General features: G+C 47.4%; 2 protein-coding genes across 3 annotated transcripts; both read left to right on the forward strand.

Moving 5' to 3' along the window:
• Positions 1-3,778: 3,778 nt before the first annotated feature.
• Positions 3,779-5,320, forward strand: LOC311210225 (inositol 1,4,5-trisphosphate receptor-interacting protein-like 1; the record flags this gene model as incomplete). The annotated part of the gene is made up of 1 exon (XM_084288014.1): positions 3,779-5,320. The coding sequence occupies one exon, from the start codon at positions 3,779-3,781 to the stop codon at positions 5,318-5,320; it is 1,542 nt and encodes a 513-aa protein (XP_084144140.1).
• Positions 5,321-35,529: 30,209 nt separating this feature from the next.
• LOC311210395 (potassium channel subfamily K member 16-like) lies at positions 35,530-44,711 on the forward strand. Of its 2 annotated transcripts, none has more exons than XM_084288303.1 (5): positions 35,530-35,768; positions 37,818-37,938; positions 39,516-39,682; positions 41,518-41,686; positions 44,270-44,711. In XM_084288303.1, the coding sequence occupies exons 1-5, from the start codon at positions 35,574-35,576 to the stop codon at positions 44,575-44,577; spliced, it is 960 nt and encodes a 319-aa protein (XP_084144429.1). In that variant the 5' UTR covers positions 35,530-35,573; the 3' UTR covers positions 44,578-44,711. The 2 variants fall into 2 exon arrangements, with proteins under 2 accessions (XP_084144429.1, XP_084144430.1); XM_084288304.1 differs by lacking the exon at positions 44,270-44,711 and adding an exon at positions 42,243-42,467.
• Positions 44,712-71,397: the final 26,686 nt, after the last annotated feature.

Genomic DNA, 71,397 nt, shown 5'->3' on the forward strand with positions numbered 1-71,397 from the left:
AGGCACCAAGGGCCCTGAGGTGGACAGGGATGTTCCTGACAGGCCCCAGCGGCCTTTGGGGGGGGGGCCGGGACATTCCTGACAGACCCCAGAGGCCGCAGCGTACTGTAATGCTGTCAAACTATATAGGGGCAGAACCCTTCCGTATTTATAGGGTGACAGGGGGATCCCAGCAGTTAACTGTACTGGAGGATGAAGTGAGTCTAACTGGAAAAAAGTGGCAAAAGCAGCGTATTGTGACAGGCCCGGATGCTCCATGCATCCTTGGCGTAGACTATCTCAGGAGAGGATATTTCAAGGACCCAAAATGGTACCGGTGGGCTTTTGGCATAGCTGCCTTAGAGACACAGGACATTAAACAGTTGTCTACGTTGCCCAGTCTTTGGGAGGACCCTTCTGTTGGGTTGCTGAGCGTCAAAGAACAGCAGGTGCCAATTGCCACCACAGCTGTGCACCGGCAGCAATATGGCACCAACCGAGACCCCCCATTCTCATCCATAAGCTAATTCATCAACTGGAGAGCCACGGGATGATCAGCAAGATTCACTCACCCTTTCATAGTCCCATATGGCCAGTGCGAAAGTCTAATGGTGAGTGGACTATCGTGGCCTGAATAAAGTCATGCCACTGCTGAGTGCTGCAGTGCCAGACATGCTAGAACTCCAGGACAAACTGGAATCAAAGGCAGCCAAGTGGTACGCTGCAGTTGATAGACCTAATTGATATAGCTAATTGATATAGCTAATGCATTTTTCTCCATCCCTTTGGCAGCAGAGTGCAGGCCACAGTTTGCTCTTACTTTGAGGGGTGTCTAATACACCGGGAATCGACTGCCCCAGGGGTGGAAAGAAAGCCCTACCATACCTAGACTACATGATGTGGACACCCTTTGATTTGCACACCATGGAAGAATTACCTGTGTTCTGCAGTGTATGACTGCAAAGAGGAAGGACCCTGGGCTTTTAGAGCACTGGGACATTTACAGCTCTCTTGGTATGACAGTTACAGAAGACCTCTCAAGTGTTTGCCCATATTGTGTAGGGTGTGGAAAAGGCTCAGAACCAGCAGAGAGAGGAAGATTGCCACAGCCATTGATTTGCGGAAATCAGACTCTATAACCTCGGAGTAGTTATAAAGCAGGTACGTTTATTTGGCATTGCGCACACACGCCAGGCACAAGGGGGATAACTCCACCTAGCTTGCGCACCAAGGGTTACTGGCAGTGTGCTTGTATTAGTGGGATAAATACATAGTCATTTCATTGCCCATGGTTCTCTTGCATATTTGTCAGGTCTCCGAAGAGTCATTAACGCAGGTTCCCGCCCCGATACGCATGCATACTGGAGTCCTTGGATGGTCGTCCGGCATACTCTGGTGGTCTCTTGATGAAGGCCAGAAGTCTTCCTCACTGCTAAACTCCTGACCTTTCCTGTCTTTAACAGACTTCAGCAGCCAAGCCAGTTTTTGCTGGTTCCATTATCTATGCATACAGTCTTTTATGCCCTTGTCTTTGGGTTGTTAATTGTGGTAGCTAAGACCTACAGAATCACCATTCTTTATCTTGTTCCCTGTCTCAAGTCCCCCCTTTTCTTTATCCTAAGGCAAATTCTTTTGCTTACAGCACTCACTGATTCAAAGTTTTCATTAAATTCTCACCACTTTCTACATGGTGCTTGATTCAGTTACACTTTCAGGTTTCATAATCATCTAGTCCTTTTATACAGCACCAAATGCACACTGTACTAATAATCAGGTTAAGAATACTAGTAAAAGTGAGATCAATATTCCTATAAACAATTGCTTAAGCCAAGAAAAGTTGGGTAACCAAGAGATCATTTTGTTTCATAGTTCTTGAAAACCCCATGAGGTGTCATTTTGAACTACCTTATATAAGATCTCTGTCTTTTCCAAACTTTTTTTTTAACTTTTTTTTTTTTTTTTTTTTGAGATCAGTCTCAATTTGTCCTGCCTCATTCACATACATACAGCAATACAGCAACTAATATTTCTTAAAGTGCATCCTCCCTCTTGGGAGACTAATAAAAGGTCTAGTGCCTAAAACGTTCTTATTGGTGTTATAAATGAAGTCTCAACTCAATCTGAATTTAGTAATATTTATAAAAGACAAGTAAACGGCACTGGGTGTACGGGGAGTCTGTGCACTACCAACACGCACACATGAACATCGAACATTCTAAATATACAGAACATTGCTTTTACATACTAAACCCGAGTACACCCATACATATGTACAATCAGAAAAGGCAACAAACAATCCTTTAAGTCTATTACTATCGATGTCCATGGCTGGGGGAGCACAGTTGGTCTGGTTGAAGTGCTCCCATATCTTCCATGACTTACAACAGTCTCTATTTTCTATTGCTTTTCTTGATTACAAACACCAGAGAATTCCAGGGCTAGTTGTGGGAACAATATGTTGTGCTTTAAGTTGTTAAGCAACTCGGCCTTCATGTCTCATGCATCCCAGTCTTCCCGGATTGAAGGGAAACAATTCCAGCTCCCTTTCAAGGCCAATAGGGCCTGGATCAAAAGGCACGTCAGGTCACCAGAGGGTGTAACAGCAAAGTAATGGCAGTAGCGGTGGGGGAGCCGATGGTGTAGCAGAAGGATCTGTGGACGAGCCCGCAGCTCCCTCGCTGTCTGGCAAACCACACGTTTCTGACTGTGGCCCCATGTCCTGGTTTCAGTTAGAACAGAATTAATTTTCTTCCTGGTAGCTGGTGGAATGCTGTGTTTTGGCTTAGGATGAGAAGAGTGCTGATAACACCCCGATGTTTTAATTGTTGCAGAGCAGTGCTTATACTAAGCCAAGGACATCTCAGCTTCTTCCTCTGTCCTGCCAACGGGCAGGCTGGGGGTGCAGTAAGAGCTGGGAGGGGACAGACCCAGGACAGGTGACCCAAGAGGTCACCAAGGGTGGCTAGCCGGGGGAGGGGGCCGGACTGCTTGGGGTTAGGCTGAGCATCGGTCAGCAGGTGGTGAGCAATTGCATTGTGCATCACTTGTTTGTACATATTATTAGTGTTAGTACTATTGTTATCATTGTATTATTATTATTATTATTATTGTTGTTGTTGTTATTATTTTCCTGTCTTATTAAACTGTCTTTATCTCAACTCACGGGCTTCACTTTCCATTTCTCTCCCCCGTCCCAGAGAGGGAGGGGGAGGGTGAGCGAACGGCTGCGTGGTGTTTAGCTGCCGGCCGGGTTAAACCACGACAGTCTTTTTGGTGCTCAACGTGGGGCCCGAAAGGTTGAGATAATGGCAGATCTGACCAGAGTGTGTTAAACTAAAATTGGTATAAGTACTAGACCAGCTTAATACTCACTTGTCATAATGCTGATTGCTTTAATCTCAACTCTGCTGTGCCTGGTTTCCAAATTGAGTATTATAGCATGTGGGACGTGCGGTGGGCACCGAGGGCGGGGCGGGGGTCCTGTGATGCGGTGTGGGCGCAGGTGACATCACAGAGGACGTGTCACAATAGGGGGGAGGCTTTAAAGGCAGCCGCGGGCAGCGCTGCTTCACTTTGGCCTGAGCCATCGGTGAGTGCAGCAGCAGGGGGAAGATTGGGCTGGGCCAGGGCAGGGCTCGTGGCTGTCCCCGCTGGCACTGCCCACAGTCCCTGCTGCCTCCCAGCTCCCTCGCCCCCTCTCCCACCTGACCCCAGGGGCCTGTGGCTCCTGCCGCAGCTCCCTCAGCCGCCATCCAGCTCCCACCCAGCCCCGCTGACGTGCTTCTCTCTCTTTCAGACCATGGTTTCGGCAGCTTTCTATTTCCTGGTGTTCTTGGGCTTAGTCGAGAGCCCAAAGGAAGTCGGGGATGAATTGGATGAAGCTACGAATGAGCGCATGCGGCAGTATGCGGAGGAGATGCAACAACGCATGGCGCAGCTCCTGTTGGAAATTGAGCAGATAGAGAAGCAGCAGACCTCGATGCATATGGGAGCCCTGCTCTTATCTGCCACACAGTACTGGCAGTTCTGGGCCGGTGTTGTTGTTGCTCTCCTGCTCTTTTGGAAAGTGTGCCTGCTATTTAAAAATACCCGGAAACATGACAGTGATGACGAGAGCTCCAGCAGTGAAGAGGAGGAAGTGAGAGTACCACCACTCCCCAATGATGCAAGGGATCTGCCCAGATTTATAGCTGAGCGCGTCTACTTGCCATTCCCGGATCCGACCGTCAGATGCGCACTGGTGGAGGAGATTGTGGGAGACCTCCTGCATATCTTTGACTCAGTCGTCCTAAGTAGTTTCTTCCCGAATCTGCAGCGAGCCATCGGAGTGGGCGGTTCCTTTGAAGGTTGGAATCCCCATATGAAGGATCCTGTCTACCGCCTACTTGTGCCCATGACGGCCCCCCGTGGGCACTCCTTCCACCTGGAGCTGGGCAATGAAGAGGATCTGCTGGCGAGGAAGTCCTCTATCCGTGTGGAGCTGGAGTGCACGTGCGAGAGGGAGCAGGACTTTGGGGACATGCTGTGCTTCCTCCACCATTCTGAGGAGGAGCTGAAAAAGCAGGAGCCGAGCCTCCTAAGCACCCTCTGCACCGACTCCTACCTAGATGCGGAGAAGACTGCAAGGTGGTTCCAGAACTTTGTGAAAACAGCCTGGGTGCTTATGCCTCAGTCGCAGGTTTACAATGTAGAAGTGCTGCCTTCCACCCGCACGTGCAAGTTCCAGCTGACAGGTGCTGCCAGGAGAAGACTCACAATTGAAATAGTATTTGGGGTGCAGCAAGAGGATTCAGATATCTTCCTGAGCAGCCAGATGAGAAAGGACACCTCCATCCCCAGCACAACATGGCCACAGAGCTGTTCAGTTGCAGAAAGGAAGTTCTTCCAGCACGTGGCCAGAGAAGACGCGTTCAACAGCATGCACCTCAAGTGCATGCAGGTCTGTGCCCATTTGGTGGAGGGCACAATCTTTCCCACCTATGTCATCAAGACTATTGTCATGCACCACCTGACTAACATCCCCATGGAAATGTGGCAGAAGATAGATTTTCTGCGTCGGCTGGATGATGTAATGCGGTGCCTGCGTGGCTGTGTGATGGAGAAGCGCCTCGACCACTTCTTCTTTGGCAATGAGATGGTGCCCGATGTGATTGTCCTGCCACCATCCTTCCAAAATTCTGAGCCAATCAACCTCTTCCAGTACCTGAAGCAGAACCCATATGCCAGAGCTGATGCACTGCAGAAGTTCGAGGTGGTGCGAGATCGGCTCAGAAGACTGATAACCTACGGACATGAAAGAAAACATCATGCACGGCGAAGGCGCCGTGCTGATCGCCAGTGATGAACTGCTAGCATGCTGTGGAGAGACGGACCTCATGCAGCTCCAGAGGCTTGACACCAACCACTCCTGATACCAACTGGGCTTGGATCCTCCTTATTTTGGGACAGTGGAAGCTTCCCCTTGTCTGTTTAACATACTGAAGACAGCAAAGTGGTTCCAGGAACTGGTGACAGAAGCCTGGGTGGCTGCGCCTCAGTCATCCTAACTCCAGCTAACGGTGCTGCCCTCTACCCGCTTCTGCAAGCTCACGCTCCATCGAGATGATGCTTGGGGTACAGCAAGACAACTCAGACCCCTTCATGAGCTTCGAGTAGGCAGAGCGCGTTGTTAGCAGCAGCACGAGGTGGCCACAGAGCTGCGCTGTGCCAGACATGCAGTTCTTCAGGACACACGTAGGCATGCTCGGCACAACGCCTTCCACGTCGGACATCTGCAGCTCTGTGTCTGTATCCTCTTAGGCGCCAACTTTGCCACCCATGCCTTGAAGACAGCTGTCACGCACCTCCTGACCACCATCCCCTTGGGAAGCATGCACAGGAGGGATTCCCAGCCCCAAAGCCAGCAATGATCGTGGCGGCTATGAAGATGCCTGACGGACATCCTGCTTGCCACATGCCTCGGAGCTGAGCATGCTGGACATGGAGAAGATGCTGCTCAGTTGGCAGCGGGAATTGCTCCTCCGTGTTCTCTCCACAGCAAAACCACCCTTGCGGGAGGCTGAAAGCAGAGGCTTTGTTACCAGCTGGACAGTGACCACCCAGCCTCTCGGGAAGCGTCCATTCACCACCTAAGCTTTGACCTCTGCAAAAATACCAATACATTGCTTATTTGAACAGTGCTTTGTGTGTGAGTGTCTGTGTCACTCTTGGTCAGGACAGGTGGGCACGAGATGCTGACAGCTTGGCTGCCACAGCATCAGGGAGCATTTAGCTGAGGAGCTGATCCAATAAGCTTCTTCTCTCCCGGTATCAAAGGCATTAACTAACACTTTTTCTGAGGCATTAACAAAAGCCTTAGAAAATGAAGTAGAATACTCTAAGAACTATAAGCAATTAATTGAAGATGTAAATGGAAAATGTTACCTACAGGTTTAACACAAATAAATAATGGGAGAGTTGTGATACCATATGGTATTAGATGGTTATTGCAGAACATAGTAAAGCATGCTGGGGAGCTGAAATCTTATAACAGTTTTTAAGTAGAAAATGGATTGGACCTCATTTGTCAGACAAGTATCGAAACAAGGTGTCATATGTCTTAAAAAGAATCCACAGACAGGAATCAACCCCCAAACGGGAACAATAGGGAAGGGAAATATTCCTGGGAAAGAGTGGCAAATTGGTTTCTTAGAACTCCCAAGAAAAGGGGGGTTTAGATGCCTATTGGTGCTAACAGACACCTTTTCCAGATGGCCAGGAGCATTCCAATGTAGAACTAACAAAGCCAGAGAAGTGTCCAAAGTATTGTTGAATTACATTATTCCGAGATTTCATGTACCCCCAGTAATGTCATCTGACAGGGGACCACCCTTCAGTTCAGAACTGACCCAACAAGTCAGCGAAGTGCTGGGGATTGACTGGCAACAACACACTCCGTATGGGCCACAGGCAAGTGGAAGCAAATGAATCATTTGATAAAACAACAGATTGCTAAAATCTGTCAAGAAACCAATATGTATTGGTAAAACTAAGACCCTTAGAGATATTCTATGGCAGTCCTTACCAAATGCCATACAAAGGAGAAGATCTAACCCAAGTAGGAAACCAATATTTGCAACAACAACAACATATAGTTTTGGGCAAGCAACTAGAACAAATCAATGTGATATATGGAGTAATAATTTGTGTCAAGAAGATGGTTGATATTAATAAAGAAGGGGGAGATGTGGGAGTGTGGCCATGGGGGTCAGCAAGCCATGTGGTTGATGATTACATCAGACTCTTAACGATGAGGCCATCAGGACTGTAAAGAGTTTAGAGGGAACAAAGAAGGGTGATTCAGGAGACACCTTGCCCTCTCCAGGGCAAGATCCTTCTGCTACACCATCGGCTCCCCCACCACTACTGCCATCGCAGGCCTTTGCTGTTACACCCTCTTATCAGGGTGTAATAGCAAATAATTTATTATTATTCCTGTTACTAGACCTTTTATTAGTCTCCCAAGAGGGAGGATGCACTTTAAGAAATATTAGTTGCTGTATTGCTGTATGTATGTGAATGAGGCAGGACAAATTGAGACTGATCTCAAAAAAAAAAAAAAAAAAAAAGGTTAAAAAAAAAGTTTGGAAAAGACAGAGATCTTATATAAGGTAGTTCAAAATGACACCTCATGGGGTTTTCAAGAACTATGAAACAAAATGATCTCTTGGTTACCCAACTTTTCTTGGCTTAAGCAATTGTTTATAGGAATATTGATCTCACTTTTACTAGTATTCTTAACCTGATTATTAGTACAGTGTGCATTTGGTGCTGTATAAAAGGACTAGATGATTATGAAACCTGAAAGTGTAACCGAATGAAGCACCATGTAGAAAGTGGTGAGAATTTAATGAAAACTTTGAATCAGTGAGTGCTGTAAGCAAAAGAATTTGCCTTAGGATAAAGAAAAGGGGGGACTTGAGACAGGGAACAAGATAAAGAATGGTGATTCTGTAGGTCTTAGCTACCACAATTAACAACCCAAAGACAAGGGCATAAAAGACTGTATGCATAGATAATGGAACCAGCAAAAACTGGCTTGGCTGCTGAAGTCTGTTAAAGACAGGAAAGGTCAGGAGTTTAGCAGTGAGGAAGACTTCTGGCCTTCATCAAGAGACCACCAGAGTATGCCGGACGACCATCCAAGGACTGCAGTATGCATGCGTATCGGGGCGGGAACCTGCGTTAATGACTCTTCGGAGACCTGACAAATATGCAAGAGAACCATGGGCAATGAAATGACTATGTATTTATCCCACTAATACAAGCACACTGCCAGTAACCCTTGGTGCGCAAGCTACGTAGAGTTATCCCCCTTGTGCCTGGCGTGTGTGCGCAATGCCAAATAAACGTACCTGCTTTATAACTACTCCGAGGTTATAGAGTCTGATTTCCGCAAATCAATGGCTGTGGCAATCTTCCTCTCTCTGTTGGTTCTGAGCTTTTTCCACACTCTGCACTATATGGGCAAACATTTGCAAGTTCTTCTGTAACTATCATATCAAGAGTGCTGTAAATGTCCCAGTGCTCTAAAAGCCCAGGGTCCTTCCTCTTTGCAGTCATACACTGCAGAACACAGGTAATTCTTCCATGGTGTGCAAATCAAAGGGTGTCCACATCATGTAGTCTAGGTATGGTAGGGCTTTCTTTCCACCCCTGGGGCAGTCGATTCCCGGTGTATTAGACACCCCTCGAAGTAAGAGCAAACTGTGGCCTGCACTCTGTTGCCAAAGGGATGGAGAAAAATGCATTAGCTATATCAATTAGCTATATCAATTAGCTATATCAATTAGGTCTATCAGCTGCAGCGTACCACTTGGCTGCCTTTGATTCCAGTTGCCAGATCTATGAAGACAATAATGCAGTCTGCACAGCCCTCTGCACCCCAACAATTAGCACCATGAATTTAGACTTTGCAAGTAATCCGCATCAAAGCACGTTTAGTACAGCAGTTGGCTTCCGCTCCAAGGGGTTTCAGCCAACCTGGCCATTTCTTGCCAGTGTCCACGAGGGCTGTGACTTGGTGTAGTGGGTTTACGTGGCAAGGTTTTAGTAGCAGGGGGCCTTAGGGGTGGCTTCTGGGAGAAGGATCTAGAAGCTGCCCCATTTTTGGTAAGGGCCCCACTGCTGACCTGAGCCGAGCCAATAAGCCGAGCCAACAACAGTGTTACTTTGCGCCTCTGTGAGAGCATATTTAAGACAGGGAAAAAAACATAGCGCCACACAGCAGCTGGGAGAGTGAGAGGAGTGAGGAACAGCCTTGCAGGCGCCAAGGTCAGTGAAGAAGGAGGGGGAGAGGTGCTGCAGGCGCTGGAGCAGAAGTCCCCTGCGGCCTGTGGTGAGGCCCATGGTGAAGCAGGCTGTCCCCCTGCAGCCCATGGAGTGCCACGGTGGAGCAGGGTTCCTCGCTGCAGCCCGTGGAGGAGACCACGGTGGAGCAGGTGGCCCTGCACCGACGGAGGCTGTGGAAGACCCCTGCTGGAGCAGATTCCGGGCCAGACCTGTTGCCCGTGGAGAGGAGCCCACGCAGGAGCAGGTTACCTGGCAGGAGCTGCTGCCCGTGGGGGAGCCAGGTTGGAGCAGTTTTCTCCTGAGGGATGGACCCCGTGGTACGGACCCATATCTGGAGCAGTTCTGGAAGAGCTGCTGCCTGTGGGAAGCCCACGCCGGATCAGTTCATCAAGGACTGCATCCCGTGGGAGGGACCCCACAGCACAGGGGACGGGAGTGACCGAGAAGGAGCGGAAGAGAAGAAGCGCTGTAGAGTGAGCATAACCCCCATTCCCCCATTGCCCTGCGCTGCTTGGGGGGAAGAGGGGGAAGAGGGTGGATGGGGTGGGGGGAAGGTGCTTTTGTTTTTTTTTTTTTTTCTTTGTTTCTCACTTCTCTAGCTTAGTAATAAGTAATAAATCTTACTATCTCCCTATGCAGAGTCTGTTTTACCCGTTACAATAATTACTGCGTGATCTGCTTGTCCTTATCTCAAACTTTGAGCCCTTTTCATCGTATTTTCTCCCCGTTGCTCTTTGAGGAGGGGGAGTGAGAGAGCGGCTGTGGTGGAGCTCGCCTGCCCACTCGAGCGGAACCAGGACACTTGGACATGCATCATGGAGGACCTGGTGGGAGAACTCCTGTGTGTCTTCTGATTGCTCTTGATTACTTTCCTTCTGCTGCTGCATCCAGCTGTCAGGGTGGGCAGTGGTTTTCAAGGCTGGAGACCCCGCGAGGATGATGCTGCTCACCACCTGCTTGTGTCCTTGAAGCCTCCTGCTGGCCACTCCTTCCACCTGGACCTGGACACTGCAGGGAAGATGCCCACAAGGACCTTCTTGTGGAACTGCAGAGCAGCTTGTGGGAGAGGTGCTGTGCTTCTCGCACCACTCTGAGGATGAGCTCCAGCTGATGGATGCCTTCAGTAGAACCAGCCTCATTCAGGTGGTTTGGGCTGCAGCAAGGTGACTCAAACATCTTCCTCAGCAGCCAGAAGGCAGAGGCCAGCTTTACCCCCAGCACAAGCTGGCCACAGAGCTGCAGTGTGGCAGAGATGAGGTTCTTTGGGCACGTGGTCAGGCATCCCTGACATGACAGCTTCTCCATCAGATGTCTGCAACTCTGCACCCGTATCCTGGTGGTCACAGGTATTTCTACATATGCCTTCGAGACTCCTGTCATGTACCTCCTACCACGGCCTAGCTAGTACAGGAGACTGGATGATACCATGCAGTACCTGTGCTGCTGTATGGAGGAGAAATGCCTCAACCACTTCCTTTTAGGAAATGAGAACTTGCCAGAGGAGAAGTTTGGGTGCAGCAAGGTGACTCAGATGTCTTCCTGTGCGTTTGGTAGGTCAAGGCTGACTTTACTGGCTTTTACTTTTTTTTTTTTTTTTTTTTTTTTTCCCCTCTGATAGGGCTGTGCTTTTCAAGGAGTATTTGGTCATCTCATGATATCATATTCATCCTTCAAAAATTCTTAGGATTTTCAGCTGTATCTTTTGTTTGGGTTGTGTTTAGAATGAGATGTATCACCTAGATTATCTAGAACAAGCATATGGAGGCAGTCTGCCTATCTCTGTCCAGATATTTATCTCATAACCAATTTGGCAATATTTAGAAGCATTCTATTTATGTGGTGTTTCATTTCCCCTCTCTTTATGGCAGAAACCCGTAATCATCATAGCCCGGGACATCCCTCCCCTCCACAGCATATGCCAAGGCACACTGAATTCACCTCTACTTTAACTCTGAAATTACCTTCTCTCTCTGAAAAGGAGAACTGCACTGGTAACTCCTCCAGCTAAGAAATCTTGTTTGAACATAAGGGCTTTGCAGGTACACTTCATGTGGGTTCAGGTGTGGAAGGAAGAGACCACTCTTCTGCCAAGAGGCCAGACATAACGCGCAGAGGGTGTCAAGGAAATCTAGCCACATGGCGTCAGATCCCAAAAACTCTGCCGCAAACCCTGCCTGTGATCCAGTTGTAAGAGGGACGATCCCAGTCAGCTCCTGCTGGCTTTCACAGTTGGTATAAACTTATCTGTGTATTTTGGGAGTCGAATGTTGATGGTATAAAGGAAAACAACAGTTTCCCCTGGTAGGTAGGGGACGTTTTCACGTCTTTCCTACTTTGCTGGCCTTAGCCACCTGTGCTTGTGACAGGGTGCTTGCATCACACTGACTGGGGCGAGGTGCACTCCCGAGATCCCAGCCCTCCAAAAATTTCAAAGAATTTTCATAGCACTCAAGGAGCTGACTCATCTCTCAGCGTTGGCGTGGACAACTTGTTCTTCCTCTGGGTCTGCCATCTGGATCTCCCTTGTCTCGTAACGCTCTCTTGCCCACCAGAGGGCAGAAACAGGGCTGAAGTGGCTGACCATCAGCCCTGCCCTAACGATGCTGGTCTGTGCTAGGGCACCCAGCTCACCCCACGCAGAGAGGCCTGAGCAATACCAGAAGTGTAGCCCAGGAACCACGTCCCACCTGATTCCTTTCCTGCCCAGCTGGGAAGACTGGCCCTGCATTTGTAGGGCTTTACCTTTAACTGAGCAGCCAGAACTTGCACTTAACTGACGGGACAATAGTTCGGTCAAACACACATCTTGTTTCACAATGTCAAGTAGGGTTAATACATTACAAGGTTCATTGACTTGATAACATTGATGGAGGGAAGGGAACAGCAGCCCATCTCGTTGCTTGATAGACAAGGAGGAAAATCCTGCTGTCTGGGACAGACAGCATGTGAAAGTCTCTGTGGTCTCTGCCCTTGTCGTTCCTTTTTTCTTCATTATATGTGTTTTCATGCACTTCAATACCGTGCCATATGCTGCTTTCAGGTTAGAAGCCTTGCAGTGAACTAGCCTCTAGCTGGAGCCAGAGATTTGTGTATTCCTCTGTGGTCCTGAAGCAGTCTAACAAGTGAGTGGCTAAAGATGCTCATGCCCCTCTCAAAGCATCAGTCTTCCGTGGCCTGTTCTTGGTCCCTGGCCTTGTTAAAAAACATGAGCCCACTGATAGTGGAGAGGAGGGAGAAACAGCCATTTCCAAATGCTTGAATATGTGCTACCCTAAATCACACCTACTGTGGGACAAAAGACATTAATTGCCTATAAACAACTGTCTTGAGTTTCTTTCCTTCTCTCCAGCAGCTGTTTCTTTTGTGTGGTTATCGCTTCTCTTGTGTTGCTGATGCAAAATGCAAGAAAGCAAGTAGAGCCATCAATCAGGCTACAAGTTGGGTCACTGCAAAGATTAGGGGTTAATCCATTAATCCATGGAAAGGGCACGGCAGAGTGAAACACGCTTGTGGCGAGAAAGACCTGACTGTCCCAGCACAGGGAAGGAGTAGAGCATACACATGCAATACCAGGGACTTTGGGTCATCCCTTAGTCAGTGCCCCTGGAGGCGTGAATGGCAGGTCCCGAGGACAAGCCTGAACCAGATCAATGCCTCCAAAATTTGGCTAAGTGGCAGAGATGAATCCTGTCCTGAGTGTAGCCACTGTGGCTCAAAGCTCTCTCTGTGCAAAGCAGGATATGGAAATGCTCCTCACTGTGATAGACTGAGCTGTCCACAGCATCTGCAGCCTGTGGGCACTAGCCATCCCCACAGGATTAAGATCTGGCCAAACCATCACCCCAGAGGAGAATGTGTCCTCATATTTCTGCAGGATGCTATTGAAACCAATGGCTGATGACACTGAAGCTTTCCCAGTGAGTTTGGTAAACTCTGGGTGAGAGCTAGACACATGATAGGGAGCAGGTTTTGCAGAGTCATTTCGTAAAGCCCTTAGTAGGAACTTCACTGATGCTAGAACTTAGGAAGCTCCTTTTCCATGCACTCTCCTCATCTTGATTTCTACCCTTGCTCTCTGGATGGGAGAATAGGTTTTGGTGGGTGTCAGAGATAGTGGGAAAGTCTCATGCTAGGGAATGGTGAGTGGGTTTATTTTTGCCACAGCTAGGCCTTTCTCCAGAAAATGCTGTGATCCCTGTAGTACCTATTCACACGCATCGCCTGCTCCACGTTAAGAGTTAAAAGCTGCAAGAGGTGTTTGGCCACCTCAAGGCAGATCACCGAAAACACAGATCTAAAAACAGGGTGAGCGATTGAATGGATAAAGTCACATAGATCTCTCCTAGCCACATCAATCACAGCCTGTGTTTGCCAAGCAGATTAAAACGACATGTACACAAAACACTGGTAGGGAATGGTGGAAAATTTGCTATTTCCAAACACCATGCTTCCTGGAATCATGTGTGTTTCATGTAATAATTAATGGAAGCTGCTGTGCAAGTGTTATGACTCTGCATTGTTTAGATATTATTATGCAATAACATCGTTACAATAGCATTTTTATATATTAATATGCATTATTGAAATTACTACAATATTATTTCAATATTGTTTATGCAGGTTGAGGCTTCAACAAGCTGGCCATGGGAGCAGAGGAAGACAGAGACAACCCTGGTACGAAGGGGACTTGAATGTCTGAAGTCCCTTTTGATTTCCACCCTGCCGCCCCACCGCAGCCTTCCGAATTGTTGGCAGAATGAACTTGGGGCAGGATATAGCCCAGATGCTGGCAGCTGTGAGTTGACTGCAGCCATACAGATGAGTCTTACAGATATGACAGGACACGTCACAGAGTCACAGAATTTCTAGGTTGGAAGAGACCTCAAGATCATCGAGTCCAACCTCTGACCTAACGCTAACAGTCCCCACTAAACCATATCCCTAAGCTCTACATCTAAACGTCTTTTAAAGACCTCCAGGGATGGTGACTCCACCACTTCCCTGGGCAGCCTGTTCCAGTGCCTCACAACCCTTTCAGTGAAGAAGTTCTTCCTAACATCTAACCTAAAACTCCCCTGGCTCAACTTAAGCCCATTCCCCCTCGTCCTGTCACCAGGCACGTGGGAGAACAGGCCAACCCCCACCTCGCTACAGCCTCCCTTGAGGTACCCATAGAGAGCGATAAGGTCGCCCCTGAGCCTCCTCTTCTCCAGGCTGAACAAGCCCAGCTCCCTCAGCCGCTCCTCGTAGGACTTGTTCTCCAGGCCCCTCACCAGCTTCATCGCCCTTCTCTGCACCCGCTCAAGTACCTCGATGTCCTTCTTGTAGCGAGGGGCCCAAAACTGAACACAGTACTCGAGGTGAGGCCTCACTAGAGCTGAGTACAGGGGGACGATCACCTCCCTAGCCCTGCTGGTCACGCTGTTCCTGATACAAGCCAGGATGCCGTTGGCCTTCTTGGCTACCTGAGCACACTGCTGGCTCATATTCAGCCGACTATCCACCATCACTCCCAGGTCCTTCTCTGCCTGGCAGCTCTCCAACCATTCCTCTCCCAGCCTGTAGCTCTGCTTGGGGTTATTGCGCCCCAGGTGTAGGACCCGGCACTTGGCCTTGTTGAACTTCATGCAGTTGACCTCAGCCCATCGGTGCAGCCTATCCAGATCCTCCTGCAGAGCTTTCCTACCCTCAAGCAGATCGACACACGCACCTAACTTGGTGTCATCTGCAAACTTACTGAGGGTGCACTCGATGCTCTCGTCCAGATCATCGATGAAGATATTAAAGAGGACTGGCCCCAGCACCGAGCCCTGGGGGACGCCACTAGTGACTGGCCTCCAACTGGACTTGGCTCCATTCACCACGACTCTTTGGGCCCGGCTATCCAGCCAGTTTCTAACCCAGCGAAGCGTGCGCCAGTCCAAGCCAAGAGCAGCCAGTTTCTTGAGGAGAATGCTGTGGGAGACGGTGTCAAAAGCCTTGCTGAAGTCAAGGTAGACCACATTCACAGCCTTTCCCTCATCCACCAAGCGTGTCACTTTGTCATAGAAGGAGATGTCATGGTGTCATAACTCTTTTTGCTGATGAGTACGTTTTATTATGTCCTCAAACTATATAGTACCAAAATTCTCACTATGCAGAACAGCTTTGTCTTTGCTAAGTTATTTGTATACAAGATATGTTTTCCCCTAAGGGCTGGAAAGGCTCAGCTTCTCATACTAAATCCTTGTCAAATGCACTAAAGTGTTTTTGAACATTTCACATTTCTGTTCTCTTTGGCTTTATTTTCAAAAGCACAAAATCTCTGACTAGAAATAAACGACAACTTCGCAGTGCAGGGATACAGCATGTGGGCAAAAACGTTACAGTGATATGAAAGGGAAATTCAAACGTCAACATGAAATCCATAGACACCTTTGAAAGGGCTTCCTGTTTTTCCAATCCTTAAGGGCCAGGCGGTTAGTTCATGCAGAGCTTGCTGAGAGCTTGCTTGCACGAGCAGGGCGGCTTGTGGCAGGGATGACATGTCTGCAAGCTGAGAGCAGGCTTCTTGCTTCAAATCACATGCCAGAAACACACAAGAGCTTCAAACACATGCCAGCTTCCAGAAGATGGGGCTGCCCTTCTTCTCAGCATCCCGCTGCCTGCGTCAGTGGATGTTTGCAGTGCAGAGGACTTGGGTACAGCCCTCATTTTTCACGTGATAGTCCTTCCCCGGGCTGCAGAGCAGCGTGCTGTGTTTGCATGTGTTGCTGCTTTGGAGCTGGGCTGAGCAAAGATGGTGGTGTCAGCCCAAAGAGAGATTAAGTGATTGTTGAGGAATTTCTTTATCTCTATTCTGTGTAAATACAGATTAGAGAAAAAACATTTTTCTTACAGCTGCAAGTTGCTTCTGCAAACGTGAGGGAACACAGTGCTGGGCGATATTACACAGTCAGCTCTGTGTGTTTCTGCCAAGCAGGAGGTGGACTCCTAGTAGCACCCAGGCAAATGAGAGCAGTGTGTCCTGCTGTGCTTGCAGCCATCTCCTCCATCGGCAATGCCTCGTGGGCCAGCTAGGTACAGCACCCGTGTGTCTGGGTTTGTGTTGGTCCCAGCTGGGCTTCAACCCAGCAATGATAATCTCCTCGCAGGGCAGGATTTGTCCCCTCTCATCTGCGATGCAATCTTAGCAGTTCTGGGCTGGTCTTGGTTTTATTCTCCTCTTAATTTGGCTGTTGTTTTGGCTTCGTAAAAAGTTCGAGGTGTTTGATGACAGAAGCGACGAGGACTTGGAAGAACCAGCGCTCAATGATGAACCGAATGCAGCCACTGTTATTGCAGAGCGCATCCAGGGGCAGCAGGTAATCCTGACCAACTACTGCCGGCTTGTGGAGGAAATGGTGCGCGGCTTTTGCCGTGCCTGTGACTGGGTCTTTAAGGACACTTTCTCTCCAGTGCTGCAGACACCCATTGGAGTGGGCAGTGCTTTTGAAGGCTGGAGTCCCCGTGAGGGTGATACGGTCTACCGCTGCCTTATTCCCATGACAGCTCCTCGTGGGCACTCCTTCCACGTGGAGCAGAACACCAAATTTAATCTGCCATCAAAGGTGTCTCGTATTCGCGTGAAGCTGGAGTGCACGTGCTGGAGGGAGCAGGAGTTTGGGAATATGCTGTGCTTCCTCCACAACACTGTGGAGGACCTGAGAAGAAATCAGGAACCCAGCCTCCTACGAACTATGTGCACTCGCTCCTACTTGGATGTGCGTAAAGTCTCCTCCTGGTTCCAGCAGCTGGTGAAATTATCCTGGAAATCTGTGCCTCATTCATCTTCATGGCTGGTTAAAGTACTGAAAACCAGACGCTCTTGCATGCTTCGTTTGATTGATGACACCGGATCAACCCTGTTCGTTGAGATGATGTTTGGGGTACGACAAGGTGATACGGACATTTTTCTGAGCAGCGATTACTCTGAGGCTCCCGTTACCCCGGACACAGTATGGCCACAGAGCTGCGCAGTGGCAGAGATGAAGTTCTTCCGGAACATAGCCGCGAATGCCCAGCAGGACAGTTTCCACCTCGGATGCATGCAGCTCTGTGCCCGTATCGCGCTGGGCAGTTATTTTACCAGCTATATGATGAAGACAGTCGTCATGCACCTGCTGAACACCATCCCTCTGGAAAGATGGCACAGGAGGGAGTTTTTGCAGCGCATGGATGACATCAGGGAGTACCTGCGCTCGTGCCTGAGGAAGAAGCGCCTGGACCACTTCTTCTTAGGGAACGAGCAAATGCCTGAGGAGTTCATCTTGCCTCCGGATTTCCAAACATCCAGACCACCCAACCTCTTCCAGGACTTAGCAAAGGACCCGGATCAATACACCCAGGCGCACACTGATTTCCATGAGCTGCAAGAGCAGCTCATGAAAATGCTGAACTTTGGGAATTGAGAGAGGCCTTCATGCAGAGCTCTCCAGGGCACTCTGCTGACAGCAGGCAATGACCTCCCACCACAGAAAGAAGAGGGGAGAACGCAGGACACAGAAAAAGACGGGAAAACTCCGTGCAGCAACCCACTGCCAAGTGTGGCAAGATCCCCGTATGGACAATCTACCAAGCGTAGTAACCACTGATGACTACAGTGGCTACAACCACAACTGCTTGCCACGTGCTGCAGAGCTGAGCATGCTGGACACGGAGAAGATGCTGCTCAGTTGGCAGTGGGAATTGCTCCTCCATGTTCTCTCCACAGCAAAACCACCCTTGCGGGAGGCACACCCCATGCAGCTGCTTGAAGCAGAGGCTTTGTTACCAGCTGGACAGTGACCATCTAGCTCTTGCACATTGTCCATTCACTCCGGGAGCTCGGCCTCTCCAAAACCCTAATATATTGCTTGCTTAAACAACTGCTTTGTGTGTGAGTGTCTGTATCACTCTTGGTCAGGACAGGCAGGCATGAGATGCTGACAGCTTGGCTGCCACAGCATTGGGGAGCATTTTGCTGAGGAGCTGATCCAATAAGCTTCTTCTCTCTCAACTCCCCCATGCTATGTCTGTGGCAGTCTTCCTCTCTCTGTTGGTTCTGAGCTTTTTCCACACTCTGCACTATATGGGCAAACATTTGCAAGTTCTTCTGTAACTATCATATCAAGAGTGCTGTAAAAGTCCCAGTGCTCTAAAAGCCCAGGGTCCTTCCTCTTTGCAGTCATACACTGCAGAACACAGGCAGTTCTTCCATGGTGTGCAAATCAAAGGGTGTCCACATCATGTAGTCTAGGTATGGTAGGGCTTTCTTTCCACCCCTGCGGCAGTCGATTCCCGGTGTATTAGACACCCCTCGAAGTAAGAGCAAACTGTGGCCTGCACTCTGCTGCCAAAGGGATGGAGAAAAATGCATTAGCTATATCAATTAGCTATATCAATTAGCTATATCAATTAGCTATATCAAGTGCAGCGTACCACTTGGCTGCCTTTGATTCCAGTTCGTCCTGGAGTTCTAGCATGTCTGGCACTGCAGCACTCAGCAGTGGCATGACTTTATTCAGGCCACGATAGTCCACTCACCATTAGACTTTCGCACTGGCCATATGGGACTATGAAAGGGTGAGTGAATCTTGCTGATCATCCCGTGGCTCTCCAGTTGATGAATTAGCTTATGGATGAGAATGGGGGGTCTCAGTTGGTGCCATATTGCTGCCGGTGCACAGCTGTGGTGGCAATTGGCACCTGCTGTTCTTTGACGCTCAGCAACCCAACAGAAGGGTCCTCCCAGAGACTGGGCAACGTAGACAACTGTTTAACGTCCTCTGTCTCTAAGGCAGCTATGCCAAAAGCCCACCGGTACCATTTTGGGTCCTTGAAATATCCTCTCCTGAGATAGTCTACGCCAAGGATGCATGGAGCATCCGGGCCTGTCACAATACGCTGCTTTTGCCACTTTTTTCCAGTTAGACTCACTTCATCCTCCAGTACAGTTAACTGCTGGGATCCCCCTGTCACCCCATAAATACGGATGGGTTCTGCCCCTATATAGTTTGACAGCATTACAGTACGCTGCGGCCTCTGGGGTCTGTCAGGAATGTCCCGGCCCCCCCCCCAAAGGCCGCTGGGGCCTGTCAGGAACATCCCTGTCCACCTCAGGGCCCTTGGTGCCTGTCAGGAATGTCCCTGCTCCCCTCGGGGCCATGCTGCAGTCTGGCCTGAGCCATCCGTGAGGCGAGTGCAGCAGCAGGGGGAAGGCTGGGCAGCACAGGGCTGGGGCACAAAAGCTGCCCCCCGAGGCCTTGCTAAGCCTGCAGCCAGGGCCCAGCCGCTCAGGGCAGGGCTTGCGGCTGTCGCTGCTGGCACTGCCCACAGTCCCTGCTGCCAGGGACCCTTGCTGCCACCATCCCCTTGGAAATGTGGCACGGGACGGATTTTCTGCTTCGGCTGGATGATATCAGTTGGCACCTTCGCTGCTGTGTGGAAGAGAAATGTCTCAACCACTTCTTTGGCAACGAGATGGTGCCCGATGTGATTGTCCTGCCACCAGCCTTCCAGTTGTCTGGCCCGGTCAAGCTCTTCCAGCATCTGAAGCGGGACCCATATGCCAAAGCTGATGCACTGCAGAAGTTCGAGGTGGTGCGAGATCAGCTGAAAAGACTGCTGATCTACGGACATGACACAGACCTTCATGCACAGCGAGAGCGCTCTGCTGATGGCAGATGATGACCTGCTAGCACCCTGTGGGGAGCTGGACCCCATGCAGCTCCAGAGGCTGCTTCATGGACGCTTGACGCAGAGACTCCTCATACCAAGTGGGCTTGGTTCTTGGTCTGTCCATTTCACTGGGAGCTTGGCCTTTGCAAAGATTTCAATAAATGTCTTGCTTGAACAAACACTTTGTCTGTGAGTGTCCTCCTCGAGCCACTGGGGCCTGTCAGGAACGTTCCTCGTCCCTTCAGCGCCGTTGGGGCCTGTCAGGAATGTTCCCTCTCCCGTTAGGGCCGTTGGGACCTGTCAGGAACTTTCCGGCACCGCTCAGGACTGTTGGGGCCATTGCTCCCCCCTGTCCCTCTGTTGGGACCACTACTCCCCCCATCAGGGCTGCTCCCCCAGCCCCTCTCCAGCACTGGCATCCCCCAGTGTCACTGCCTGGCCCTGGACGGCAGTGCCTCAGCTCTTGCCAGGGATTTTTCAGGATCAATCCGTGTTAACCAAGCAACAGAAAGAGCTGGAGGTCTGGATGAGAGACAAGAACTGGTACTGGCCAGATCTATGAAGACAATAATGCAGTCTGCACAGCCCTCTGCACCCCAACAATTAGCACCATGAATTTAGACTTTGCAAGTAATCCGCATCAAAGCACGTTTAGTACAGCAGTTGGCTTCCGCTCCAAGGGGTTTCAGCCAACCTGGCCATTTCTTGCCAGTGTCCACGAGGGCTGTGACTTGGTGTAGTGGGTTTACGTGGCAAGGTTTTAGTAGCAGGGGGCCTTAGGGGTGGCTTCTGGGAGAAGGATCTAGAAGCTGCCCCATGTTTGGTAAGGGCCCCACTGCTGACCTGAGCCGAGCCAATAAGCCGAGCCAACAACAGTGTTACTTTGCGCCTCTGTGAGAGCATATTTAAGACAGGGAAAAAAACGCTGTGCTACACAGCAGCTGGGAGAGTGAGAGGAGTGAGGAACAGCCTTGCAGGCGCCAAGGTCAGTGCAGAAGGAGGGGGAGAGGTGCTCCAGGTGCCGGAGCAGAAGTCCCCTGCGGCCTGTGGTGAGGCCCATGGTGAAGCAGGCTGTCCCCCTGCAGCCCATGGAGTACCACGGTGGAGCAGGGTTCCTCGCTGCAGCCTGTGGAGGAGACCACGGTGGAGCAGGTGGCCCTGCACCGACGGAGGCTGCCGCCTGTGGAAGACCCCTGCTGGAGCAGATTCCGGGCCGGACCTTTAGCCCATGGAGAGGAGCCCACGCAGGAGCAGGTGACCTGGCAGGAGCTGCTGCCCGTGGGGGAGCCAGGTTGGAGGAGTTTGCTCCTGAGGGATGGACCCCGTGGTACGGACCCATATCTGGAGCAGCTCTGGAAGAGCTGCTGCCTGTGGGAAGCCCACGCCGGATCAGTTCATCAAGGACTGCATCCCGTGGAAGGGACCCCACAGCACAGGGGACGGGAGTGACCGAGAAGGAGCGGCAGAGAAGAAGCGCTGTAGACCGACCATAACCCCCAGTCTCCCGTTCCCCTGCGCTGCTCGGGGGGAAGAGGGGGGAAGAGGGAGGAGGGTGGATGGAAATTCTCCGGTGTTTGTAATCAAGAAAAGGAATGGAAAATGGAGACTGTTATATGGAAGATATGGGAGCACAGCCAGGATTACCAACTCGAACTATGCTCCCCCAGTCATAGACATTAATAGTAATAGACTTAAAGGATTGTTTGTGAAACACTTGCCAGAATTCGGAAAACTTAGATATGTTTATGCTTCGATTGATACCTTTTCTGGTTCTACATATCTATAGGCATACTTGGGTTTCTCATGAATATGTAAAAACAATGTTCTCTATATTTAGAAAGTTTGATGTTAGTGTGTGCATGTTGGTAGAGCGTAGACTCCCCGCACACCCAGCGCTGTTTACTTGCCTTTTATATATATTACTAAATTCAGATTGAGTTGTATCTTCATTTATAACAAGAGCGTGACCTCTGCATCCCTGTGGTCATCCTGGGCAATGCCATTGGACTCCCAGGGCATGGTTTCCCTCAGGTCCCATAAGTCCCCCCTTTAGACTCCACACAGCACACCAGCAACAGACAGCTTTGTGGAGGGTCCTGAGCTATTCTCATTGCCCTGCTGGAGGACCAAAGACAGGCAGCAGTGCTTTAGCTCCAGAAGGAGCGCAGTTGGAGCCCACGGAATCAGCTCCACAGCAAAATGCTTCCCGATGCTGTGGCACCTCAAGCCTGCCTTTCCTGAACAAGTGTGGTACAGACACTCACGGACAAAACGTTTGTTTAAGCAAGCAATATATTAGGATTTTTGGAGAGGCCGAGCTCCCGGAGTGAATGGACAATGTGCAAGAGCTAGATGGTCACTGTCCAGCTGGTAACAAAGCCTCTGCTTCAAGCAGCTGCATGGGGTGTGCCTCCCGCAAGGGTGGTTTTGCTGTGGAGAGAACACGGAGGAGCAATTCCCACTGCCAACTGAGCAGCATCTTCTCCATGTCCAGCATGCTCAGCTCTGCAGCACGTGGCAAGCAGTTGTGGTTGTAGCCACCGTAGTCATCAGTGGTTACTACGCTTGGTAGATTGTCCATACGGGGATCTTGCCACACTTGGCAGTGGGTTGCTGCACGGAGTTTTCCCGTCTTTTTCTGTGTCCTGCGTTCTCCCCTCTTCTTTCTGTGGTGGGAGGTCATTGCCAGCTGTCAGCAGAGTGCCCCGGAGAGCTCTGCCTGAAGGCCTCTCTCAGTACCCAAACGTCAACAGTCTTGCGAGCCGTTCTCGCAGATACTGGACTTCACGCAGTGCCCGGGCATGGACATTTGGATCCTCTGCCATGTCCTGGAAGAGGTTGAGTGGGCTGGATGTTAGGAAATCTGGATGCAAGGTGACCTCGTCAGGCACTTCCTTGTTCCCTAAGAAGAAGTGGTCCAGGCGTTTCTCCACTATGCAGCAGTGCAGGTACTCCACGATGTCATCCATCCGCTGCAAAAACTCCCTCCTGCACCATCTTTCCAAAGGGATGGTGTTCAGCAGGTGCATGACGACTGTCTTCAAGATATAGGGGGTAAAATCTCTGCCCACCACGATACGGGCACAGAGCTGCATGCATCTGAGGTGGTAACTGTCCTGCGGGGCATGCGCTTTTATGTACCGGAAGAACTTCATCTCTGCCACTGTGCAGCTCTGTGGCCATACTGTGTCCGGGGTAAAGATAGCATCAGTGTTCTCGCTGCTGAGAAAAATGTCTGAATCACCTTGTTGCACTCCAAAAATCAACTCAACAAAGCGGATTCTATCGAAGGCATCAAACACACGGAGCTTGCAGGAGCGTCTGGATGGCAGCACACCAATGTGATGTCTGGCCGACTCAGGCAAAAATTTCCATGCGGCTTTCATCATCTGCTGGAACCAGAAGGAGGTTTTATGCACATCCAGGTATGATCCAGTGCACAGTGTTTGTAGGAGGTTGGGCTCCCGATTTCTTCTCAGCTCCTCCTCAGGTTGGTGGAGGAAGCACAGCACGTTCCCAAAGCTCTGCTCCCTCGCGCATGTGCACTCCAGCTCCACGCGAATACGAGAATTCTTTGATGGTAGCTCCTCTTCGTTGCCCAGCTCCAGGTGGAAGGAGTGCCCACGAGGAGCCGATATGGGTACGAAAATGCGATAGACAATATTATAGTCCTCCAAGGGAGTCCAGCCTTCAAAGGCACTGCCCACTCCAATGGGTGGATGCAGCACTGGAAAGTAAGTGTTTGACACAGAACGTCGGGTGAAATAGAGGAGGTCTCCCACCATCGACATCATCACTTGACAGTTGATTTGGATGTGCTGCACTGGCCACTGGATTCTCTCTGCAAAAATCCTCCCTTCATCCCGTCCTTCAAAACGATTTCTGTTATTAACCTGCTGGTCATCATCACTGCTAGAGCTTTCTTCCTCACTGTTGTTTTCATGTCCTAGGAGATCTCTAAAGAGCAGCCACACGTTCAAAATATACAGGAGAATAACACCAAGCCAGGCCCAGAACTGCCAAGTCTGCATCACAGATAAGAGCAGGGCTCCCATATGCATCGAGCTCTGCTGCTTCTCTATCTGCTCAATTTCCAACAGGAGCTGCGCCATGCGTTGTTGCATCTCCTCCGCATACTGCCGCATGCGCTCATTCGTAGCTTCATCCAATTCATCCCCGACTTTCTTTGGGATCTCGACTAAGCCCAAGAACGCCAGGAAATAGAAAGCTGCCGAAACCATGGTCTGAAAGAGAGAGAAGCACGTCAGTGGGGCTGGGTGGGAGCTGGATGGCGGCTGAGGGAGCTGCGGCAGGAGCCATAGGCCCCTGGGGTCAGGTAGGAGAGGGGGCGAGGGAGCTGGGAGGCAGCAGGGACTGTGGGCAGTGCCAGCAGGGACAGCCACGAGCCCTGCCCTGGCCCAACCCAGTCTTCCCCTTCCGCTGCACTCACCAATGGCTCAGGCCAAAGTGAAGCAGCGCTGCCCGTGGCTGCCTTTAAAGCCTCCCCCCCATTGTGACACGTCCTCTGTGATGTCACCTGCGCCCACACCGCATCACAGGACCCCCGCCCCGCCCTCGGTGCCCACCGTGGCACAGCGACTCCCAGCTGCCCTGGGCAGCCCAGCCCTGTTGTCACCCGAACGCAGAGGCACGTGGCCAGATGGAGCTCCTCAGGCTCCCTTTGCACTGCCTGTGGAAGCCCCCAGGGTTATTCTCAAGAAGAAATTAATCTCTCAAAGCATTGGTTCAAGCAGGCAATATATTGGCTTTTCTAGCAGAGGTCAAAGCTCCCAGAGTGAATGGACATGCTCCAGGAGGCCGGGTGGTCACTGTCCTGCTGCTAACACAAGTCTCTGCTTCAAGCCTCCCCTCTTCAGCAGCGTGGGATCTGCCTCCCTCAAGTGGGAGAGAGAAAACACACAGGAGCACCTCCCGCTGCCAACTGAGCAGCAGCTTCTCTGTGTCCAGTGTACTCTGCTGCACGTGGCAAACATTCATATTTGTAGCCACCGTAGTCATCACTGGCTCTGCAGTGGGCAGACTGTCCATATGAGGACCTTGCCGCACTTGACAGCAGTTTGCTGCACGGAGTTTTCCCATCCTCTTCTGTGTCCTGCGTTCTCCCCTCTTCTTTCTGTGGTGGGAGGTCATTGCCTGCTGTCAGCTCAGTGCCCCAGAGAGCTCTGTGCTTGAAGGACTCTTTCAATTCCCAAAGGTCAGCATTCTTGTGAGCCGATCTTGCAGCTCACAGAACTCATGCAGCGCCTGGGAATAGTTAGTCCTGTCCTTTGCTATGTGCCAGAAGAGGATGGGTGGTTTGGACATTTGTAAATCCGGAGGCAAGATGATCTCCTCAGGCATTCGTTCGTTTCCTAACCAGAAGTGCTCCAGGCATTTCTTCCTCAGGCACAAGTGCAGGTACTCCATGATGTCATCCATCCGCTGCAAAAACTCCCTCCTGTGCCATCTTTCCAAAGGGATGGTGTTCAGCAGGTGCATGGCGACTGTCTTCAAGACATAGGGGGTAAAATCATTGCCCACCACGATACAGGCACAGAGCTGCATGCACCTGAGGTGGAAACTGTCCTGCTGAGAATTCACAGCTATGTGCCAGAAGAACTTCATCTCTGCCACTGAGCAGCTCTGCGGCCAGGTTGTGCATGGGGTTGGATGTTCTCTTTGTATCTTCCACACGGCTGATTTTCCTTCTGTGTACAAAGCTTCCCAGCACAATTTTATTTTGCTGCAAAATGATCACAATAACATTGTGCTGTGCTCTTTGCTTGTTCAGGAGCTAAAGCTCATCAGGATTTTGGTACATGAAGGCAAAAGGTAAAATATGTTACTTGAATGAGATCTTCCATTTGAAATTTTTAATTGAGTACCACGGTGGAGCAGGGTTCCTCGCTGCAGCCCGTGGAGGAGACCACGGTGGAGCAGGTGGCCCTGCACCGACGGAGGCTGTGGAAGACCCCTGCTGGAGCAGATTCCGGGCCAGACCTGTTGCCCGTGGAGAGGAGCCCACGCAGGAGCAGGTTACCTGGCAGGAGCTGCTGCCCGTAGGGGAGCCAGGTTGGAGCAGTTTCCTCCTGAGGGATGGACCCCGTGGTACGGACCCGTATCTGGAGCAGTTCTGGAAGAGCTGCTGCCTGTGGGAAGCCCACGCCGGATCAGTTCATCAAGGACTGCATCCCATGGAAGGGACCCCACAGCACAGGGGACGAGATTGACCGAGAAGGAGCGGCAGAGAAGCGCTGCAGACTGACCATAACCCCCATTCCCTCATTGCCCTGCGCTGCTTGGGGGGAGGAGGGGGAAGAGGGTGGATGGGATGGGGGGAAGGTGCGTTTGGTTTCTTTCCTTTGTTTCTCACTTCTCTAGCTTGTTAGTAATAGGCAATAAATCTTACTATCTCCTTATGCCGAGTCTGTTTTGCCCGTTACAATAATTACTGCGTTGATTTTGTCGTCCTTATTTTAACTTTTGAGCCCTTTTCATGTATTTTCTCCCCATTCCTCTTTGAGGAAGGGGGAGTAAGAGAGCGGCTGTGGTGGAACTCGGCTGCCCACTCGAGCGGAACCACGGCAGAATGTATCCATAATGTTCTCATTTAGATTTCTGCATTAAGTTATTAAGCACCTCCGCCTTTTCCTCATCTTTTGTAACTAAGTTCCCCCCGACATCCAGTAAAGGTTGGAGATTGTCCTTAGTCCTCTCCTTATCTCCCGCTCACACTCCCTGATATCCCTCAACCTCTCCTTGAGTTCTGCCACGAGGCGAACCAGGTCGTCCACCTGCTTGCACCTCACGCACACAGTCTCTCTGCCCCCCACAGGTGGTAGCAACAGGCTCAGGCACTCCCTGCACCCGGAGACCTGAGCTGCTGCATTTTGGAGCGGGCACTCAGTCTGGGTGTGTACAGACTGCCTAGCGAGAGCTCTCTGTATGGTGTACACCATTGCGGCCTAGCTAGGGGCAGACAGCCCTTAGAGGAATTGCTCCTATGGGAAGGGAGAGCGCTCTGTCCTTCCTGCCCGCCCTGCCTGCCTGAACTGGGCTGGGGAAGGGGCGCTGCCAGCTCCACCTGTGCCTCGTTCACCTCCCTCATGAGGGCTGCAGGGTTCTGGCAGCTCCCTCAAGTGGGCTCAGTGCTGGAAAAAAAAAAAAAAAGCCCTGCCTGTCCGATCCCCCACTCCGCTGCAGACTGCGTCTGCTCCAGAGCCGATCGCCTCGCAAGAGTAGTCAGCTCGATGGGGTGGGTGCCCTGCCTTGGCGACAGCCCAGTGCTGCAGCTGTGTCAATGCTGCATGGCACCCATGTAGAGGGCCGTAGCACAGCAGTCCAGCACTGTTGTCTCTCCAAGAGAGAAGGACGAGGGAGGGCTAATTGTTGTCTTCTGCTACCCAGAAACTGTCTTTTCTCAGAGGTGCACAGTGAAAGAATGAGAGGCAACATGTTGCACCAAGGGAAATAGGCCATGAGAGCAGATGAGCTCTGGAAGAGGTGACAAGAGAGGCTGGGGAATCTCCATCCTTGGCAACACTAAGAGTTCGTCTGGACAATACACTGAGCAACATGACTATACTTTGATGTTAGCCTTGCTTTGACTAGGGGCTGAACCAGAGACCTCCAGAGGCCTTTTCCAAACCAAATTCGCTATGATTCTCTGACTGACAATGAGGCTCCAATGGCCTTGGTGACCTTGCGGTGCAGGTGAAAGACCTTGTGGTGCAGGTGTTAACATTGCTCTGCAGGCCTTCATGTGGAGCTTCCAGTACTGAAAGCACTGCCAAAAGACTGCTGGAGGAGCACTCCTTATGGTGAGGGAGTCTTTTCTTTGAAGATGAAAGCACAGATAAGCATGCAGAAAACTCTGTCACATGAATAATGTATGTGACAAACAGTGAGCCAGGCCCCCAAAATGAGCTATTAGTGATGGCATATATGTCACCCCAAAAAAAGAGGTCCTATTTGCAGTTGCCCATCACTGTCACCAGGAGTCACCCCACAGCTGGGCAGTTTCCCATGCTGGACTGCCTGGCACAGCAGCCCTTAGCTCCTGCGTACTACACTCAGTAGACAGCTCAGTGACAGCCAGCGCAAAGGCAAGTGGCCAGCTGCAGCATTTTCTTCACTCGTGGAAATCAGCCCATTTCCTTGACAGCTGACAGTTATCCACAGGAATTTGGCTTTGCAGGTCCTAAATAGCAAATGAGGAAGTCTGAAGATCTCTGTTGAAGAAAGCTTTAGAATAAGTGTATAATAGCCTGGCATAAGATCACAGAATAATAAACAAAATGACTCACATGAGGAGACTGAATGTTCTGTCCACAGTTATGAGTAACAGATATTTATAGGAGAACTGTAAGAAAGTGTAAAAATGAGGGTCATCTAATAGTCTAATCTAATAGTCCCAAGCACAACAGGAAGTACAACCACAATCACATGGCAAGGCATTTCCATGGCAACTGATAACATTTTCCATTAACCTGGAGTTAAATTTCAGGCTATAATGGGCCTAAGGACAGAGAATGCACGAGGATGCAGCAAGATAGCTAATGCCATATGTAGAAAAGTGATATGTTTGTACTGTGGGTATGATGGGGGCAGGAGGGAGCGAGAGCAGGACTGGAATAAGGAAGCCTTGTCCCAGCGCGCTGTCACGGACGGGAAATGCTCCCTGCCCTCCATTACCCCTGGATCTCACTGCGTGGATTTCCCTGCAATGGTCTTGGTAAGTAATGCAGATGTGAGAAGTTGCATGACTGCTCTTTCCCTGGTCCCATAACTGCGTCATTGGTCTGTCCTGGCTTTGGAACAAAAGGCATTAACTACCTTACCAGACATGCTGCCTCCACGATTACCAGGGCCCTGGCCAGCCCCTCTGGGGCTTCCTCTCACCCTGCCCATGGCCCAGGAGCCCATTTCAGCCTAACCCCGTTTCAATTCAACCCATGGCTGTCAGTCCCTGCCCCAGCAATGCTGCAAGTTGTCAGACTTCAGCTCCCTGCAGCCCTGCTGAGCCAGGTCCACTGGCAGGCCAATGTCCCAGCCCATCCTTGGTCTCTCCCTTTCTCCATGGCCCTGTCTGACTGTCCCTGGACATGACTCTGGGTTGTAGATTGACCTCCTGACTTGAATTCATCCTGTCTTGTCACTGTGAACCTGCTTTACAATCTGCAGGCATGGCTGAACCCATCAAGGATCTCCACAGCTCCCCTGCTCCCTGGCTGGGAGCGGTGGGGTGGCTGTTAGCACACTCAGCTCCCAGCTCCCAGTCCCTCAGGGAGCTGCTGGTCCTCACTGCACCCCGGAACAAGTGTCCATGGTACCTTAATACCTAGGTTCTTCTGCAGGTCCTTGTCAGGAAGCTACACCCAAGCCATACACAGCCTTTGCATCCTAATCCTGGCCCAATGACTTATCTCCCAGTGCACAGGGATAATGGTAGCTTCTTCATCAGATAGACTGTCTCCATTTACCTTCCCAGCTATCTAGCAAGGTTATTACTTAGCTTATGAGACAGGTGTGAGGAGCCAGCATCAGCCCTTGGCTGAAGGATTGCCCCTTTCTTTCTCCCTCAAAGCTCTTTATACCTGAAGATCCCAGCTGTGAGCAGGTACCATGCTTTCCCTCCCTTTTTCCCTCTGTAAGTTTCCACCCAAGCATGAACAAGATGTTGTGTGATGGGACGCTCCTCTCACGTCAGGACAATCTGTAGTGACTATTAAAGAATCACAGGCAGGTATGAAGAAACAAAACTGATGTTCCAGAATTCCCCGCTCCAGATCTAGAGGAAAACAAATGTCACCAGTCTTTGGAATACTTTCTTGAGGTCAGGGGCTTTTGGGGATGCATGAACAAATAGTAAACCTCCTGTTTCAGGGATGGGGTTACGAGGAAAGATGTCTTATTATATATAGTCTTCAAAGAGAGCATGAGAAGGACATGGTTTCCTGTCACCTTCCTTACTCACCCTGCTTAAACAACTGCAACCGAATTCAGTGTCAAAATTCTCAGCACCTTCCATGAGTCTCATGTTTTTCCTTCTGTTTTCCCTTCAGATATACTGAGGAAAGAATCCCTCTGTGTTACCTGCATGTCTGTAGACAAGAAAGTATTGCATTTGCACATGCAAAGGGTGTTTGTTTAATCTAACAGCTGGGAGTCTGAAAGGTAAAGCCACAGGTGCCCTTATTTGTTTAGAATTAGTTGAGATCTGAGGAAGAAACACACCTTCGCCACTGTAGTTTCAAAAGAAGTGAAAGGAAATGTGACATATCCTGTTCCTACAAACCCCTTTCCAGTAACTTTAGAGAAAATCTTTACACTTTTGAGGTTTTGCAAAGCTATTTACCTTCCTTCTTAGTTTTCCTGTTTTCCTCTGCGGTAAAACAGATTTATGTGTGAAAGGACAACCTGCACTTGACAGAGTGGAGCCATCTGCCATTTCTTGATAACACCAGCTCTGCAAAGCTAATCTCAGAGTCTCTGCATTTGCTTCTATTTTCAAACTTAGTAAGAACACAAGGGCTTGAAGAGCAGAATAGATGGCACATTTAAATGCTTTGTCAAAGGCTGGTTTGTTACAGTGTTTTCTTATGATTAAAATCAGACATCTGTTGAACTAACAGAAATTGTGCACAAAGCAAATGAAAATGATGGAAAATCTAAGGTCAAGCAAGTTAACATGAGCGTCTATGAATGGCCACGGTACAGCCAAGCTCAGATCTGCCTGGTGTATGTTCCAAAGTGAGAATGTTCGTTCAAGGACTCTGCTCTCCCATTCTACAAATTCCTCTCAACCATAACAAACCTCTCACTGGAGATGACTGTAACAAGCTCTGACACATACACAGGTGAGTTTCCAACAAATGGGAACCATTCTTCTGAAATCAGTAGAGGCTACATTACTGTAGGTAGCAAGCAGTGGTACGGCCACGCATTTCTTCCTGAGAAACTAACTCTGTCTTTCACAATGTTCTCTTGAACACAGCAGGTCATGGACAACTCATAATTCTTAAACAAGAGACAGAAGGCCATCTGGGGGACCTTGGTCTGAGAATCCCCATAAGAGAAAACTTAAAGCATTTAAACAGCACACAGAGGGTTTATTAGATTCCATTGGAGATCTCTTAAATTGGTGGGGAGATGGGAGATTGGTGTGCGTTCAACGCATAGGATATGCATCAAAGCTTCATGGAAGCCACAAGTTAACTAAGAAGTCCTGTCAATGGTGAAGTAGCGAGAAGTCATACTCCAAGCCCAGACCAATGAGTATGAGCTTTGGAGTGTGTCCCTTGGTACGTTCACACGCATGGGGAATGAGTCATCAGCCTCTTGGAAAGGCAGAGATTTTTAGTCACCGAGTGGACTCCTCTCCTGAGAGAGCCAAGTGTTTCATGGGAAACACTTCAGGGAATGATTAGGGAAACAATCCAGGCAGCCTCATAATCAGCAGCATTAGTGATTGTCTGCAAGCAAAGACTCTTCCATACTTGTCATCTGGTCATGTCAGAAAACAAAAATAAAGACTAGGAATTAATTAAGAGATGCAGACTGTTGGGTAATCTACTGTTCCTGCCACTTGAGAGACAAACGGGCAGGCCATGTCAGTTGACATTATGCCAGCCTGTTGGTATGCCTTAAAATGTGGAAAGAACTTCAAAACTACCGTGACTTTTCAAATATGATGGAGAAGGGCTTGGCAACACCCTCAGCCAGTTCCCTCAGGACCCCGGGATGCAGGTCATCAGGCCCCATAGACTTGTACCTGTTCAGTTTCATCAGGTGTTCTTGAACCTGTTCGCTTACAGTAGGATGGATTTTGCTGCCCCAGCTCCCACCTAGAGGTTCAGGGACTCGAGAGATTTGGGAAGCCTGACTAGCAGTGAAGACTGAGACAAAGAACTTGTTGAGTACCTCAGGCTTCTCCATGTCTGTTGCCACTTCTCCCTTCTTGTTTATTGGAGGGGGTATATACTACTTGGCCTTTCTTTTCTAGCCAATGCACCTGCAGAATCCCTTCTTGTTATTCTTGGCATCCCTTACCAAGCTCAGTTATATCTGTGCTTTGGCTTTCCCGATCCCCTCCCTGCACATCTGGACAGCATCCCTGTACTCTTCCCAGGCCACATGTCCTTGCTTTCACTGGCTGTGCATTTCCTTCTTGCACCTCAGTCTGACCAGCAGGTCCTTGCTCTGCCAGGCCAGTTTCCTGCCTTCCCTGATCACTTTCTTACACATGGGGATGGAGCTTTTGAGCTCTAAGAAAAGTGTTCTTAAAGAGTTGCCAGCTCTGTTCAGCTCCTTTGTCCCTAAGGATTGTGATCCAGGGGATTTTGCCCACTAGTTCTTTAAACAGCTAGAAGTACACACTTCTAAGGTTCTGGGTCCTGACTTTGCTCTTTGCCAGGCCCATATTCCTTGAAATTACTAACTCAGCCACAGTGTGGTCACTGCAGCCCAGACTGCCTCTGATCTTAACCTCTTCAATGAGTTCATTTGCACTGGTGAGCACGAGGTCCAGTACTGCTTCTCCTCTGGTTGGTTTGTCTAACACCTGGACCAGGAGGAAGTTATTCTCAGCATACTCTATGAGTCTCCTTCATTGCTTACAGCCTGTTGTGTAGCTTTTCCAGCAGTCATCTGGGTGGTAGAAGTCCCCCATCAGAATGAGAGTTTGCAAGCCTGATGCTTCTTGTAGTTGAAGCAGGAAGGCCTCATCAACAGGCTCCCTTTCAGGTGGACTGCAGTAGACCCCAACCACAAGGTGTCATTTACTCGTCTGATTTGTAACTTTCACCCACAAGCTCTCAGCCTGTCTGCAGGTATTTCTCAGAGGAATCTCTTCACAATCAGTCTATTCCCCAACATAGAGGGCAACATGCCTGCCCTTCCTTCCCTATCTCTTCTGATAAGCTTGGTAGCCTCCTATTCCAGTGTTCAAGTTGTGTGATTTGTCCCACATTTCTGTGATAGTAATGAGGTTTTCTAATTGTACTGTGGTGTCCAGCTCCTTCCACTTGTTTCCACTGATGTCTGTTGGTATAGAGGCACTTTAGCTGGTCTCATCACTTTGTGGCTTTCTTGTATTATCACAAATGTAGGCCCCAGTCAGGCAGCAAACTTCTCTGAAGAGATTTCTGAATGGCAAATGGGTGCCTCAGTGCCCCTCAGCAGGGAGTCTCCCATTACTAACACCCTTTGTACCTTTTCTGTGGCACTGGTTCTGATGCAGGTGTTCGACTAGGCCAACTTTTTATAGCTGCCCTTTCCTAACTCCTTACCGCTACTTACACACTCCTGTTTTTCAGCCTGAAAGCATAATACCTGTTCTGTAAGGGCACTTCAGGGGCAAGGGCCCAGAGAGTGGTGGTGAATGGAGTTAAATCCAGCTGGTGACTGGTCATGAGTGCTGTTCCCCAGGGGTCGGTGTTGGGGCCCATCCTCTTTAATATCTTTATTAATGATTTGGATGAAGGAATTGAGTGTACCCTCAGTAAGTTTGCAGATGACACAAAGTTGGGGGGAAGTGTTGATCTCCTGGAGGGTACAAAGGACCTGCAGAGGGTCCTGGACATGTTGGATCAATAGGCAGAGGCCATTGGATGAGGTTCAACATGGCTAAGTGCCGGATCCTGCACTTTGGTCACAACAACTCCATGCAACACTACAGGCTTAGGGGAGAGTGCTTTGAAAGCTGTACAGATGAAAAGGACCTGAGGGTGGTGGTTGATGCTCACCTGAACATGAGCCAGCAGTCTGCCCAGGTGGCCAAGAAGGCCAACAGCATCCTGGCTTGTATCAGGGATAGTGCAGCCAGCAGGACCAGAGAGGTGATCATCCCCCTGTACTCTGCTCTCGTGAGGCCGCACCTTGAGTGCTGTGTTCAGCTCTGGGCCCCTCACTACAAGAAGGACATGGAGGTGCTCGAGAGAGTCCAGAGAAGGGCAATGAAGCTGGTGAGGGGTCTGGAGAACAAGTCCTGTGAGGAGCGGCTGAGGAAACTGGGGTTGTTTGGTCTGGTGAAGAGGAGGCTCAGGGGAGACCTCATTGCTTTCTGCAACTACCTGAAAGGAAGGTGCAGGGAGCTGGGGGTCGGCCTCTGCTCACAGGTAACCAGTGATGGGACCAGAGCGAATGGCCTCAATTTGCACCAGGGGAGGTTCAGGTTGGAAATGAGGAGACATTTCTGCTCAGAGAGCAGGCAGGCATTGGGACGGGTTGCCCAGGGAGGTGGTGGAGTCCCCGTCCCTGGGGGTGTTCAAGGGAAGGTTGGGCCTGGTGCTTGGGGACATGGTTTAGGGGGTGACATTGGTGGTAGGGGGGTGGTTGAACCAGATGATCCTGGAGGGCTTTTCCAAACTAATGATTCTCTGAAGGGGCTTGTTTGGGTGTAGGCATCTGTCGGGGAAGTTGTGGCCCCTCCGTTTGGGTTTCAGCCTCAGCCCGGCAGGGCAGGCAGGCGCCATTTTCACTTCAGTCAGAGGCTCCCGGAACACAAGACGGTGACCAGCAACGCACTTCCCACTCTCCCTGCAGCAGCTGCTGTGAACACCGCCTGCCTGACACGCTCTGCTTTTGTACGGGGGGGGAGGCAGCTGCTGCTGGCCTGGCCCCAGCCTTGTCAGCTGCTCCCGGGGGGCTGCCGGCAGCTCCCTCCACCCCCTGGGATTGCCTCGCTGCTGGAGCCGCCCTGCGCGCCGCCATCTCCTGCTGTGCTGTGCAACGCGCCTGCCCCGCAGCTGGTCGCCTTGGCGGGTCTTTTCCCCTGAGTTGCTCTGCAGTTCATCAGCCTGTATCCTTGCAAGGGGTTCCACTTGCCTAGGGGAGTGCCTCTGCATTGGTCCTTGCTGCTTTTCATCATCTTGCTGTTGGCCCATTCCCCCCAAGCCTCGGCTGGTCCTTCCAGGAGGCAGTCCTGCCCTCAAGCACAGTGCCTGGTCCTCCCCATTTGCTCTGTGTGACCTTGCCCTGGGCTGCAAGTGGGCGAGTGGGTCCCAGGAGATTTGCCCCTGAACACAGAGCAAGAAGGGGCTTCTGGGGTCAACGGGGCTTGCCCTGGGGTCCAGTTCTAGGAGTTAGTGGGAGACAGAGGAAGGGAAGCGCTGTTTTTCCAAGCAAGCTCATCTATGGGCCCATTGCAGGCTGTCCTCACCTGTCCCCAGAGCCTCTGGTGAATGCTTCTTGAGCAGGAGGAGATGGCCACCCGCCAGCTCCTCACATCCTGACCCATTTTTCCTGAGAATTCAGTAAGGCAGAGTTTCACAGACAAGAGGAAATCCCTAAACAGCACGCAGCCCAGAGAGTGGAAAGTTGGTGGCGTTTTTTTGTTGTTGTTGTTGTATTTTGTTTTGCTTTGTATATTAGTGTTGTGGTTTTTGTTTTTTTTTCTTTTTTCTTTTTTTTTCCCTAACTTCCCCATGAATGTATTTGACAAATCACTGTCCCCATCAGCTCAGGATCCCAGCGGAAACCCCAGCTGGGAGGGCTCTTCCTGCCTGGGGGAGGCTCCCCTGGAGCACCAGGGATTTACTAATCGCCACCTTTCGCTCCCCATCCCTTGCCGTGTCCCGCCGAGGGCCATGTGCAGTGGCAAGCTTCAGACAGGTCTGCTGGTGGCCGGCTACTTCGTCTACTTGCTGGTGGGTGCAGCCGTGTTCCAGGCGCTGGAGAGGACCGCTGAAAAGCAGCAGAAAATGGCAGCCGCCCAGATGAAGGAGGCATTTCTGCAGAACTTCCCCCACCTCACAGTGGCAGAGATGGAGCAGTTTATGAAGGTGAGTGCCAGCCCTGCAGAAGCCCTTTCTCCCATCAGATGGTAAAACAAACGGGTGGGAAATAACAACTGATTTCCCTGACAGATGTTATTTCCTACTCAGCCTTGCTACACAGATAACTTTCTCTGTGTTTCCTACTGGTGCCATCATTTGGATGATTTTTGCAAACCCCAAACCCATTCCCCTGTTTGAGGAGGCAGATCTTGCTGACGGTAAATATAGTTTGTGTGGCGTGACAAAACATTGTGTGTTAGCTGTTAACATCCCCTGCTCACAATGGCCCCATTCTTCGGGTTCTTGCCTCCTGCCGATGCAGCTTTCAGTGGGGCTATGCTCATCTACAGTGGGTGGCATGGCAGGAAAAATGAGGCTGTCTGAAATTACTGGGAACGGTTGCCACACACAGCAGTGCCACGGACAGCACAAAGGAACAATACATCGAGGTCTGAAATAATCTGCTGGGGAAAAAAAAAAAAATACACTGCAAGGAGTGTGGCATAGTCAGGGTTTATTTCTTGAAGATGCTGCAGAAGTTAGGCAGGCAGCCCAGCCAAGGGAAAGGAGTTTCTGGTCATGACATGGGAAGCTGATAGTGACTGGTGTTCTCTATCCATCTTAGGTATTTTCTAGCTATAGCTGCTACATTGCAGAGAAGATGGGGACTGCAAATAGCCTTGTAAGCATATCTGCACGGGAAAGTAATAGAGCACTTAACAGCACCATTTTCAGGATAAGGAGACAAGGGGGAGAACCAGTTTTTCTCATAATGCAACCAGTGGACCAGCCCAGTTCACATATACATGCACATACAAATCTTCAATGTGGATTTTTTTTTTATTTTTTTTTTGAGGGGGAAAAAGGAGGAAAGAGAAGGAAAAAAAAGGAGCTTCTTCAAGACAATGAAATCCTTGTACAAGGGCTATGAAAAGATTTATGGTAGTCTTTTTTAGGCTGGTTTCTTTCAGTTAGTGCCTTGCCTCTGCTAGGGCTCAGCTTTGGATTTTATGTCAGCTCCTTCTGTAGAAACCAGTTTGCATTCCAGATGTCCAATTGAATGTCCTCTGCTAAAACCAAGGCTGGCTGAATACTGGTGTTGTTTTATTTTTTGCTTTTCTTTTTGTTGTTGTTTGCTTCTTTTTACATGCTTAAAAAAATCAGCATCACTTAGAGTTAAAACCATTGAAAAAGGAAGGAGTCTGATAGTGCACAGAACTATAGATGATACAGGGCTGAAAGATCTTGGGAGAAACACCTAGCCAACGCCCTGCCCTGAGGCAGTCTCAACTCAGCCCAAACCACCTCTAACAGATGTTCATCTAACCTCATCTCAAAGGCTGCATTGTAAAAATCGTGCATGCAGTTCATGCATGCAGTTTGTAGAAAGGTGTACATATCATGCTGGATTCTGATTGTGATTGCACCACAATTGATGCTTTGCAAACCAATGACTTTTCTCTGGATTTAAATTTTTATTGTAATGAGGCTACGGCCTTAAAATTACATTTCACATATGTGTCATGTGCCGTGCTGTAACTCACTGATGCCTTACAGGGGGCATCAGAGTCAGTGCTCAGTGTGTCTGCATACAGAAGGGTGATTACATCCTGGTTCCACCGCTGCCATCTCAAGGGAAAGCTCAAAACCAGTAAGCAGGCACCCCATCGCTTCAACCAGTGGGCTGCCTCATTCTGCCATGTCCTAGCCTTCTGTAGGATCTTATTTCTCCGAAGTACTTACCCTGAAAGAATCAAGGACTTTAGAGGTGAACTTCACACCAAAGCAGACAAGTTGTCCTAACACCCATGAGAGCACTTAGCATAACAATAGGGCGAAAGACTAACCTTCAAAAACACTGGCTGACTGCCAGCTAACCTTGGTGGTAAAGGTGTGAACGGTGTTAAAGTATTGCCGAGGACAGGTGAGTGCTGTTCACAGGAAAGGATCAGGAGCTGGCTAAATCCATACTATTCTTTCAGCAAAAAAATTGAGAAAAGCAGACAAGTTGATTAAAAATAATAATAATAATAATAAAAATGCCTTCCCTTCCAGAACCTGACTGAAGCCATTCAGAATGGAGTATACCCTGTTGGAAATGAATCACAGACAGAAAACAGCAACTGGGATTTCAGTAACTCCTTCTTCTTTGCAGGCACAGTGGTCTCCACAATAGGTAGGTTTTATGCTTTCCATGTTTATGAATGTGTGTGTTCGTGTGTGTGACACTTCTATCTGGTTATTAGGAAGAAAACAAATAATACTTTCAAGGATAGAAAGTCCAGCCCTTTATTGGCATGGATGGGAAGCAGCAACCAATATAGTTCTGAGACCTCACCAGCACACAACTTTTTGAGCATTATTTTGGGTTTTGAAATACCAATGGCCTTTCACACTATTGTTTCTCACTTGTTTCTTCTTTTTGAGCCATCTTGTAAAATCTTGGCTCTGATATCAACTGTGGGTAGAAGATAGATTTGACTTTCCTGATCTTTATTCTAGGATCAAACAGGCTTTAAATCTGAGAGTGCTGTAAGAATGGTAGGAAATAAGTGAGCTCTGCTGGGGATTGGACACCATCTCAACAACCTCTGATGAGCTCTAATTGCATGTATTGGATTAGCAATACACCAGGGGGAAGAAACGGGAAGGGGGCAAGACAAATGTTGAGACTTTCAGAGCCAGTCCATTCCTTGCCTCCACCAGTATTGTAATTTTTTCATTATGGTATTTCTCCACCCAACAAATTGGTTGCATTGAATTTGTTTCCCTGGTGAGGAGGAAAGGTTGCCCCAGGAAAACTACAACTTGCCTGTTTCTCTGCACCCTTCCTGCAGAATTCTGTTAGTGAACAACTTCCACCCATCTTCATCAGATTTTGCTGTAATGAAAATGCAATAGTTGTGTGACAGGGAGCATAAGACAGCTCAAGCACCTAGGGGCCCAACAGTCAATAAATCACTCAGTTGTTTTATTTGTCTTTTCCCCAGAAGAAAACATTGCATTTTCCAAGTAATGGATGCCTTGAGATGAACTGTGCTAGGGAAAATGCATTTTCTCAGGGTCAATGATAAAATAAGGACATACACAAAGTACAGGCCTCTTGCACTTAAAGATATACCTCATGGGGTCTAAGAAGAGCAAAGTCTCCAGTCCATTAAAGGACATGTTTGGAGATCTTTTAATAGGATTTTAAGACAAATATATCTGTGGTATGAATAAATCAGCCACCAGTAAGGTCTGGGCTAATTAGCACAAGCTATTCTAATGTACCCTACACTGTCTCCAGGGCTGGAGCCAGTATCTGGACATACCAACCTACTGGCATTTAGCCACGGAGGTCACTAACACATAGGCATATCAGCAAGAAGGCAGATTTTGTGATTGTGGCATGGCAAGCAGCCTGGGACTCCAGCTTTGACATCTTCCAGGTCCCCCGCTTTCTGGTTTCTGTCTTTCCATGTATTTGTCACAGCACAGAATGTGTTTTCCATAACTGCTTTCAGATTATGCTTTCTTTCCCATTAAGGCTAGGCTGGGAGCACACAGCACTCTCTGCATCCCCCAGAAAATGCAGGGTGAATCACTTCATCTGCTTTCTGGTTTGACCAGAGAAAAGTGCGCACACATGGGCTGAAAAGTGCTAGCCACATCTTCTGGGGTCAAAGGCAAGCCAGGCTGGGGTAGGTGTGAATGTGACCATGGATTGCTCCAGCTCTTTGAAATATCCCCCCAACCCATCTTTTTTCATAGGCTATGGCACACTGCGTCCTAAAACTGCTGGGGGACAGATCTTCTGTGTCTTTTTTGCTCTCTTTGGAATCCCTCTGAATATTGTTTTTCTGCACCGTGTTGGTAAGATGCTCTCGCTGCTGTGTAAAAAGCTGGGGAAATTCCTGTACGAGAAAGGAATGAGAAAGGTAATTGGTTTTACTTTCTCAGGCACAGTTACATGCTAGTTTCTAGACTTATTTTTTCAAAATATACCTTGGCATTATCCTTTATTACTTTTGTTCTCATGCTGTGTTAGGCATTGTGTTAGGAAAGAGGAAGAAATGTTCTACCCCTGCAGAGCTAAACCAAGGCAATCATAGAGAAGGTATTCAGAGAAGGGGGTAAATTTTGCCTATCCGTATAAGCAAATATGCCTGAATGCCAAACCATATATATTTGGCATATGCCTTTTATGCCAAATCATTGGTGGTTCAGGCTGGGTGTTAGGAAAAGGTTCTTCACTGAGAGGGTGGTCAGGCACTGGAGCAGGCTCCCCAGGGAAGTGGTCACAGCACCGAGTTCAAGAAGCATTTGGATAGCACTCTCAGACACATAGTCTTATTTTTTGGGTAGTCCTAAGGGGACCCAGGATTTGGACTTGATGATCCTTGTGGGTCCCTTCCAGCTCAGGATATTCTGTGATCCTTTGATTCTACAGTTCTGTATAAATAACATAACATTCAACAATCATCGGAGAGAGTGGGTGCCTCATCCCACTTCTCCAGACACTTATCCCAGGAACTAGCTCTAGGGAAGTACCTGTCTTTTTTTATTGCCAGTACCTCTGTAGATGATTAAGCACCCTATCTTTGGGGAAAGAGAGACAAGCTGTAAAGCTGTAAAAAGGAGGTGAGCTGAAGGGGTTTCAGTACATATTGACTCAATGCCTAGCACATCACCCCTCCGTATTCATTATGCAGTCCTTTAATCCCTCCCCTCCCTTCACTTCGACAGAAAGGAAGCTTCAGGCTCATTTGAACCCAGTTGCTGAAAGATGAAGAGGGACTTGTAAGGGGATAAAGACAGGATGTCTCTTGTCTGGTTATGCTCCAGGTTATTTGGAGCTCCTTCCATTCTCATCATTTCTGAGGAAGTGAGAATAGCTTTTTTGTGTCTCCTACTGTAATTCTCTTTCAGGACAAGGTGTAAATGCCATAGACAACCCCAATCAAAATTTTAAATATCTCCTTATGTCTTAAGACTTAAATAGAACATAAGACTGATTCTAGAACAAGCACAATGCTTGAAGGCATGAAAAATTATCCAGCAGTTGCCACTCATTTCCAGACAACTTGGACTTGTAAAATTCTATACATAAACTATTTGTGTATCTGTTTGAGAAATCTTAATGTACAACTAGTCTTTTTTCTTCAGCCAAGTTTCTTCATAGCTGCTTGGTGGTAGGATGGTTCAAAAGTCACTGTCCAACTACTTCTTCATCAGGAGCTCATTTGTTAAGGATCTTCTTGTGCTCACTTATCTACTGGGTAGGAGTTAAGTTGTGGCACTATTGTAATGAGAAATAAAGTCAACAATCAAACTCTTGGAGACAACATTGTTGAAAATGATGTAAACTACTTTTTAAGTATCTATTTGCCTAAGCAATTTCGAATGTGCTTTGAGTGCCATACCTGAATACTTGAAAACTAAGTATAAGTGAAGCAGTTTGGTGAAAAATGGAAATAGCTTAATTCTGGTAAAAGTCATTGTGAAAGTGCTTTCCCATACTCATGGTCACTGAATGTTGATAGAATCAGAAAAAAAGACCACATCTCCCAGGGTTACTGCAAACATGCAACACCCATATGTGTGGCTTTCCCCTGCCTCAGGTCAAGGCAAAGGTTTTTCGAGAGGGAAAACACTCAGTACAAAACCTTCATCACCCCAGTGATTACAGTATGTGTTCCTAGGTAGCTACCCATTATATATGACCTGCTAGCATGTTGAACCATGATGATAATTGAATTGGTTTCTTTTTCAGAAGAAGATCAAATTTCTGACCCTTTTGTTCTTTTTGGTGACCGGGATCCTAGTGTTTCTGTGCTTGCCATCACTCTTCTTCCAGATAACAGAGGGTTGGTCCTACAGCGAAGGAATTTACTTTGCATTTATCACCCTCAGCACCATTGGCTTTGGAGATTATGTAGTAGGTAAGGTTGATTTCAGAGAGGAGACGCAGCAATGTGCCAGGGTTGCAACTGTAATTACTATGAGTTGACTGCACAGGCCAGCAATGTACTGTAGAGAAAAATCTCCCATCTGGGTCTTTGACCAGTCTTTGCCCTATACAGTTCTGGGGGAATATACTTTTCTCTCTGGGATTGCATGAGCTGATGAAAGCATGGGGTTGTCTAAATATAATGAAATGGGGTGCTTTGGGGTGCATTTTGGGGAAGGGAGGGGGAAAATTCAAGAAGCCTAGGAATTTGTATATACCAAAAGGGAATAGTTTGTGAATATGATACAGAGTAAGACACGTATTCTGCTTTAGCTTAGACTTGTGTTTCTAAGCATACAGTAAAAAAATTAGTAGTCATGTTTCAGAAGACATGATTTTACACAAATCTAAGAGGTGGAAATCACAGTTCAGGGTGAAATGTACTCTTTCTATGAGTAATGTGGCTTAAATACATACATGTATATCACTTCAAAAGCGTCCTTCTTTAGTCTCCTTATGCATGACTGGATGCTCTCTGTTTTCACTAGTTGAAGCTTAGGAGTTCTCTGATGTTAAACTGTTTAAGCCGCACTCTAGCAAGCTGAAGTGCTTCCCAAAAGACTTCTGACCAAAACACACTTTCCATGGAATCAGCTTCTAGAGCTGCTTCCAACTCCACAGTGAAAACCACGAGTCAAATCAGTGTCCATGGAAGAAGCAGTTGAACACATGGACTCCAAGGACACTCAAAGATTCCTCTACAACAACCTGTCCTGCTGGCATCTCACCAATACAAGATTTTCCTCAGCAGTGGTATGAGAAGGAAGCTCTGAGCTAATACTTGAGCATGTTTTACAGTAACAAAAGCAAATTACAACTTAAAAACAACTACTTCCATAATACTTCTTCCTCTGCAGCCGTGTTATTTTACAAACACAGCTAAAAGTTCAGAATTAGACAGGCCTCCTGGCTCTGGGATTTCATCTTCATCAGGGTGACTTAACAGGAGCTTCAGTATTTTTTCCTGCAGTATTTATCTCTTTTGGTGTTAAACAATGGTGATAAAATGAGAAGTTTAATGCCTCACACCTTCCCAACAAAACAAGCAGAGTCAATGTTCTGACTATTATGTATTTAGAATTGATTACAAATGACAACTGATTTTGTGCTAGCCAAGTGGAACAGAACAGGTCTGAGTTTATTTGCATTTTAGTAATTCAAACCTGTATTGCAGCTCTTGTACTTGAAGCATGAGATAAAGCCTGTTTTGTGTGGGGAAGGAAGACGATAGCCTAAGAAGGTGATAGAGTCTAGGTTCAGTTGTTCAGAGTACACATACACATAGGTGATACCTCTAGCATGAAACTCCCTCTGGGCTGTAAACCCACTTTATGCCCTATTGAAGTCCAGTTTTGGCTGGACTTTGACTGGACTTTGTTAACACTACAAAGATATGACTAGTTGCTTTGGAAACAGTGTTGAAGTCCTAACCCCATGTCATGAGCTTCAGATAAGAGCCCAAAAGGAGTTGCTTTGCAAGAACCCTGGTAAATTCTAAGCCAACTCAGCCCCAGCAGAAAAATAAAAACAGCTATTCGATAGCTGTCCATGAAGACAAGCCAACCCACTGCTGCCCCACTTCCAAAGCTCTTGCATGAGGAAAAACAAAAATCCTACAAACGGATTTATGTAATGCAAAGCAGTGCAGAATCTGAAATGAATTTCCAGTATCATGGCTGCTTCTGGGCAGCTTCATAATGGGAAATGCTCCACCAGATCTGTGGTGCCCTCCCTGTCCATGCATGTTGCTTTGTTACCTGCTGTATGGATTCACTATTAACAGTGACTTGCAGCACTCACTAAGCAATATTACCAAGTTTTTGTGTAGATGCCAGGGCCATACCATGCTAATAAAGTCGTGTGGGACTAGATGGAGTAGGAGCAAATACCCTCTGAATGTAGTTGGCGGATTGCTGATATTTAAGGAAACAAATGAAATGACCCATGCAGTAAAACAGGTGTGCAATACTGAATGAAGCTAAGAGGTTTGGGCTGCATGAAATAAGCTTCAGTCGACTAGTTTCCAACACCAAAAGTTGTGGTCTTGGCATGTGATGGTGAGTTCTCATCACTCACCTGCTTTTTTAATGGAGGAGGCTCTAGAAGCCATTCAAAAGTAAACTAGGAGCAGCAATTTCAATTAAGGATACCTATAATTTGAAGCAATTATTTATTATCACATAATGTCATAATCACATTTTATAGAAATAAACAGAATCACAACAATCTGCTCTGTTGCTAATCTACCCTAGCCCCAGTATATGTTTTTGAGAGACCAGCATATGTGTGCTGACAAAAATCTGTTGCACAAGACACTGGCTCAGCCTGATCTTAAAGCATGTTTTCCTCTAACCTGCAGTATTTCTGGGGAGGTGAGAGACTTCACCACAATGAAAAAGCCACCTTAAAGTACTCAATGTAAAAGACACTGATGGATTCATTAGGCTTGCCCATTTTACACAGGCAAAGTAATTTTAACTTAGTAGTTTTCTTCTTTCTCTCCCCCTACCTGCAGGTAAACAGCCTGGCAGGATTTATTTTTCCTACTATCGAACACTTGTGGCCATTTGGATTCTTTTTGGCCTTGCCTGGATTGCTCTCCTATTTAATTTATTGACAACAGTTCTAGAAGATACTGAAAAAATAATTGTCAAGGATCTCCATCAAATTGTAAAGGTGAGTAAGGACAATGAAGAAAGCCAACCAAGAAGATGTTGGCCTGCTCATTTTTTACCAGAAGAAGAAGTAATACCACCATGTGCTGGAGGTGATGCACAGAAAATGGAGTCATTAGCAGCATGTTCTGAACAAACAAAAAAATAAGAACAATGTTTTTTACTTATAGCCAAAATTACTGCCATAACATATGGAGATTGAAGTCTTCAGTGGAAAATTGCTGGTGTATTATTCTAAAGAAATTCCCATGGAAATAAAATTTCTCATACCTTTTGCTGAAATGTGACCTTTCCAAACCAAAGACTTATAGTTACACAGACACACAGTATTAATGGTTAGAAATTTGCTCTTCAGTTTGCAGCCATATTGTGCTAAAACATGACAAGTGCTCTCATTTTGCAAAGCTTTTTTAAGGTACCTTCATAAAAATGCAGAGGAGGGTCATGGCAGAGCTCGCTGTTTGTGTTTGGATTTTTCTGCTTGCAAAAACCACGTCTCTTCCAGGAACTGAAATGCACAAGCTTTTCTAAGTCACTTCATAGCACTAGGTTGGAAGAAGAAATACAAGCAAATAACTGAATAGGTGCCTGAATTGAACCCTGATATTGGATAAACTGAAATGATCTGAAAAACATGTTTGAAGGACAAGACCTGGGCTCAGTTCAGAGACACTAGAGGCATCTAATGAACAGGGTTAGAAAAAGGTTAGCTGTGTTAGCAATTATTAATTCTACCTCTTCCTGTTTTATATGAAGATGAATAAAGATGATTCCAACTTCTGTCCCCGTGGCTTTGAAAAACTTTTCTGATAGCATTTATAAAGAAATATATATTCACATTTTAAAGTTATTTCATTTTATAAGGATTTTACAAGATCAGAAAGTGGTTTGAACGGAGGAGTCCTCATTGCAGCAGAGCTTTGCTGCTGCTATGTTTTTATGCCATAGCTCCTATAATGTCATTTAAAAACAATCTTATTTTGCTGTGCTAAAGTAGCTTTCCAAGTGCAACCATTGTCTAAACAATGCATCCTTACCTTCCACCAGGCACAAAACAATGTCAAATTTGAGCATGGTTTTTCAGGTGTACCTCCTGGCATACAGGCTATCCCTGGGTGAAGACCCTGGCCTTTAGAAGACTGATCTACACTTCAGGTGCCTTGTGTGTGTCAAGAGTACAGAAAAAAAAAACATACTGAATTGCTTGCAAAGCTGCTGTGGTAGACACAGACACAGAGGTGAAGAGTCTCGTGGATGTATATGGTTCCAATGAAAGTCAGTCCTGCCTGTGGCCATGCCTTTTAGCACATCCTTCAAAGGAAGGTAAAGCAGGCAGCTCTGCCATCCTCTGGCCCCGGAGTGCAATCTCTCTTCCAGGAGCTGATGCAAGAGGTGGGGTCTCTGTACTTCAAAGTCCAGGAACGTGCCCAAATCCTGAACTCACATCATAACCCTCAGGACCCTCCCAAGGCAGTCCCTAGGTTCAGTATACGAAGTGCCTGCTTTTGTCGGTGCTGAACCTGTGGCTTGACAGGTTTTCGTGATACCCTCGAGTTTCTGTTTTGTCAGACAGTGAATAATTGTTCTCGGCTCACCCTCCGGGTGTTAGTTACAGCAAAACCAACCCTTGCCAAAGCTATTCTTGTACAAAAGGGAGAATAAATTACAGCTGTAAAGCAATTTTAGGCCATAAAGATGCAATCAGCCTTGAAGTTGAACTCATAACTTCTTCAGTCAAACAAAACCACACTTCTTGCCAAAACAGATCCGCTGGTTCAAGACCTGGCATGTAGACCTGACCAAATATGTACTTTCTTTCCCTCCACAAATTATTTCCCAGTGCTGCCCTCAAGGCTAACTTCTCATCTAACATCTCTCTTTCTCAGGAAGCCTTTCTGAGGCAGCAGGAACAAGAACCACATGAAATCGGGACAGAGTGGCATGGGTGTCACACCGCACAGCAGCTCCTGTGCAAGCTGTGACCTTGTTGCTATCACAGGGTGACACCAGAGCTGGGGGGAGAAAGCAAGCAGATGCTCCCAGGCAGGGGTCTTGTCACCTCTCTGTGATCACCTCTCACCAAGCCTTGCCTCACATAGCTATTTTCCAGGCTTTTTTTTTTTTTTTTTTTTTTTTTTTCCTGCTGTCTTTTCCCAGCCCTTCCCATGGGGACCATTAACCCCAACTTAACAGGGATACCATGAGGGCTGGTTTAGAGAGACGTGGTCCTGCCTTGAGCCATGATGGCCTCTCATAGTCCCTTCCAGGACGGCTCCTGGTGTTTGATATCCCCAACCCCAAGGTGCCACGTGAGGCCCATGGGCAAGCAACATGTCCATTTGCTGCCTCTGTTGCTGGGGAGAAAGAAGGGCAGTGAGAGAACCATACCCCAAGAAGCATCTTGAAGTCAACAAACTTCTGAAGGGTTTTCTTCAACTTTTTCTCACTGTCCTGCTTTCTCCCTGTCATGACAAATAACACAAGCATCCCTGAAACAAGCTGGTGATGTCCTGCAATGCAGAGCAATCAAGGATGCTTACTTAGGGAATTCAGGAAGGGCACACCCATGAGGGCCAGAGGATGTGGAAAACACGAGCTAGGCACTGCCATCGTGGCGCTGGCCTCCTTCAGACACCATGCACTGAGGTGTCCCTTCAGCTGTGGATGCGGTCCTGCATATGGCTAAAGCACAGCCACGGGCATGAAAATCACAGAGTATCTCTGGAGATACTCAGATGGCCTATTCAGATATCTGAATTTCTCGGGAGATATTCAGATGGCCTCCCTAAGAAAGCAGGCTGGCTGTTCTTAAATCCCCGTAGCTGCAGCGAGGCATGTTGAGGAGGGGGTCTCAGCTTTGCTTCTTGTGCCCTCTCGTGGCTGTGTGCCACAGACCCTTTTCCTCTGTATTTCTGACTGTTTCGGGCTGTTTTATTCCTCCTCCTCCTCTGCAGCCTGCCTGGCACCGCTGGGGCAGCCCTGGCCAGCGCAAGTTCCAGGGCTTGGTCAGTGCGAGCCTCAGGAAGCCATCCTGCATGTGGTATGGTTCCTGAGCTCACTAGGGACTAACACATGCTCGGCCTCAAAAGAGAGGCAGGGATGTGCAACCTGAGCCATTTTGGCTGGTGTTCCTGCCCTGTACCCACACTGACACAGCTTGACAGGGGTTGGCGGGGGATGTGACAGCTTTCTGTCAGCAGGACAGGCACCCTCACACACGCCTGACACACCGGCTCCCACCACACACGTTCGCTGCAGGCCTGGCACACCCATTCACCCCCCTGTCCCATTGAGAAAGGGATTAGTCCAGTAAAAACCAGCAAAGGTGGAGGTGCTAGTGTCAGTATGGGGGCCAGGACGTGCTGGCCTGTTCTGCAGCAGGCCTGGGGACAGGCCAGAGTGCCCCAGAAGGGGTAGAGGAAGAAACTGCAGATAGAAGGAGAAGGAAACCAGCACCAAAGGTGCGTGATCCTCTCTGCTGGAGAAGGAGAGAAGTCCAGGAAATCTGCAAGCCAGGGTGGGAGAAGAACATTTTTGGATGTGATACTGTTCCTCATGTTTATGTTGAACAATAAAGTTGTCTCCAGAAGAGCTTAGCCACGGCAACAAGTCTCTCTGGGCTGGAGCAAGCAGCCTTTTTCAGCATTATCATCCTTTGAGCACTGCACAACCACAGCAAATCTTGTCCTCACATCACCCTTAAATGAGAGAGCTGTTGCTTTCTGTGCATATAGCAAGGGGCCCAGAGAAAATTAAGTGTATCGCCTCAGTTCAGGCAGAAAGCCTTTGGCCGACACCTGGTCTGGTGCTCTCCCAACCAGAGTCAAGTGTCCTAGTATTGCTTATTGATAAAATAGACCTAGGCAGTGGTCCTGTAGTTGCTGAGGTTAAGTAAGATAATCCTGAACTGAGAGCAAAGCTAGAACAGAGCTTCTCCTCCAAAGCCAGAGATTCAAAATGATCCTGAGACTTTTAATTCAGGAGTGTAAGCCAAGCTCTGGCTCTTCCACACGTTCCCCTCGCCCAAGGCACAGAAAACAGGAGTCAAACCCAGCCTGAGCTCCCCGCTGTGCCAGCAGCGACCCTCTGGAGGGACTTCTCTATCAGAGCTTGGAGCCTTTCCCAGGAGCTGTTGAAAAGCCCTCGCTGCCACCCAGCCCCGCTGTGCCGCGTGGGGAAACCCAGTTTGCACGGAGCAGCCTCCACCGCAACCGCCAGCTCTCCCACTGCAGCTTGTTTACAAAGCGGGAACTCTTCCAAGGCAGGCCAAACTCTTTCCCATACGTTTAACCAGTTGCTGGAAAACTCCAGGAGTAGGATCATGAAATATATTATCTTGGATTAAACAGCAGCAGCAGCATGTTACTGCATTACCGTGCAGGCTGGGCTGCTCCTCATACATCACCCACGGCTTTGCTGCCAGCTAGCAAACAGTACGCATTTCTGCACTCGAAACCAAGGAAATGCCATGAGAAACGATCTTTCTTTCAGAAACAAGCCCCTGAGAAATTCATTTGCTTCTAGAGAGAATCAGAGAAACTGCACTTTGATCTGTCTTTAATTAGTATATGGGATTGTTTAGGGAACTTCTGAGGTCTCCTTCAATTAATAGCTGGTTCATTTGGAGAGATTAATTTTATTTTATCTTTTTTTTTTTTTTTTTCTGGAAGCAGAAAGACTACTCAAAGCAATGGAACAGCTTGGCTAATGTAACATCATATAGCCAGTGGGATCATTTTTTTACAGAAATTACTAAACTTGGGCCACACACACACTATTTTCCACTCTGTCATACTTGGAGATGTGCGTTCTCGCCTGACTCAAGCCCAAAAGGCTCTGCATCCAGCTCAGAACTGGTTCAACAAACATAACTCATCACTCTCCAGAGGCCTGTTCTCCATCCCTCTCAGTCTCACCCAAAGAAACAAAAAAATCAGATTTTTGGCATCAGCCAAATCCCTTTGTACCATTCCAACTGGATTCAAAGTGGCCTTGTAGATGTCCTGCAAGATTTTATACCAGCCCTAACGCCGTAAGGGAAGGGGAACCCTGTGATGCCCTACACCTTTGGTGGAGGGCTGGCCTGGGGCAACATTGCTCGTTCAACACTAGCAAAGTCAAAATTTAGTTATTTTGGGGGTAACAAGTTTGGTGGATAACCAGAGTGCCTGTCCATGCCCTTGCCTCCCAGCAGCCAACCTCACATTCACCTTGGGACATGAACTCAAGCAGTGCCAAAGCTGCTCAGAAAATCCAGCCATTTTTATCACGAGGCATTCTGGACTTGATTAGGGTAATTCTCCACCAGAGGTTTGGAAAGGCTTGTTTTGCTGAGTTAAAGTTAGAGCAATTATCGAATCCATTTAATTGCTGGTTCAACATGATTTAGGAGACATGTCTCCTGAATAAATACTTTCCCAATTTCTCTTTCAATTATTCTCACATATGTGGTTGGAAACCATAGCTGTACTTTTGTGGTGAGATGCCGAAGCATGAAATAATACATCCCCAGAAAGAGAGATATACTGATAAGCAGAAGGATAATAACAACAAGCATGCGTCATCGAAAAATGAAGGGAGGTACAGTTTACAATTTAAGTTAATGGCTTCCTTGAGAGGGATTAGCCAGAAAGACACATATTTTCAGAGAACAAATGTGGCTTGAGGTAAATCCAACTTCTTGAAGATGATTGTTTATCATAGCAAGGCACAGAGAAAATCATGCATCAAAACCGGAGAAGAACGTGTCAGAATTTTTGCTGAAAATCCCCCAGAATTCACCATTCCTATTCATTTAAATGACTCATTGAATGCCTTAAAAGCAAGGCTAAGGTCTTAAATTTAAAATGGCATCAGACATTCACTGGAAATCAAGGATGAAACTTCAGCAGGGACCTGTTTATTCTCAACTTCAGAAGTCCAGGCATTTGTCTCAATATATAATACATGCGGCCTCAGAAAGGGAAAGCTGTGGGAAGCCAAGTACAGGCACCTTCCTCAGTTTCTCCTGCTAGATGGCAATTTCCCCCATTCAAGAAGTTTGCCTCTTCACAAAATAGAGATGCTGTTGTGCAAGTCTGTTGCAACACAAATGCTGGAGTTGGAGCATATATGTTGTCCATATATGTTGTCCAAAAGTAAATAGAAATTGATAAAAGCTGAAATGTCCACCTCTGCTGAACTTGAAAAGTTTCCCAATTGCCAATATAAAATTCTAATAAATTAATTAACTTTTAATAGGTCTATTTCTTTCTCTCTTTTTTTCCTTCTGGCCATCAAGTTGGGGATGGGATGAAGAGTGGATGAAGCAGAGCTCACCACAGTTCCTGAAATGTGTGGGCAGCTCCTAGAGAAGCCTTGCCTAGTAGCTAGGTCTCCTGTGAGAGGTGAGTGCAACAGCAATGGTGGTAGCACGATCTGGTGATGCCAAATGGCTAGGAAAAAAAAAAAAAAAAAAAAAAAAAAAAAAAAGGAAATGGGAAAACAAAAAGAGATGTTCCCAAAAGTTGTAAAATTGTAAAAGCACATCCTTGCTCACAGTAGGTCTCTAAGCAAAAACTGGAATGAATACAAGCTGCCTGGGCTCTGGGCCCAAACATGGCTCATTTGTAGGGCTGGTAATGCCTGGCAATGACACCTCCTCGGCATCACCCCATGGCCCTCTGGGGGGCTCAGCCAGCAAAGGTGGAAAACCTCCTCTTGGGAGGCAGCTGCTCACACTAAGGGAGAAACACGATTTCTGGTGCATGGCAGTTTGCATACCGGTATTTGTAGTAATAAGCAGAGATAAACCATACCGAAGTGGGCAGGGCTTTGGTGTCATGGCCAGAGTGCCTTTCAGCTACATTTCTGGGAATTTAAAAACATGACTGGAAATTTCCATATGAAAAGCCTTGCCTTGGCACACAGTTTTCTCAATTAAGTCAGATCATGGGTAAAAGCAGACAAAGGCAACTTCACACTAAAAACCCTCAGAGATACCAAGAACCAGAGAAGTGAGTTGCAGAAATGTGTTCACCCCACCATCAGGCCCATCCATCACACCTGGTGACAGCGTGGCACAGGGAGGTGGCACGGGAGAAGGAAAAGCAGAACACTCTTCCATATGGGATTATGGATATGGGCTCATTTTGGGGGTCAGCACTGTAAGACAGCCTGCCCTGTAGGTGAACTTCCCCTGTGGACATCAGCAATGCTCCAAATATCTGTCAGCTGAAACGGTAAATCCATTTTCCATCATCTGCAATCCTGCCTTGGTTTTCCCTGACTCTTTAACTGGGTCAGATCAATATTTCCCTTGCATCCAGACCTGCTCTATTCGAGTCTGGGCTCATGTTTGCTGTCCAGGTCACGAGCAGATGTTACTAATGCAGGGAACTGGTATAAACATGGTAAACATTACCCAAATCAGCAACGGGACTTCAGCAAATATATCCAGGTGATTAGGAATGCTCCGGGGTCAAATCACCCTCACATAGCAGGATAGCTAAATGGTTCTTCTTACATGGCATGACCATGAAAATGAGCAAAATGCTAGGTGGACATAACTGCACACAGCCATAGAGATGTGCAAAAAGCCATAAATATGTGTGCGCACACTGCTGCGGCACAGCCTCCAGATGTCAGCATCAACCCAAGCAAGAGAGAGGCACAACGTTAACAGTGCAGAAAACTCACTTGCAGGCTTTGACTTCCAGAAACTCTCCTGCAGTCCCTGCTCTCCTGCCTCGGACAGACAGACACTCAGGATGGTTTCTGATTTACCTGCAAAAAGTGCTCGATTTACACACACACACACACACACCAAAAAAAAAGTAGTTTGTAGCCATGCATGCGAGCATTTTACATGCACTTTATATTGATGTAGAGCATGTTGTGTGCTTGTGTGCATATAGATGCATGCTCATCATATTTATATGTTTATATATTTATATAATTTTTATATATGTATGTGTATGTACATATAAAATATCTGTTGGTCTTGGTCTTTTTCAGCATATAAGAATAAAAGGTTCTTTGCCAACAACTGTACCTGAAGGCAAAAACAAGGCACACCCCCCAGCCCCTTTTCCGCCAATATGTATATTCATTTCTGCAGTGCACATCGCTGTGTGCCATATACCTGGGGAGCTGAGGAACACACCAGTCAGCCCTGGGTGAGGGATCTCAGCACATAGGCCCTGACCAGACACCCGAGTTTTCAGTCTGTGTGGTAAGGTCAGTGTTATCTGATGAAGAAATTCATCTTCTCTTCTATTGCCCTTGGTCTGGCAAGTTCATTTTCTGCCATCCTTTTAGCAATCTATATTTACCTAGTAGGAAATAAAAAAGGTTTTAAAAATCCCAGCTCTGTCTCTTCTTCCCCTTAACTCTGCCCCCTCCTTACAGCCCACAATATTTAAATGCATCCAGAAGGTATTGGGAAAGAAAAAAAGCCCTAAATTCCATACAAAACAGGCCTTTGCATCATCCCTGTCAGGGAGCAAAGACAGAACAAAGTCACCAGCACTGCAGCTCTGTCCCGATGCTGAGCCCTGGCTGGTCACCCCGGGCAGGCTATAGAGGTGCCAGGTTCCTCAGCTCTTGTGGCCACCTCTTTTTTGTGGTGTTTCGACACAAAAAGATGCTCGAGATCCTCCCTCACCCAAGTGTTCATCCTGACAAGTGCACAGAGAGAAGCTGGAGCAGGGCAGGGGTGCTTGGTGTCCGCAACACAGAAAATAAATGGATCTCTTCCAGTTGAAGGTTGTCAGTCCAGCCAAGCACTGCTAACGCGGGCTGCTGTCCCGAGACCTGTGTTAGCACAATGACGAAGCTTTTTTAAAGTCCTCTGTGTAAAAGGCATAATCCTCATATGCCAGTGGATCATATCCTGGAGATCCCTGGAGAGCGGGGCAAATGTGGAAAGAAAGGGAAAGGAAATCCCTTATTTCATAATGGTGCAAACAGACGTGTCAGGAGAATTACATCAACATGCAGCACATGTGAAATTTAATACTCCTCCTAATGCATTTAGATGAGGCAAAATGCAAAGTCTATACTGCCTCTGGGAATAATTCTGGTAGGAAGCTTTCACCACGAGGAACCAAGGACTTTCTACTTACTCTGGAATTTGAGCTTTTGTTTTCAAAGCCTTCCTGAGAGACTCCAAAATCAAGTTTGTTAAGTGTACATTACCCTTTGAAGATCTGTCTTCCAGAATGAAACACCAGCACACTTCCCAGCAAAGCTGGTGTAAGTCAAGAGCTCTATGCTTGAAAATAAGCAAACATTCGCGGACAGTTTGCAATAGAGAGCCTGATCTTTGTATCTCAGAAAGCCAAGACATGCAAACAGATTCATCCCATATCGCCTGCCTAGTGTCAGCTGGCACTGCTGCAGGGGTGCATCGGAGCTCTGTGGATCTCCACCAGGTTTGACTGTGGCCCATGGGGTTGTCAGAGGCTGACAAACCCAAGCACTATTTCCTTCGGAGTCTTTTACAGCCAGGAGGAGCCTGAGATCTTCTGCTTGTTGTTCTCCCCCCCTATGTCGGACCATAGAGAGAAGATTTAGCAAAGGATATAGCTCAGATGTGGCTTGAATTCAGACAAGTGACTTGAAGTGATGATTTTCCCCTCCACCATGCTGCAGATGATCAATGTATTATGCATGAAAATTGTGCCAGGCACAGATGGGGTGGGAGTAGAAGGTGTGAGCTGATAATGACAGCAGCCAAGCTCTGCTAGAAAAGGCTCTACAACACACAAGCATACTAGGCAGAAAAAGGATGCAACACACATGAGAGACCAGCCATGGCTTAAAGGGCCAAACAGTTTAATTATCACCAAAACTGAGGTTTATGCAAGGATTTAGGTGGCATGGTTGCCAGAGGGAGAAGGGGATTGGCCTCAAGGATATGGGGAAGTGTCCTCCCTTCCAGTGTTCTTGAATAACCATAGGGAGATGAGTGAAATACTGGTTTCTGGGTTTTAAAAGCTGAAGACAGGGAATCCAAAGTGGTGACATGGTGCTGCATCAGATATTGCCTCCAGCAGGTTCCTGGCTCATACTCAGCACAGTGCTGAGAACCTGGCACCAGATCCAAAGCTGAAACCATCAGGAATTTCTCCATGGACTTGCCTGGGGTTTAAATCCAAGCCCTTGAAGACCAGCCTAATCCTGAAGAAACATTGGCGGTTTGTATGGGTGGCATGTCGCTGACTTGGGACCAGGGGGGTACGGACTTCATTGGGAGGATGAGCCTGGAGAGCTCCAGCAAAAGGCCCTGGCACTGCAAGAAAAGAGCTTAGCAAGTGTGCCAACCATCAAGGCCAATGCAGAAGCAGTGGTGATCCAAAGAAAATCCCATGACTTCCCTACTCAGCTTTGTAGCACTCTGGAGATCCTTGGGGTTCACACCTGACAGCAGGCAAGACAGCCTTGTCTTTTCCAAATCTGACTGCAGCTGCTTCCTGATGCAATAAAATGTTGAATCACCAGGGGCTGAGGATGCCTTGCCTGGAGGATCATTGGCCAAAGGCAGCATAGATGAGCTGGCAAATTGTGACACTATTGTCTTCCACTACCAGGCTCTGTGGAGGTATGACCTTCCACAAAAAGATCCTTGCATGAGGCCACTCTTTGCTCTGCTCATGGCACCAGTGACTTAAAAGCTACAGGCAATCTGCATCTGAGGGATGTGAGCTGCCCATCCACAGACACACAGCAATCCTTGCAATGCTGGGACAGAGTAATGTCTTGGGAAGTCAGGCCAGGAGATGCATATTTGGCATAGCTTAAGGGGCCAGAATGAGCCCTATGAAATATAGCTGTTTCTCTGTGCAGAAACTCTATGTACACCAGTCGGGGCAAATTTCTTCTGAACAGGGCTCAGGTGCTCAAATTTGTCTGTGGGAATAAGCATTTCTGACAGCACTGCCCAACTTAAGCTCACAAAGAAATGTCCCATAGAAGGAACATTACAGGGAATAAGGTTTCAATTCACTTATTTCCCACAGCCCAAAGAGTTGCAACCCACTCAGGGCCGGTAACTCACCTAAAACCAAGAGCAAATGTGTGATAGAAAGGCTGCAGTGGGGTTAGGAGACCGGAGGGTCCAGTTGTCATGATGGCTCATGACAGGATATATTGCATCTGGTGGCATGGGGCTGGGATCCATGTCACTGAAGCTGTCTCTGCTCCTTCTCCACCTCCCACTTCAGTGAACCATCTCCAGAGATGTTACCTCATATAGATCCTGAGACACCTTGAAACAAACATCCCTGTCCCACAGCCGAGCACAGTCTCCCTAAATAGTAGGAGGACCTCAAGGACTTCAGTACAGCCACATTCACATGAGCCTTCATTAGCTTCACAACCAGCCAAGACCACCACAAACCAGCAAAAGCCCCCCTCATTCCCACTCAAGGTAACTTTAAAGTCACATTTTGTGGTTCCAGCACCTTCAAGACCTGTGCCTCCGTCACGATCTGTCCCCATCTATCAAGGTGGCACCAAGGTGGCTGCATCAAGGTGGCTGCCCTTGTCTCATGCATTTTCAAGGAGCTCAGCAGCAATTTATAGATCAAAGCAAATCAACAATACCAGAGCCCTTTCACCATATTGCTTTCACTAAATTACTGCATCCTTTAAAAAAAAAAAAAGGATATCGTAGCAGACCGCAGTACAATGCCAGACAGACTGTCACTACCAAATTATGTTTATTTATTCTCTCTCTGGCTCTTGGCTGGCCCCATTACCAGCATATCTTAGTGTCTCTCAGTCATCAGCATATTTGCCTTCCCTCCCTCCCCCTACCCCGCGGTACACGTCTCCTCTCAAGTACAAAGCGGACTGACACGGCAAGTTTTTGAGCCTATTTAACACCAGCTTTATCTGAGGAGAACTAGATCCAGTGACAGAGCCTCAGAATTAATTACATGAAGGTGAATTGCTGTCACAGAGCCCGGCGCGGTGTCGCAGCAAACACTGTAACAGCCAGGCCCTGGCGTTCGGCTGCTGTTGTGCAGTGTCAAGCAATGTTTTGTGCCTCCTTGGCTTGGAGGTGCTTCAACAGAGCAAGAATGGGCAAGGAGGGCACAGCAAAGGGTCTGTGGTCCATCCCTGTGTACATCTGTGATGTTGTGCTCGCGGCCTTCAGGGCCGTGACTGCAGGTATTGGTGCAAGATGAAGGCAGCAAATGCTCTCTGGCAGATGAGATGCAGCCAGGCTTTGTGATTTGACTAGAAGCAGAAAGGGAACTTGAGACTGAAGAGGTGAAGTTGTAAGTCCAGGTCTCAATCCCCAGAGCATCCTCGCTGAGCCCCACCAGCTGGGAGCAAACTGGAGACCAAAGCCTCTCCCACCTCCCTCTCGTCAAGTTTCTTCTGCCCCTTCTACCTCCCCTGCTTTTCTGCAAGTGCTCTTTGTCACATCTGATAGCAATAATCTGATAACGTTGCTCAGCTGCAACGTGCAGTGTTCCTTCATCTTCCTCAGCTGCTACCAGCTCCTGGGCAAGGAGAGAGGGATGGAGGTTGGGTGTGGTGGAGAACAAAAGGGGCTGATGTGGCACTAAGGGATAGATAGGATTTAAATGGGGCTCAGTAGGTCATGTTGGTGGTTGGACTTGATGAACTTGAAGGCCTTTCCCAAGCTAGTTAATTCTGTGATTCTGGGCAGGGAACAAGCCATCATGATGATGTCTCTGCCTTTCCTGGAGGAAAAGAGCTGTCCTTTTAGGAAATATTAGAGGCAGATCAAATTTGCCCAGGGGCTTCAGGGTTTGATCAGAGCTCCTGGACCTCCAAGAGTTGACTGCCAGCTGTGGAGGCTGCCAGGGTCACCTGGAGAAGAAGTGCTGAAGAGACCAAGCTGCCCCCGGGCAGAAAGTCCTGTAGGCTGGCGTGCAGTGGGATGAGCTGTTTGCCAGAGGGGCCCAGGAGATCCCTGAGGGAGGAAGTTTTCCAGCAGATCATCAGGAAAAAAGGGCAATTCTCTGTGAACATTGTCACGGAGCAAAAACAAAGTCCTTCCTCATCAGGGAAGAATTTGACAGGCCTCGCTGGTAGCCAGTGCCGTGGCACGCGAAAGGTCAGTTCTCTCTCTGGAAGCTTTTCCTCCCTTTCTGCCAGCAGGAAAAATAATTTAAAAAAAAAAAACAAAAAAAAAAAAACAAAGAAGTCCTCCTCCCCCTCCCTCCCTCCTGGCTAAATACAAAAAGAAGAAAATCATCTCAGTCTGGGGAAAGGTGCTGTGGTGGGGATGACCAACATCCTTGCCCGGTCTGCTGGCCCAAAGATCCCTTTGCATCTGACAGCCTCGTCACTAAAAGGCCACATCTAATTAGGAGGGGGAGAAACGATGGGTTCATCCTATTCCCATGTCAAGTTGCAGAGATCTATACGTCTATGGAGACCCAAGCCAACCTTAACCATCACTGTGGGGCTGTTTGCACATGCGGCTGGTTGCACATGGGACTTTGTTAGGGGAAGTTCAGCCTCGTTAGTTGTCCCTTTGTTTCTGCAGTTGGCCTGTACCAACCCCAGAGGTCCATTCACCTCCTGCAATGGGCTTCAGGCTCTCATCTTGTGGTGCACGTGGAAGAAACCAACTCTGGCAGGCACGGCCATCTCAGCATGAAGGGTTTGCACCTTCACGACCTGTCATCATCACCTACTTCTACTTTCTGTAGCTTCAGAAGAATCAGGTTCACCCAGACTCACAGAGGACCATCATCATGTCCCATAACACAGCACATCTGAATCTGTCTTGAAACTGTTTTGTGCCCTTGACTCATGGGAAAACTGACTCTTGTCTACTGTAACCTTTCCGTGCCAGCTCCATTTGCCTCTCAAATTGTTTCTGAATATGAATTATCCTTCTGCAATCAGGGCTAACTGTTTGCTTAAGATAATTTATTGTTACCCTGAACTCACAAAGTACTTATATGGATTTTCAGATGGACTTGTAGAGAGTAGCGGTCACACATCGTCCAAAACTTAGGACCCAAACCGAGTTTTGTTTCAGCTATCATCAGCTGCAGAGGTCACAGTTAAGTAAAATCGGCTTAAACTGGGATTGGAAAACTGTCTGCTACATTAGCAGAGAGATCAGATGACAGATTTGGTCTGGCCTCATTATCTAGCCATAAAAATGTAAGGGCCTGAAGTATTTGGGGAATGGGAATGCAGAGAGCAGGAGGGATTTCTGGAGGATCTCCATGCAGTATTTGCTGTCTGAGGAAAGGAGCCCGAAGGACCCTTCCCCCTCAGACTGTCTGATTTGAGCTCTTATCTCCAATGACAAACTGAAACCAGGAGAATCAGTCTCTTCCTTTTGCAAACAGTTGGGGGAACAGGGGCTCCTGTGTGTCTACAACATCTCACATTTATTTTTAGCTTCTTCTATTTGGTTAGTGAGGTCACTGGAGCCCAGGCTTAAACATGTTTTAAGCAAATGTTACCCTGACCTTCCAGAGCTCTGAATTTCCTGTAGCTATACATACCCGAAAGAAACGGAGCTAATGGTGCAAGGGAATATTATATTAGCATTTTAGGCTACAGTTCAAATTACTATGCATCCTCATTTATTGCAACACTTTTTGGGGATATGAAAAGTGTAAAATACATTTTGAGAGGTTTTTATCCAAAATACATTTGGTGAAGCTATTTCCTGGCTGAAGTAGCCTCTGTGCTTTTTCCAGTAATTCTGCATTTAGGATTTTATTTACACAGTTCAGGGATTAAATCACAATTTCCACTCCTTAGTGTAAAAACAAACTAACAAACAAAAAAACCAACCCAACAAGCCTCCTTCCTGCCAGAGCTGGAACCATTACCCAAATCACTGCAAGGAAACAAATATCAGGGTACCCAGAGCCACCAGCTCCCATCCAGCCACATGCAAACTAGAAAAGGGGTTTTGGGAGAAAACCTTCTCATGGAGCTGCAGAGAGATTAGCAAACAAATGCTTTTTTGTAATGAGAGCTTGTTCTGCGAATGCAATAAGCTCCTGATGGAGTCTGCCAGCCCAGTGCTGGAAGCAGGCCAGCACAGAGGTGCAGGGAGCAGGCAACGTTCATCGCTGTTCCAGATGTGAGACGAGGCTGAGGAGGCTGTGGGAAGCTCGGCGGGTGTTAGGTGAGCTAGCATGGTCCTGGATATTGCAGGGGGAACGCTTGTCCTAACAGGCTTTTGGGCTGCTCAGCTGGGAATCACGAGGGTGCTGGTGGAAACCCAGCTTCTGGTCAGGCTGGAGACACTGCCCAAAGAAAGATGTCCCCCAAGAAGAAAACAAAACAAAACAAAACAACAACAACAACAAAAAACCTTCAGAAGTCTGAATCTATCCTTATTTTTAGTCTTCAAGATGAGTCATTCAGGAAAAAGTCCTGTTCTGAATGCTGATATAGCCTTCTCTTCCCTAGGGATATATTCATGTAGCTGCAGGTGACCAAATTAGGGAAGCTCAGCAAAAGTTACTGCTAACGAAGTAAGTGATGGTGACTGCTCATGTGCAGACTTTTAGCCTCCTGTGAATGCAAAGCAAAATATCCCTGCAGGGTGACTGGAACTAATACGCTTTACTTTACATTTGCAATTGGCTCAGAGATGCACATGGCTCCTCGCCGAGGCTCAAGTGATAATGAATTGAGCTCCTGTAACTCAATTGCTTGCAAGCACTTGCTGTGTCACTGGTGGAAAAACACTGTAGAAAAATCACATCCCTCGCTTATACATACCAGAAAATGTTACAGCCTTGGTTCAGCTCTCCTGGCCAGTCAGCATGTCTGAAGTTCACACATTGAGACCAAATCCCTGTTTTTCTATTAAGAGAATACTGAATATTTTCTGCAAGCAGTGTAGTTGAACTAGGGAAGCCCCAGTTGCTGCAGTAGCAGGCTATATGGATTCTAGAAATTTATATATTGATAGCTTTGCTAGAGAATCTAGACAAGCATTTGTGAGCTGAAAAAAGAAAAAAAAAGAAAATTAGAAAATCCCCTGATAATTCATCTGCGGAGGGTAATTTCCTAGGTCTAATCAGAGCAAACATCTCTATGGCTGGAATGTTGAAATAAATTAAATACAAAGCCTTCAAGGTCATAGTTTCTAATAATGCAGCCCTGCTGCAGTCAGGTGGATATGCTCAGGGCAAACCCCTTGTGCTTCGCTGTGAGAAATCTTTATCACTTGGATGTAGCGGGAGTATTACAAGCAGCAATTAGGCCTGCCTGAAAGAAAATGGAGTAAGTAGGGGCTACAGAGGATTCTAACTTCAAACAAGGCACCTTGACATTCAAAGCAGGATAGATGCTCAGAGTGGAAAGACAATGTGGGTAAAGAGGCATTTGTACTGGGGGGATGTGGGAGCAAGGAGTGTTTGGAGGGTGTCGCTAGCAAGACACAAGCTGGGAGAAGCAAACCTTGCTGTCCTCAGCCTTTTCTCTGCCTCCTGAAGAAATCTGGCTGCAGAAACAACCACCACCACCTTAACATTGAATACGTCTCCTCCAAAGAGCAGCCACACAGCCATGGATGAGGCAGGAGTGGAGGCAAGCAGGAAATTCTGCAGACCCCAGACACTGCAGAGAGCAGTGTATGTCCCATGCAGGAGATGCCCTAATATTTCATTGCTACGATAGGTTATTTTTGTGCTGCTCTGATGACATTCCTGACAGCACAGTATCTTTTCATAGCAGGATTAGAAATTTCCCCGTTTATTTAATTTAATTTAATTTAGTTTAGTTTTCCTAAATAAACATTTCACAGTCACCCTCAACTCCTTCACACTCCTTGCAAGAGATTTTGCTGTGAATCTTGCTATTAAAAATGCCTTCCAGCACCCTATCTGTTAATTTAAGATTAGATTCTGTACATATACATACACATGTGCCTGCTTTGATTTAGCCTCCTCTGTTTATGCTATAATATGGTCTAGAAAGACATGATCCTAGACCTATCCCCCTGCCCTCCATCAGTCCCTGCGTTGCTCCCTGCATAGCGATCCACATCCCTAGAGGAGGTTGTTGATGCCTATTTCTCTCCCTGCTCATCAAACAGCCTCTTGTTCTCATTCACTTGCATATCTGTGAAGTGCTCTCCCCTGGAGCCTGAAAACCTCGCCAGCACTAATGGATGCGTCTTCTTGAGCCCTGTGCCACAAAATGACACTATTATCCCCATTTTCAGAGACGAGGAACAGAATTGCAGAGATAGGAAGGTCAACGTTGTTAAAAGCATCTGCTAATTTGAGATACCACAAGGCTTGATTTTTCGGAGTACTTATTTCCATAGCACTTTGTGTGGTCACAGCACAAGTCCCCTTTGACTGCTTTTGCAGCCGTGAGAGCTTCGCCCTCGTGTCTGGCAGAAGCGAGCAGCAGCCCATAATTAGTACCCATCACTGAGGAGTCTGACCTGACCAGAGACACACACAAAAATTCCCGTCTGAAGCAGGCTGGGCTGGAAAAGCTCTAAAAGCCTCAATGCTGGGTCTCTTTGTGGTAAATGTCACCTCTAGCTATCAGCTTTGGCCTAACAGCTTTCAGCTGGTGGCCCGTCCTGCAGGCCTACAGAGAGCTCCTGGGGGCTCCACCAAAAACAAGCAATGTTTTTCTGTGAATTCAGGCCTATAGAAAGATGTTTGGGTTGCTGTAAAGGCATTCATGGCTCCACCAGGAAAACCTGAGTGTGAAAATCAAAGTGGTGGGAAACACCAGATTTGGCACAGATGCTACAACGGGGAGCAGCTCGATGACGAAGAGCGAGCACGGTGCCTGATGTTCAGACAGCAAACAGTGGTCTGCGTTTTCAGCTGGAAAGGAGATATTTAGCCTCCCTCTACAAAAAAAATCAACCTCTTTCCCCTGTACATGGATTTTACCTGTGTGCAAGAGACCTTCCTGCCTTGTTCAGAGGGGTGGGAATGTTTTCTTCACCCTGAGTTTTGGCATGGCTTGGGTTGAGGTCCTACGTGGTGGGGACACCATTCCTTCTTCTCCTCCTCTGCTCTTTATACCAGCATTCAGCCAGCAAATCCATCAGCTTAGGCTCAGTTGTGGTTATCCTCAGCATCTGGATGCCCCAACAGAAAAGCCTGAGTTGTCCTTTATGTTCGAGGAAAGTGTTAAGAACAAATTGATTCAAAATCCACGAGCTGGGAGGGCAACTTTTGCCCTCTGCTTCCCATAGTCCCTAAAATCCAAGCATTTTTAGAAAAGGTCCATATTTTTCTGCCAAAATTCCAGTTGTTTCTTTAAGCTGGGGTAAAATTCCAGCCTTGTGTGTGTGTGCATTTCTTTTGTGCCTATACTTGGCAATAATTGCACCCATGCATGTTTCAGCTGGTGTTAGCCCAAACTGCCATCTGATGAAATTTATGATCCAGGGCTGTTAAACAAAACTAGTCTCATCAGGCTCCACGCTTGATAAGGGCACGTGCTCGCACAAATCCGAGACCCTGTTGAAGAATTTCATTTGCAGGCTTTCCAGCTGGTTGCCATTCTGCACAAATCCAGCGGGGACCGAACAGAATCCACAGAAAGCAAACTGGCTTTAGTATTTCCTAAGACCCATGCTTCTCACTTGGAAAATATGGATTTTTCTCCCCCAACTCGAAACAAGTGGAACGGGTTGCAATTAAACAGCCCACGAATGACACAGAGTCCTGGTTCTGGGCCAGGTGCTTCCTGCACTGGCTCCCTTTGGGGCAGTGGTTTCCCCTGCATGATGCTGAGCCTTTGGGGACACATTCCTGCACTGCAGATATTTTTTGGCAAGGTGTCAGCCACAAGTCTTGCCTTCATTTGCTTGGTGTTGCCTGTTTTCAAAGCCCAGCAGAACCAACTGGAGAGCTCTTATTAATCTGAGGTGCTGTACACGTAGATGCCAGTTTATAAAGCCGTGGTGGAGAAGAGAGGTGCTAAAGGAGGTGAGGGGAGAGATCTGGTCTGGTACTCCAATGTGGAGTAAAGTGCAGGAAATTAAGGAAAATGTCTCCAAAAGCACCAACTTAGGTCAAAAAGGATGGGCGATGTAGTTGCACCCACTGGGAGCCACCCCAGCACTACGGGGCTTGGAGATGCAGGTTCTGGTAGCTCCTCTGGGTGGGAAACCAAGCAGATCTCAGTGAGAAGCCTCTCCTCCAGCACAAGGGGGTCTCTACCCATGTTTCACTGACCCTTGACAAGGTCTGGCAAGCACAGCAGGATGACCAACTCTGCCCAGCCTGCTCATTCCAGCAACCAACGCTAGTCCGGTCCCAAAGAAAGATACCTGGGGGGGCAGTGAGCTGGAACTGACAACAAAAAATCTGTGTTTAAGCAACTGATGAGAAAAACACCTACCTGGCTTTGGCACACGCATTGCTTAAGCCACCAGAAAAGAGTAAGGACTTTGTTCCACCCTCATCATCACTCATATCTAGTAAACTGGCAAGCAGTTAGAATGCTGCCAGTATTTCCACACATGCAAAGAAAAAAAACACGCCAAACCTCCAAAAAAATAAAAAAATAAAAAACCCACGGTCTATTACTCACATCCCTAGAGAAATCACAATAAGAGACACAGAGTTTACCACCTCCAAGCAGGAAATAGCTGCCTTTCTAATGCTTGCTAATTGCTTCACTTAAAACTGGTTTGATTACTTGGCACCGAGACAGTATTTTAAAGCTGAATTATTGCTTGGAACTTTTCCTTTCACCTACCAAGAGCCCAGGTCATTAAAAATGTGTAGCAAAGGTCTCCCCGAGAGGTGCGGGATTGCGTGTTAACTCTTTTATGAAGCATAAGAGATGTTTGCTTCTGGGACAGCTTCTTGCTGTCTTGCCATTCATGCCATGAAACGCAAGATGTTATTTATTAATACCACAGCAGGCAGACCCACGAGAGCATGTGGAGAAACCCAGATTACCGAAGCAAGTAATGCTGTGGAGCTATCAGAAATATTCCTGGGGCAGGATCATATTTTCACTTTCCGAAACCCATAGGCCAAATCTGTCACTCTAGGGTTCAGGTGAAAACAAATTATTTCTTCACTTGGCTTGACTTCCCAAAGAAGAAATTGCAGGGCTGTTTGGGGGGTGGAGGACATCAGGACAGCAGCAGTGGGAGAGGAGTTGTCCACTGCAGGAGCAGACTGGTTTTGGGCTTGGCTCTGCCAAACATTGGCATTAAAACTGCCTTTGTCACAGCAGTTCTTTAGGATCAGAAATTAGCTTGCATTTTGTACTTGACAGGAAGTTATTAAGAGATCTCCGCAGCTACAATAAAACTGATGATTAAATTGCAATCTTTCAAAAAGAATTTGAATCTGAATACGAAGCATCAATAAGGTAAGCAGCAGCTATGCAGTTGGCACGTCCCTGACGTGTCTGTTCCTGAAGCTCTCCCACCAGACGAGGCTCACGTCTGGGGACAAGCCGTGTTTCATGGCCGAGGATACACAGGACACAGCAATCTGCCTCCCTGAACCCTACAGGAATAGCTGTAGGGGGGATTTTCAGCCGTCTCCCACACCAGTAATGTTTTCCATCAAATCCAATATGGTCTTTCTTTATCAAGTTTTCACCAGCATGCAGGAGCTGTCCCATGGGATGGAGAACAGTTGGAGGTTTCTCCTTGTCCACAGCACACGGGATCTGCGATGTGGGATCTGTCCTCTGATGTATCCCCAAGGAGCTTGGCAGCTCACAGCCTCACTTCAGAAAGCCAGCAAAATAAAACAGAGGAGAAAATGCTGGTGTGAAATACAGCTGGAGTCTAGCACAGGATGTTTTGAGGCAATTAGTCAAAACATGTGGAAGAGGGTGGGCTTTGCTATCGTGCCATCACTTTTATTTTGTTAAGCAGCAGGCATCCAGAATAAAATTTACACATGAAGAAGTCTGAAGTGCAGCTCAGACACAGAGAAAAGGCTTCCACTTTTGGGGCGTTGTCTATACCCGGCAGAGCTTTACAAAAACACCCAGGTGTAACTTCTGCACAGGGACATAGCCTGTGCACCTACACTCCGTGGGGCTAGGACTGTGCTGCCTGTTTGTGCTCTTGCCAGGGCATTTATTGGAGTAAATTAGAGAATTTCTAGTGGCCAGGGAAACATGCTGGAAACAGTCACTAGCTAAAATGTCAGTCTATTGATCAGGAGGGAGGGAATCAGGTCAAAAGAAACAAGAGAATGTGGGTCTATGTGCAATGGGAGAAAAATAACACTTATTTTCATCTTAGGAAGCTGCTTGCAAAGCTTCCCATGCTTTTTATTTTTTTTTCCTTTTCCATGTCAAAGCAGACAGATGGAATACGCAGATTTACACAGAAGAAATGCTTAGTGCTATCAGCTGAGCAATGGCTCAGAAGGTGTCTTTGCAGCTGGTGTTTTTAACCATCTGTGTCAGTCAGGGAAAAATGAAGCCATGGGCCAGTTTTTCAGCGGATGCAGGTGACCAAATATTATTGATATTGGAGACTCCCAGCTAAGCATTTTTGCGTTACTCCCACCAAAACTGAGGGCAGGAATTGAAGATTAGCACCAGATAATCCCCTTTCTGAGATGATGGTCCCACAAACCCCCGGAAAAAGAAGATTTTGTTATGACTGCCCTTGGTTCAGACCACAGGATGGCAGAGAGAGGGACATGAGACACCGGCCACTGGTGTCCCACCAACCCCTTCCTGCTCCAACCCCAGCAGTGCTCAGCATGCTGCAGGGCATGGAGGTAGAGGAGCTCTCATGCTCTGAATACACCTTTCTGCATGCCTCAAACCCTGAAAAATCCTATCTGCTGCTGAATGGTGGGGCAGATTTGACAAAAATCGTCCTGTAGAAGGGAAGTATCACAGATAAATAAATAAATAAATAAATAAATGCACTATGTAATTTAATAAAAGCAAGGCAACATCTAGTAAAATATCAGGACACACTTCTAACAAGAAAATCTCTGTCACTGGACATATGGGCTGCGAAATGTCTTATCTGATCTCCAGCACCAACACTGCTTTGGTAAGAAAGGACACCAGTTGGGCAGAAGGTGATACGAGTGCCACTGCTGACACCGACATGCCTGGAAAGCCCCAGTTCCAGCTTCCCAAAGATTAGTTTTGGCACCCACCCTGACCATAACATGCAGGATTGGTTGAGTACACCAGGCTGCAAGAGGAGCCATTTGCTTGTCAGTGTAAAAAGCCACCCCATGCCTCTCGGGTAAACATTTGTGGTTTTACGATCTTTTCTCCTCTTCAGTCCACTTCCTGCCTCCTTTACCAGTCCCCCAAACTCCTGATGAAAGACATATAAAGATCATGGCAGGAACTGAAACTTAACATTTTTGTTTTCAAGCTTCAAAAATATTTCCCAACCATCTCTTATTCCTCTACAGGAAATCCCTTTAAAAACATTCTCCAGTGAGCAGTTAAGTAGTTGAACCGACTCACATACCATCTCAGGTTTCTGCTGGTGATTAATAAACCAACTGAATATCTGACAGGATGGTAACTTTTATCATTTCTAGATAAATGTTAATGCGTCTGGTTATTTCCAGACCTTCACTGATGTGATCGGAAAAGCAAATTAGACAGTGTTGTAGCAGTCTGCTTAACATTCCTTCTTTTGTGCTATTACTGCTAATTTATTCCTTTAAGCCAATTTTTGCAATGTCACTACTGTGAAGGTTTTCTCAACATTTTAATTATAAAAAAGAACCCTCCAACATTAAATTGCTACAGGATAAAAATCAATATTTAAAGTGTCAGCTTAAAAGCAGCTCATATCTTTTGTGTGTGTGAGGGAGAACGTGTGCACACACCCATCAAGCCTATCTGAACATATAAATTTATAAACTTCCCTTTTCCCCCCCCCCCCCTTTTTTTTTTTTTTTTTTTTTGGTAAGAAAAACATTTGCCTCGATGCTCTATAGTTCTTAGAACTGAATGTTTCTAAGTTAATTGAACAAACATTTCTGCATTGCAGAAAATAAAGAGAAGCTATTACCCCTTAAAAATCCCATACATCTGAGGAGGTCCAAGACTTTCTGAGAACCCAACATTTTATAAAGAATTTTGAACATGCATAATTTTTTTTACCCATAAATGCCACCCACTCAGAAACAAAGGAACTAAAGTAGGCTGTAATTACTTCCCTACACAATAGATTCCAATTGCTCCTATCAAGAAATATTACATAATTATTATAACTTAGGGCTGTGATTACATATTTGCTCAAAAGAGAATCATACATAATAGAATGCAGTAGGACTCATGGCTCTTCGTCTATTGTGTCAACTCACACATTGAAATTATTTGATTGGAAAACTAAATAAAGACCTTCAGTCCTAAACAACACTTCCACATCAGCTGTCAGGAGTGAAGGAAGTAATAAATGAAGGGGCATGCATGTTTCTATAAAAAAAATACTGGAGAAGAGTGAGAATAGGTGTGAGGGTAAGTTGTATGTCTGCTTGTGTCCATCCATCCATCCACTGGATGCTTGCTCATCCTCTCTGTGTACATCTCACGAAGAGTTTGCAAGTTGATGATAAAAAAGATCTTCTCTCCATAGAAGATGAAGACAAAGGTCAGCCCATGGAAGATGTCAAGAAAAATCAGCTCCTCCTCATTTTCTTCATGTTCCTGGAGGTTCACCCTCTCCCCTCCCTCACTCCGGTTGGATTCCCAACTATTTGAGCAATTTTCCATCAGGGCAGGGGCTGCATGCACTGGGATGTGGGAGGACGACGAGGAGGAAAGGCTTCACAAGGGCTTACCACATTTCTTGACAGTTTTGCACGTCTGATTTTAAATCAACAGTTTTTCATGCTCACAACTCATGCCTCAGATAACCTGCTCATCTTTGATGCTGCCAGCACTTAGAATAAGTCATCCTGCTTTGTATCCTTAGATAACCTGCACAAAACAAGGTGCAGATGGCTATCAAAACCAGAACAAACCATTAGCTAGAGGCTCTGAACACCAGATGTAGGACTTTCGCTGGAGAAAATTCTAGAAGATGACTTTCCCCTTGCTTTACCCTCAGAGAAACACAGTCCCCTTAGTTCTTAACAGCAATTCTCTAAACAGCCACCTGGGCTTTGCTCTTACAGTGACATTTTCAGTCTCTGAAAAGCAAGAGTTACAATTTAAAAAAGAAAGGATTTTTGGATGGTGGTCTGCAAAATGCCACACCATGTCCCATGGGGGACATTGATTCAATTTTTGGCTTGGGGTCCGGCCATCGTTGTGAGTAGACGGGTTCCAGCGATGCGGAGAGCGGCACGGCGACTGCAGCCGCGCCTGTGACTGCTGGCTGGCGCCGAGCCAGGGCGACTTCAAAGAGAAACGCCACAAGAAGCTGATTTTTCACGTGTGTGCTCTTTTATTAGGAATTTTTATACTTCTGCCTAGTAATAGCAGAAGTAATATCCCGATTTCCCAAAGTGTAACAAATCTAATGTGTCGTACATATTGGATGGAAGTAATTTAACATGAGCGCTCTTTAATTTCACAGATTTCTATTGCAAGCAGTTCCTGGGTAATGATAGGGGTTTTGCTGTTTTGCCTTTTTAAAGTCAAATATTTTTAAGTCCAGATGGAGAGGGTTTTTTACAGCTGTGCAGAACAGAGACACTAATACATGCTGAACTCTGCAGGCGGTATTAAAATTCTGACATCTACTTTAAAAGGATTTTTGAAAGTCATTTTAAAGGGACATCATCAATGTGAAAATCACTTTGGATCTCATAATATTACAAGTAATATTTCAGATTAGCATACGAAGCCAGCTGGCAGGGGGAGAAATAAATGTTCCATTCCACCCCACCAATAAGCCTGTTCACTTTGCATTTTGACAACTTTTTACATTGGATCTTTCAAAGCATTCAAAGCTGCAGCCCCATGAGTTGTCCTCATTACTACCAGCTGGCCAGGGAGCACCAGCACTGGTACAGGCTCTTGCACCAAGCCCAGTGCCTCCAGCAGCAGCTGAGAACAGGGATTGGGTGCTCCTGTGGTGCTGGGGAACTTTTTGACATCAGCCAGAATGGGCAGAAATGCCACTGCTGATTTTTCTTAAAATTCAACAGATTTTCAGAAAAAAACAGCAAATGCAAAAATGTATTTGGGCACGACACATTTGTTATGTGAACCCCCATGCAGAAGCAGTGAAATGAAGTCATTTTTTCAGGAATTCCTGCTTGGGGAAAGAAAGCAACTCTCCTTCTTCAGATCCTCTAGAAATTTCTAGTTTACAGTGACTGAGCATTTCCATTTTACATCTTTTCTCATTGGAAGGCAATTCAAATGTATCCAAAGCCCTTTCTCCTCCCATTTGCAAGAGCACTGATTTCTCCACCTTGTGCATGCACATGCAAGGGTGAACAAGGGGCATTTTCAGGTCTTGCTTTGCAGCAAAACCAAACTTCAGCACCTGCAGAAGAGAAACACTGCATGCCAGGGAGAAATGGACATTTCTGATCCTCCTTCCCTGGGCGTCGGACATGCTGGAGGACCACAGCCCCACACCCATCAACTGCAGCTGTTTCTTCTCTCTGGTTGTGGCACAGGTAGGAGAGCGTTGTCCTTTGCAGTGCTCCTCAGTGTTAAGGGAGCATGTAAAGCCTTCTGGTTCCAGCTGCTTTTTCTTCCACTGTGACCTCTTTCAGTTTTTATTAAATCCTGGGTAGGCATGCTCATTGTTCAACCTACAGACCTACAGTTTACACGGGGCTGGGACTGCACTTCATCCTCAGGGAACAAAAACACTTCAGAAAGGGAAAGTTCTTCCCACCAGAGCAACTTCTGGAGTGGAAACAATGACCAAATAGCCTGTAAAGGAAAAACCCAAAGCAGAGAAATGCAAGACAGGTTGTGGCCTAGAAAAGGGCTGAAGAAACTTTGCGACTGAAGGTGTATTTTAAGGCAGTGAGAGTCAACATAATTTAAGCTCTTTTTCACAATTACTTCACCTGCTGAGTTTCATTTCCAAGCTCAGCAGTTTTATGAGATGAATCCTTCTCATCCATCTCTCCTAATTCTCACATCAGCTTGCAGGAGGAATGAGGCACCTCTGGGCATCAACGGGATGGATGCCGTTCTCCCTTGACATTCTCCCTGCAACTCAGCCCCTAGAGTTATGAACCTTGCAATGTCTTCTCTTCACTATATACACTCTGATATATATATATTTATTTATTATTATTTTTTCTCTGATTATATATATATTCTCAAGGAGGATGGGCTTGAGCTAACTCTGTCTCAGTTCCCTTTTACATTCACTGTGGATATTCCTACAGAAGCATGGAAAGGTCCTAGAGGAGACCAAATTGTGAAGCTGACACTATTTCAAGTTGTGGTAATTATTATTTTTTTTTCCCCATTAAGAAATGCCAAACCAGTGTGGCCCTGACAACAAGAAGCACTGGCAGAAGAACTGAAGCATGGTTGCCTACAGATGTGGGGTTGTTGAGGTTTCTCAAATCATCTGCTGCAAACAAATGTCAACAAAATCCCCAAAGTGCCTCATTTTCTTCTAATTCAGATGCACACAGGAATGGCCAATGTGTCCTCCTCAAATATTGGGGTCAGATTTACAGGGATCTAAGCCAGGGAAGGAACTTCAAGCCTACAACCAGCACACTGGGCTGTGCCCTTGGCCCCCTTCATAGCAGCTGGCCCCTCAGGAGATCATGAGGCCAAATTAATTAGGAGACTCAGGAATAAATGTGATGGTGAAAATCCCAAATTATCGTTTACTGCTCTGTTCTGTTATGTCTGGCATGAGGTTTGATATTTACTGATCAGCTGCATCCTAGAGGCTGATAGCCAGTTCTCAGTATCTATTTCTTTAGGATCTCTTTGTAGCATACATTTTAAAAATATTCTTATATGCATTGAAGTCTTTTTACATGAATTTCAATAGGTGGATTTCATGCATTTAGTCAAAATTGTTCTTCAAGACACATCCCATTCAGCGTTAGAGATACAAGTGTTAAAAACT

The sequence above is a fragment of the Netta rufina genome (genome assembly GCF_964035555.1).
Source record: "Netta rufina genome assembly, chromosome: 5".
NCBI classification, from domain to species: Eukaryota; Metazoa; Chordata; class Aves; order Anseriformes; family Anatidae; genus Netta; species Netta rufina.

Coding starts and splice junctions, on each gene's coding strand:
- LOC311210395 (XM_084288303.1), top strand. CDS start 35,574: ATGTGCAGTGGCAAGCTTCAGACAGGTCTGCTGGTGGCCGGCTACTTC. Junction 35,769..37,817: donor AGATGGAGCAGTTTATGAAG/GTGAGTGCCAGC, acceptor CTTCCCTTCCAG/AACCTGACTGAAGCCATTCA. Junction 37,939..39,515: donor CACAGTGGTCTCCACAATAG/GTAGGTTTTATG, acceptor CTTTTTTCATAG/GCTATGGCACACTGCGTCCT.